We start from the raw sequence: 72089 nt of genomic DNA, 5'->3' as shown, positions 1-72089 counted from the left end.
AAATCTGGCAGAAAATTGTTGTACTGTCTCCCTTGGCAATCTTTTCAGCTGGTTATACTCTTCTACAATCAAGAGAAGGTTATGTCCGATCATCCACCTGTCGAGAAAAACTTTGACAAACTGCTGGAAATCTGAAATGCTTGCATCAGGCAGGGCTTTGAACCAACTCTTCACTTTGGCTTGCAAAGAAAGAGCAAAAAGCCTAATACTAACATCTTCATCATCAACTTCAAAAACATCTATAAAAGTCTCAACATTCTGCACATGTTGCTCGGCATTGAAATTCTTACATTCACCGTCAAACCTCGGCAAGTATATATCATAATTTTTGGGGAAAGGATGGAGAACAGAAGGTAAAACAAGAGGTTTATACCGATCTGGAATTTTACAAGGTGTAGGGGTATGTACATCAGGTATAGAATCTATCTTGGTCTTTTGAGGTTCATCAATTTGAAGATGGTCGTCACAAAATTTAGAAGAAAGGTCTTGATCAAGCTCAAAGGTATGCAAATCTTTGGTATTCACAATCTTCAAAGGGAAAGAATCAACTGCAGGCCGAGGATCTCTTCTCAAATACATTATACTTTGCAAAGCCTTCTTGACATTCTTGGGAAAAGAGAAGAAATAATTTATGAAAAAGAACAACATGTCTTCGATGAAATTCCAACTTGAGTACCTGATCTGTCCATATTGTCCATTCATGTTTTCGCTGGTCGGGATCATCCTCCAGTGGAGTCTTTGGATCTGATCTCGAAAATGATTTAGAGTCGCCAAGTGAATGATTTCAGCCTTTCAAGTGTCTGATCGTTGTCCACCATCAACCATCAGATCTAAACTTGATAAATGTACTGGGGTAATTAACAAGTTAGATGTCACGTTTATAATCTAGACCGAAGATCGACTGAAGCAGCGTTTATCTACTTCCGCTAATGCAAAGCAAAAGTGTTTCGAAGGCTACCTGGCATAACTTCAGGCTCCGTCTGTAGCTTATAAAACAAATGACATCAACAAGTAAACCATTTTTTCTTCCCCAGTATGGTCACCAATATGTTAGCGCTTGAAATTTCACCTCAGGCTGAAAAAGGTAAACTCCAAGGCAACATCAAACCACTTAGCCTCGTAGCTAGCCCTATGGGGCAGGAGAGGGCTCTCTCCGGTCTATCTCGGTAAAGATATTCAACGGGAGACATAACCAATAAGGAAACACTGATTTTAGGCTAGTAAACTGATAGAATATTTGATTTGGGATTTTTAGGGTTTTGGTGGAAAGTTGGGGAAAGGCAATTTTGGGTGCGGGGATTGGACACAGTTTTTGCAGGGGGTTCTTTGGGGCAAGGTAGGAGACTGTACTGATGCCTTTGAATTAAGTGAATGGATAGAAATGACCGGTGAGGAGCTAAAGAGAGAAAGAAACCTTCAAGGGTTCTCTTTAGACAGATGAAAACATAAATATTAAGCAAACTTAAAAGCAGAGCATGCCAATCATGAATTCTACTTTAACACTTCATTTTCCTAATTTGCAGAAGGAAAAGTAAGATGATGAATCACATGAAAAATTTACAAGTAAAAAGAGATACACACCATCAATACATGTAACCACAGGAATCCCAAAAAAGACTACAAAACCCTAGTCTTTCTTCCTTTGCCAAAACTGCAGAGATACAATGAATAATACAATAGTAGCTTCTCCCTCAAGAGTCCAACCTTCCAACCTCTGAAAATGACTAAGAAAATACATAATATAGGCAAGCTAACACCTTTCCTTTCCTCTAGGGGTCGAGCTCATCCTTCTAGGAGCTGTTTCAACCAATTATAAACTGAGCACTAAAATCTAGGCAGTCAAAACAACTTGCCTCTATAAGCTAGGAAACCAATTCATTCATTAAATGTTTGCTATTTCATGAATGAATCTTCTAGAATAGGTAAATAAGTGTCATGTCAATATGAAAATACATTAATTACATCAAGGAGGGTGAAAAATCCCATCACAAGTCAAAAGTGGTCAAAGTTGGGCGAATTCCTGAGATGTAGATGAAAAATTGGCAAACTTTCCCAACGGGTCGCGCCCTCTTTCGGAACGGGTCGCGCTACTTTGGAGCTGATTTTGAGGTACTTACCAGTGTCAAAATGAGGTAAAAGTGGGAGTTTTGGAAAGTTCTGGATGTCTACTTTCCAACCCAAGTGGAATTTCTGAATTTGGTGGTCATTTGCCCCTCCCAAATTGCAATCTCCCAAGACTGCTTCCTGTGTGTCAAAAAGGTGGCAGAAAGTCATTTTTTTCTTCTTTTTTTTTTGACTTTCTGGAGGCCCAAATCTTGGTGAAATTTCTTGGAAATGGCTGAGAAAGTGTATCTTTGCATGAAAAATCCAAAAATTCTGAGTTTTCCCAAAAAGGAGTTGCCCAATGAAAATGTCGTGTGCGGCGCGCGACCGGTGGGGAGGAAAACCTGTGTTTGGCACAAAAAAATCACAATTGACAAACTTTTCTCCAAATTTCTTGAAATTTGGGCTGGGAGTCCCCTATCAAGTACCATGATCAGTCAAAGAGGCTTTGGCCAAAATTTGGAGTGGATCAAGCCTTTTCCGTCGTTTTAGTGCCTTGGCCAACCTCCTTGGATCTGGCGATTGTAATTTTGACATTTCTCTAAAACCATGACACCTGTGTAAAACGTGAAGGAGGTTTTTCTTCTTTGGCATGTTATGGAGAAAAACCTCTCTCAGTTTTCCAAAATTCATCTTTTATTTCTCTGGAACATAATTTGAGTGCGACTTGTCCCGATGTGTGAAACAAGGAATTTTGTCGAAATGAAGCGAAATGAAGGGGATAAGGGGCTTCTAAATTCTTGGGGAAATTTTTGGAAATAGGGAGGGATGTTAGGAGGTAGGGGAAAGTGGAATCTCAGAGATTGAGCGAGGGGAAGGGGTCCAAAAGGGCAAAACACAGGCCAAACCTAGAAAATTGCCAAGTTGTAGCTAGAAACTAGGGTTTGTGCAAAAATGAGGAATTTGGGGGATCTCAGTGATGGAAAGTGTTTGATAAGGTACATGAAGGATAAGGGAAGGTGTATGAACATCTGGATGCAAGTTTTGCTAATGATTTGACCATTCAAGAGAAATTAGCTTTCAAAACCCTAGGAGAGGGAAATGACCTTGCCTAGGTGCAACTGAAGCATGAACAAGGTGTAAAATGACTCATTAGACACTGCAATGATAATGAAAACCATATGAATGATGATAAAATCAGCTGAATGGTGACATGGAGCGATATTTGGACAAATTTAGAAGGAGTTAAAGCAAACCCTAGACCTAATGCCTAGTGACCAAATTTTGCTTGAAAACTCACTGAAATGACAAAATTTGACCTTCACACTATGAGACCACTTTGTAAGAGCATATTTGATCACTGGAGGAAGGCTGGAAAGACTGACACTAACACAACCATCCTCATAGTTAAAAATATATTTCAAGGTGGTTCAACCATCATATGTGGTCCTTCTTATTGTCTACATTTATAAATTTGAAGTTTGTGCCACCATTGCTAGCAAAATATTTGAAAGGTTTACCCTTTCTCACAATCATCAATCAGATGAAGATAAACCTTTAGACTATGGGCATGAACAAGATTAAACATATGGATGCAATTGTGATTGTCAAGAATGATTTACGCACTAACATGAAAATATGTACAAATAATCAAGTCTAATAGTTTTCTCAACCATGGACATGATTTCTTGTTGAAAACAAGTTGAGGAACTTTTTGAAGTTGTGGTTTACAAATGACAACACCTTCACTTTGAGCTCCATTCATGCAGTGAATGCTCTATTTTCCACATGTTCTTGCAAATATAAGCACATTTATAGGTATAGGTCATGCCAATACATTTTAGTTAACGATTATTTTAATGTCATATGAACTTAAAATTGTCAAGTTAATGCTACACTCAAAATTTCTTCTTTCTTCCTTGTATCCATCCAGCTTTCTAAGAATTTATGAAATAACAATATCTCTATCAGAATTTGAATTCTGCCCATGGGAAATGTAACAAGCTAAAAATACCTCCTCCATTCAGATGTCATTGTAAATGAAATGAGAAATAGTCAATAATATAGCTCAAATGCCGTTGCACTTGAAACGAGTAATTTCTAATCAAGAACGAACTAAGATGTCCCTAACATCATTTATGCATTCTTGATGTTTTTGTATTCCTCTCCAAGCTATTACAATATTTCACTGCCCCAGTGTTTGTATCTTTTTATCATTTGTACACGCTACAATAAATCCAATCCAAAGAGGTTTCTCTATTTCACCTTGTAATATATCAATGTTTTCATACAAATACTCAATCACTTAATATGCATTAGGGAAGCACTATTAATCACCCACCATTTCACAACTTTAGAACAATTTATTAAGCGTATACTTACACCCACCATACTCATTCATGGAGAGGTCAATATAAAATGCATCAAAACACAACTTTGAAAAATCACCATATCTGATAATCTTAGCTTTCAAAAGTAGATTATGGGGTCTAATAGCCAATTCCACTAGCTTGATCCCTGAATATATATTTCCACATCTCTGCAAGAACTATATTTTTGTCTTGGACTTTTAGTTGCGTTTAATTCGACTCTTGTACATAAGCTCCTTTCCTTCCTTTACCAACCCATGAAACCAACCTAGCCCAAACCATAAACGAATGAAGAGAAAATAAATGGAAAAAGTAGGAAAGGATGAAGCAACACATGATAGACACCACAAGGTATCATGGTCATGCTCAAAGTAAAAAAAAACAAAAAAATAAAAAACATGTAGCCAATAACACATGACGAATTTCAAAACCTCTTGATTCACAACACATAAAACATTCCATATTTACTTCAAGAAGGATACTTAGCACATGCACAATATTTTAAGTAGAGTCTTCCTGAAGGTCTATGACAAGTTTAAGACCCAAAAAAATCCTTTTAAATAGTTAGATAGAAACTTTTCAATATTTTAGAGTTTAAGGGGATGCTTGATCGTCTATCTTCCTCTTTGAGTTACTTCCTTTAGTGTTGTTGATTTCTAGTTGATGTGTTTGTAGTTTACATGGGTTGTCCTTCTTTTTTTGTTTGTAAGGGAATTCATAGATAAGGTGTTCTCCTTCAGAGCCTAAACATGTCAATAGTATTTTCTTCTTCCTAACCTTATAAGGTTTCTCTTTAATGTTTTCATTATGATACACTTCCATATCTCTAAATGTTGATGCATGTTTCAACAATCCTTACATGTATGATAAATGTTGTAGCAACATTGTGTTTAGTTTTTCTTATCCTTCTTATTTTCTGATGAGTGTTTAAATTTCTTCTTTGCAGCTCTTCAACTCAGTTTTCAAGCTACCGAGAGAATCTACTACATTAGGGGAAATTTCATTGATCTAGGTGGATATTGGTGGCCACCCACCTATTCCACCTAGACCTCCAGTCGGTTTTCTCTATTTTCTTGTTTATTTCAACATTTACTATTTTTAGCAATTGTTCGGGTCCTAAACTTATGGAGCAGTTTTGAACACCTAAATAACATTTTTTGAGGTCTGCAACAAGAATTGGGCCAAATCCTATAGTAGTTAGAGAGACCTTTCCATCAAGGTATTGTGCATGCCAAACAGAGATAATATGACCAAGTTATGACCCCGCAAAGTTGGTTGCCCAACTAACCCCAATGGGACCCACCAACTCTTCGTGTTACATCTCCTAGGGTTAGTATTTTGGTGTTTTAGGATTTTCCCTTATTGTTCAGTAACAAATAGGCCCTTGAGCATCATTGTGACATAGTCCAAAGGCATGTAGCCGCCACATCTCTTCTCAGAGATAAGCTACCATCACTCGAGCTAGTTTATTTCCATTCTGTTTGTAAGCATATTTCAGTATTTTAAAATGAATGAAATGAAGTGTTATTTCTGCTGCATTTGTATATTTATGGTTATATCTATAAAATTTTTGCATTCTGTTTTAATTTTGGATTAGTGGTATCAGAGCAGTCTTCTCTTTCTCTGTTTTTCTTTGCATGTCCCCAACAAGGTCAGGATATAAAGAGTTAGGGCTCAAACTAGTTGAACCTTTTCAAGACCAGTCTTGCAAACCCTGATGACCTAACAATGAGGAAGAAAAGAAAGACAAGGGGGCATGAGATCCTTTCAAAATATTGCTCGAGGAAATTGTCGAGTGACAAAGGAATGAGATGATAGATAACTTTTCCCAGATCCTCTTACGTCTACCCACATGTGATCTATCTTCATCCACCAACCACTCTGGATGAGCAACTTCTTTAAGGTACATGTTAACTTTGATATTCCCATATTTGAGGGCTAGATAGATGTAGATGTTGTAGATAAATGGTTGAATCTGTTGGAAGCATATTTTTCAGTTCATGAATTTTCCAATAAGTCAAAGATTACTTTTACACTTCTGAAAGCCACCCCAGACATCAAGGATTGGTGGGAAAACTAATGTGAATAAAAGGATGAGAGGAAATCCTCACTATTTTCAGTAGTGCCCACTTTGGTTTCTTTTTGAGATGTCATCAAGGAAGAATATTTCCTTATCGGGAGCTATGAAGGTAAATACATAAAGTGGACCATGCTACGACAGGGAAGGGACCAAGGTGTGCCGGAGTTCACAAATGTTTTCCATACCATCTACACGAAGACGGGTATCAAGGATTCTGAGCAGAATTTGGTACTCAACTACTATGACTACATATATAAGTACATCTAGGATGAGATGGATTTCCCAAACATACCCTCACTCGACATTACATAGTAATACGCTGTCAAGATTGAGTAGAAATTTAAATAGAAGAAAAGAGACTTTGGATTTGCGAATATGAAGCAATGAAAAGCCACCCCAAAACGACAAAAAAAGGCCAAAGCTAAGGTAAGGTGACCTAAGACCACCTTCCAAAGCTGTTAGTGAAGAAAAACACCATCAATATAAAGAATGATACAAGGAAATGGTGTGAGTTCCATAAGAGCTCCACTTACAACACAAGTGAGTGTCGGGCCAAGAAGTCACTGGTGGTTGAGCTAAAGCCTTTTGATTCATATGCATGTTCTAAGTCTGAGTTAGAACCCAACAAGGGGAGTGAAAAATGGAATGAGACCATTAACACGGAGCCCAATTCTACTGTGGCCACCACCAAGATCCAGAATAATCAGCTTGAATTTCTAGAGAAGGGGAAACACGTCTTCCACTCATAGATATGGGTGAAGGGTTCATTGTCAACAATGCGAGCCAAAAGAACCTCATTTCAATAGAGGTCATGAAGTAGTTGGGCTTACCGATGATAGCACATCGATATCCGTATATCATCGAGGTGCTTCACTAAGGAGGAGATCTATGCGACAACCAGTAGTGACACCTTCCCTAAAATATAAAGACCTTCATGGATGATTTAATGTGTCATGTTGCTCCTCTTGAAGTTTGTGATGTATTATTAGGAAAACGATACATTTGGAAGCGACATATTGTATATGAGTCTAGAACTACAGGGTTACCTCTGCACTATTAGTTCAAGCACTTCATCGATCTGATCTCGGGCGTGCCGCTACCCAATGGACCGATCTATTGACACTATGTTCTAGAGAATGATGAGATCAAGAGGAAGATTCAGGAGTTGTTGCAGAAAGGGCACATCAAGCCAAGGTCATCACCATGTGGGAGCCTAAATGTATTGGTACAAAAGAAGGACGAGACTTGGAGACTTTGTATTAACTATTAGGTGTTGAACAAGATCATTGGTTGGAATAGGTACACAATTACACAGATTGTTGACCTTCTGGACTATCTCAAGGGGGCCAAATATTTCAGCAAGATTGACTTGAAGTCAAGTTATCACCAGGTGCCTATTGAACCCTCTCATGTCTGGAATACTACCTTCAAATCCAAGGAGGGATTTTTTGAATGGTTGGTCATACCTTTCGAGTTAATGAATGCCCCTGGAACCTTCATGATATTGATGGATGACATTTTGTGACCCTTCACCAATATAAGCATGGTGGTGTATTTCGATGACATCTTGGTCTTTAGCTAGAGCTTGGAAGAGCACCATCACCATATTTGATAGGTCCTTCAAACTCTACAACAACACAAGTTATGTGCGAATTTTCATAAATGAACTTTTGGCATGACCGTGGTTCAATATCTAGGGTACATCACTGATGAGAAGGTGTGCATGCAGACCAAACCAAGATACAAGTCATTCGGGATTGGCTAGCCCCAACCACTCTAATAGAGCATCGCAACTTTCATGGTCTTACCAATTTCTACCACAAGTTTGTATTGGGGTTCTCTCATATCATTTGGCCTTTAAGTCAAGTCACCAAGGGTGCATCAAAAGAAATTTTTTGGTTTGAAACCCAACAAGAGGTATTTTCCGACTTGAAGCATCACCTCTACTTTACAAAAGTGTTGACATTTCCAGACCCACAATAAGCATTTCAGATTGAGACAAATGCCTCTGACTATTTTATTGGTGCAGTTCTTACTCAGTAGGGGCATCTAGTGGCTTACCATAGTGAGACACTTTAAGGACCAACCCGAAAGTATCCCATGTACAAAAAGTAAATTTATTACATTCTGCAAGCCTGTTGTCGAAGGAATCATTACATTCTAGGGAAAGAAACAACCATCCACACAGACCACTAACCCCTGTAGTTCATACAAACACAAGGGAAGTTGCATAATGACCACCACCATAAATGGTCCTCCTACTTACAACAATTCCATTCGAATATTAAGTACAAGAATGGTAGTACCAATAATGTTGAAGACTACCTCGGCCGACAACTAGTCATGGCATTGAACATTGTGCTTGGCTCTTGTGGGCATGAGACTTCAAGATGGCTGCATCTTTACTAGAATGATTTAGAATTTGGCAACACATAATAGAGACTCTTAGAAGGGAAGAATGTTCCAAATTTTCACCTTCTGGATGCATTGTTATGCCACCTGTGAAACATTTGTGTTCCTTCAAGAAAGTGTTCCAAGATGATTTGGGAGACGCACTACATTCGGTTCAATAGACATTTTGATGTAGAGAAAATAGTGGCAGTATTGCAGAATATTTTTATTTGCCAAAACTTTGTCCTGATGTTGGGAAGTACATTAGGTCCTGCACCTCCTGTGCCATTGCCAAACTAACGATCAAGAATGGAGAACTATATACTCCTCTATGTACTCCTACTTGACCTTGGGAATATATCTCCATGGATTACATGTTGGGCCTTCCTTCTACTAAGCATGCCAATGATTTTGTTTTGATGGTTATTGATAGATTGTCTAATATGACCATCATGGAGGCCTACAAGAAGAGTATCAAAACATAGGCCACCGATAAGCTCTTCTTTGAGTGAGTGTGGGTACACTTTGGTATCCCATAGTCCATTATCTCAGATTGGGATAGAAAATTCCTAAGTGCATTTTGGTCAAGTCTTTGGTCGATGTTGGATACCAAAATTACTAATTCCATGGTGTTCCACCCCCAAACTGATTTCCAAACATAGGTCATCAACAGGATCATCCTACATATTATGCGCATGCACAACTCGAATAATCCACACACATGGGATGAAATCCTCCCCTATGTCCAGCATGGATACAATAGAGCTCTCCATAGCTCAATGGGAAGCCCCCTTCAAGGAGGGCTAGAATTTCAACCATTATGTCCCCTTGATGTTGCCATACCATTTGTAGTTACTCGAGCACATTCGGCTCATGTCTAGTCTAAAGCTGATAGGGCTAATAAGTTCATTGACCATATTCAACACATCTGCAAGAAGTTCGATGATATATTGGATAGAGCTAATGCTAAGTATAATTTCTACCATGATCAACATCAATTTTCGTACAAGTTTGAGGTGGGTGACAAAGTTTGGTTACATTTGCGAAATGAATGCCTCGCTGGACCCCACCACAAGATTCGTCCACTCCAATATGTGCCATATACCATCACTAAGGCTATAGGGGGCAATGCATCCAAGCTCAACATCTTGTTGTTCCTTAGTCTACACATAGTGTTTAATGTAGACTACCTTTAGCCATACTTTCCATCGTTGTTGGACACATATGACATTGCAGGACAACTCACACCAATAGAGCTTGATTTGGACTACATGGAACATGCCACAACTAATCAGCTAATGGAAACATAGATTAAGAACACTCACCAATAGAGGATCCAACTATATCAAGTTTTCAAAGTAGGCCAACTCCTTCACCATGGCAAGTGGTTCACCAAGGACTAGGTTCAACAAAAATTTCCTCACCTCATGGATGCTCTACATGCAATGGAGACCATGGCTTCCTAATGCGGCAGGAATGATCTAGGTGGATATTTGTGACCACTCACCTATTCCACCAAGACCTCCTATCAATTTCCTTTGTTTCCTTGTTTATTTGAGTATTTACTATTTTTAGCAGTTTCTCGAGTCTTGAACTTCTGGAGGAGTTTTGACCCCCCTAAATGGAAATTTTTAGGTCCATAGTAGGCCCATAGCCATACACACTATGGGCCTACCATAAATCCTGTACTACATGGAGAGATATTTCCAGCAAGGTATTGTATGCACCAAATGGATATAATATGGCAAAGTTATGACCCCGAGAAGTTGCCTGCCCAGCTAACCCCAATGGGGCCCACAAATGCTTGGTGTTACACCTCTTGGGGTTAGGGTTTTGGTTGTTTAGGGTTTTCCCTTGTTGTTAAATAACAATTAGGACCTTGAGCCTCATTGTAACACAGTTCAGAGGCATGTAGCCTCCACATCTCTTCTGAGAGATAAGCTACCATCGCCCAAGCTAGTTCATTTCCATTCTGTTTGTAAGAATATTTAAGTATTTTTATATTAATGAAATGAAGTGTGATTTTTGCTGCATTTCTATATTTATGCTTATATCTGTAATTTTCTTCATTCATATTTAATTTTCTTCATTATTCTTCTTTCTCATGATTATTTCGTCCATATTGTGCTATATCATACTATTTCCCATTCATCTATTCCTTGCTCCAAATTGTATCTTTATATGGGTTGTTACACACACATAGTAGTTAGTTATATAAAGCATGAACATATTAACTGGTTACCTTACCATGAAAACACTAAGTATTCTAATATGAAGCATGTTGATCTAAATATACTCACACATATAAAACCCATGTCATTCACATATTCCAAGAAATAAAAAAAGATATATAAGCATGTTCATAACCATATTAGCAGTAGGTTTGTAACCAAATTTTTACCAAGGTTTGCAACCATGACATCTGTAAGTTTAGCATTATCATATACGTAAAAAATAAATTATCATAGTAAATAGTCTCTTTAAGTCCCATCCAATTTTATTGTTGAACATGAGCTTTGATGCCACCTTGTAACATTGGCTCCACCCCCTTGTTCTGTCTTAGGTTGTATGGGGTATTTCTTATTGAAATGACTTGACCTACATGGTCTGTTATGAAGATGTGGTTGCAAAATTCCTCCTTATACAACATCATCAAAACTCAAAACAAATGTCTCCACTACATTTAGCTTGTCAAGAGCTTTCTAGAATTATAAATTTAATCTCAATCTCACTCCGAGAATGAGAGTTATGGCCATTTAAAATTTAGTCAATCAATTAAGGCCACATCAACATTACACTACCATGTGGCTCCTATTTGGCGCATGTGGAAATTCCATGTCATCTTCATGTAGGTCTACGCCATTATAATACTGCAATGTGGCATCCATGTGTGCTCTACGTGGCAGTGCCATGCCAACATAATACAAGTGCATGCCATCGTGGGACATTATGTGGCATACACGTGGACACTATTAGGACCTTGTGGCACCTTACATGTGAAATTGGGCACTAGCCCTACTAGGACTCGTTATTTTTGTGAGGTTTTCTCTTTTATAATATTTTTGTCCCATATCCCAAATTTTAGTGGGTCCACGACCACGTCCATTGGTCATGGCCTAGACACTTGTTGTTTCATTTCTTAATCAATACAATTTGTTTGGAAAGAAGCGGTGGGCAGTGGTTAGGGTTCTGCATTAGAACTATGTTCAGGTTAGCCCCTCCCTATCAACACTTCTTAATGTTCATACAACTCCAAGAACTTGGTGGTTTCTACTGAGAAGTCCTCGAAATTCTAATATTCAAGGTTCTATGACAGTCTACTGCATAGGTGCACTACTTCCCCAACATTTAAGAGTAAAAACGGTGAGGAAGGTGAGTGGTGGGTGGTGTCAGGGCTTCCTTTGGCCTTGACACATCAAAATGCGGCATTTGCATCCCACCAGGCATGTCCCCTTCATATTTAGCAACAATTTCTCATTATATCTTCTTCATGGTTAACTCAATGTTTCAATGAATTATAAAAGTTACCACCCCTAAACCCTTGTATATGTGGTTCCAAAACTTAGTGGTGGGTAACCTGGATGTATGTCCATTCAACCATCACAAAGATATACATTCCCATTTCCTTGTCAAATCCCTAGATCCAACTCCAACTCTTATTTTTCTTATTCATGGTGGGATTCAACCTATGTAGATGGGAGTGCTCCCTTGAAACACCCATATCTTGAAAGCTCGAATATCATTTTCTCTTAGTATAATCCAACCTCAAACTTATCAAATATTCTCCACGTGTGTGAAAAATTGTACATCTACAAATACCCTAGATCTTGGATACACATCCCACTTCTCAAGAAAACAAATTCATCCTTTTGCATAAGAACCATCATTGTTGGGTGCCATCTCAGATCTCTAGTTATGAATTGAGAATGTCCCAAAATCTGGATTGAATTATATTTGGATCATTTCAAATATGAACATGCCTTATCCATCCAGATGCATGGATCACCATATGCACCTCCAAGCAATATTGGGAATCATCCCCCTCTTATTTGCGGATATTAATGATGTCTGGAAAATAAAATAGTATCCAATCTAGATATAAAGCCCATTCATAGGACTATCCGAACTAGATAACTTTGAATTTCTACTAATAATTGGAAATAGGAAAACTTGTGGGTAGTATGCTCGAATTTCCGAAGGAAATAATGCTTCTCCCAAAATACTAAGTTTTGGAGATAATGGCCAAATCATGAAGGAAGACCATTAGACACAAGATTTAGACCATTATACATAATAGTTAAAGGGAACTAATACAACTTATTTTACCACGTTTTTTACAAAAAAGAGGGAAATGACTCCAAGTTTAGAGTTTAAAAGGATACTACAAATCAAGATCTATTAAGAGAATATCATGATCTAAAAATAATATAGAAGTGTATTTAAGCCCAAGAATTGGCACATCATTCTTAAACCAAGTGACTATCAACACAAGTTGAATATACATTTAATGCACAACACATGTGTTACGTTATTAACATGTGATATTTTCTACAATCTTAAGCTTATGAATGAACCATTCAATTCACAATAATGTCAAATAATAGAGAACACCTTTAATAATTGGTTAACTAATATGTCTCACACAATCATTCATATTTATATAAGTACCCCTACATTTCATGAAAATAATAAAAATCACATGGTGTCAAAACTGTAAGGACATATAAGGAAACTTATTAGCTTAAACTAGGTATTCATGTAACACTCAACATATAAACTAGCCTACAATCCCTGATTTTTGTAGAAGAGTTAATGATGCTCAACATTCATGTAACCACTATATGTAAAGCAACTATCAACCACAAAAATACAATAATTTCAGGCATTCATTCATGATTGGTACATATTCATACATTAATCAGTAACGTGTGTCATAATAGATGTAACACGCTCCTCCCACATCTAACTAAGCAACTGGCCAACTGAGGTCAACATGGAATGAGAGGCCACTATGATATGATTTTACCTCCTAAGTCACATTATGGAAGTGAAACTGATAGAAATGAACCATACAAACATTCAACATCAGCTTCATGACCCTCAAGAATCAATCCAAAAATTTAGACAGCTTGCCCTTGGGTCCCAATGAGCTTTTGGACAACTTAACCCTTAGTTTCTGTCATGCTATAGGAATGACAACATCTAGATTCCCAACGTCTCTCTCACAGGCTTCCTTGCCAATGTCCGGAGACTCATTAGGTAGTGATATGCTAGCTTCCCTAGGATTTGAACCACTTTTTCAAGCCCAGAGCTAAGGTCACTGCCCAGAATTGAACCATCTCTTCAGAACAATAAAATTACATGGAAATGACAGTAATAAATAGAATAATTCTTTAATACCTTGGCTCGACCCCTACTAGCCATGATAGACATTTCGTCAAACGTATTATGAATATGTAATCTACCGGTGTAAATAACATATCTAAGCATAGGGGTCACATACTTATCTGTGATTCTCCATGAAGCATTGATGCCTCAACACACTAACTTCCATTCCATCCATTAGGTCATAGATACATTGTTCATTGATATAAAATTAGAAACATGATGAAAGCCATACATAGTCGCTATTGTAAAACATATACATAACCAACATAATAGTGACAAAAATACCAATGAACTCACGGCCATATAAACCTCGTATAATCTAGTATAATTCCCATAGAAATACAAGGAGAAATAACCTCTTATTTATGATGCAAAATCTAACCTAGGGCAGGGCTTCCACATTCCACCCAACCATAGAATGGTTGAGCCAAATATCTCTTCATCCATTCACCCTCATGCCATATTCCAAGCATGAATTTGGGATCTCATAGAACACAATAATAAAAAATCATCTAGGGCTTCCAAAGGCTATCCACCTTAATCCATCAAACAATGATTCCACATCACAGTTAGACATCACCAAAAAAATCATCAGATTAGTCTCTATCCCAACCTTCTAAGGCTCTAGAGTGTTTATTACTACCCATCTTTTAGGACTAGTAACTCAACCCATGCTGGGCTCCAGACCAGTTGTCCAGCCAAAGCTCTAGGAATAGTAACTCAACCCACAACATTTTCTGAGCTTCTAGAGTGTTTCTCCAACCAAGGCTCGCAACCTAGTAACTCAACCTATCAAGGGATCCAGGACTAGTAACTCTACTCGAAACATTTTTCTGGATTTTAGAGCATTTGTTGAACGAAGGATCTAGGAGTAGTAACTCAACCCACCAAGGGTTCCATAATTTTTTTTGAACCAAGGCTATGAGACTAGTAACTCAACCAAAGTTGTTATAGGGCCCTAGAGCATTTGTCCAACCAAGGCTATAGGACTAGTAACTCAACCCAAGTTGTTACAGGGCTCTAGATAATTTGTCCAACCAAGGCTCTAGGTACTAATAATTCAACCCAAGATAAGGAAACATGAGAACTAACCAAGAATAAAATAATGAAAATAAACCCACAATCACCATGGCTATTTAGGAAATGGAAAAGTTAGACAATCCACTATCAATCCCGGCCATCCTCCGTGCTAGTGATATATCACAACCAACAAACCACATGCATATGCAATGAATTCCAAAACTAGCGAAGGAAACATGCATTCAACTCAGTACCTGCAAGAAAATATAAGGTACTTACTTATCTTGATGCCCCCTTGTGCTTTCCTGGTCTTCTTTTTCCTTCTTTCTCCAAGAATCCAAGTATGCCACATCCACCAAGAGTGCTCCAAGAAAACTCTAAGCTCCATGTGTATCAAAGAGATATAGAATAATGAGAGAGCTCCACAAAAACCTATCAAAATCTTACCCACAGATCCTTAGAAGCCCTTTTATCCATGAGGCCTCTATTTTCTTCATTTTCCATTATTTTCGTTCAATTTCATCCTCACATGCACCCTACGGCCATTCACCTTCTTTCTCTCCTAATTTCTATTATTTTCATAAACGAAATGCCAATTAATGCCTCATGCCTTCCCAAAGCCTTGGCCATTTCCTCTGCCAATTTCCTTAGCCATAACAAACTGAATGAATACCCACTAGGTTGTTTTTCCCACCATTGTAGCTCAAAATACATATCCCATCACCATGGTATTTATATATTTTACATGATTTTATAACAAGGGCTATTACAGAACCCTCCCCTTGGGGAACATCATCCCCGGTGTTCAATGATACCTATAACCAACAAGACTATTACAAAAAACATGCTTCACATTGAGCTTTTTAACACAACTTGTTGTATTATTTACAATGTCCATATTCTAAAACATGAAAAACATACTATTTAGGGGAGCTTTATATCACAACTCATTATGATATTTACAATAACCACATATACGCACATGCACATCTACTAAACCATCAAATAAGTGAGTACGATGCTTGTATCAATCAACAAGGGAATCCAAAGGATCACACCTCCACCCTCCAAAGTAATACCAAGATCCACCTTCTTCCCAAGAAGTCCAAAATGTTGGCATTATGGCTAAAGTGTTGTCCTTGATGGCAACCCATTCAGGTGATAGATCACAGTCCTTCAAGTCAGCAGCAAAGATTGATGATCAGCTATCAAATATTGAAGAAAATAAGGGGTACGCAGGTACACCTTACATAAGGTGCGTACACGCAGGTCAGTGTTACATAAAGTGCGTACATACCCGCAGTTATCCCGTTCAAGAGGTGCGTACCCCCAGTGCACACATTTCAAGGCAAAGAAATTCACATGTGGGGTTTTCTTATGTTTTACTCTTGGTATTTAGCCGACAGCATTGGGTTATTATGGTGTCGGCTCGTGGTATTGATCCATGTTTTAAGGAAGAGCTTTCCTATATAAAGCAAAGGAGATCATTTGGCTTGAGCATGGTTTTGGGTTGAGTATCTTACGAGGGCTACATCTGGTCTAGATCTAAATAAGATGAATCTATTGATGGACTGAGATCTCTTCGGCACATATTCAGATCTGTAGATCTGACTGTCTGGGTTATTTCTGAAGTCTTGAAATCATCTTTGCCCGAAGGTACGTAGGTACAGTGAAAGAAACGTGCGTACGTACGCAGGAACGAAGCGTTTCAGGTGCGCCGGTACGCAGGCACAGAAGGGTTGCAGGTGTGGAGTTACGCAGGCACAGAAGGGTTGAAGGTGCGGAGGTACGCAGGCACAGAAGGGTTGCAGGTGCGTACATATGCAGGCACATAAGGGTTGCAGGTGCGGGGGTCCGCAGGCAGTTCAATGGACTCAGAGCGAGGTACGCAGGCTAGCAGTTGAGCAGGGTGCGTACATAAGCAGGCTAGCAGTTGAGCAGGGTGCGTACTGTAAGAGGGCAAGCAGTTGAGCAGGGTGAGTACAGTAAGCAGGCGAGCAGTTGAGCAGGGTGCTTACGTAAGCAGGCGAGCATTTGAGCAGGGTGCTTACTTCACTTAAGATCTTTGTTAATCATTGTTGTGTTCTTGGTTTGGTCCTATTATTGTTGATCTGGTTACTACAGTTGATTGGGTGATTCTCTTATACTTGATGATCATTTGATGCTTATGGATCCAGTTTGAAAATTTATGAAAAGTGGTCCTTGTAAGAAAAGAAGTAGGGGGTTGTAGCTCCCTTCCAGGAGAGACTGGAAAACGAGAGAGAGAGTTGTAGCTCTTTGCAGGTTGCAGCCTACGTACTGGTAAAGGACTGCACCAGTACAAAACCATTGTAAAAGGAGTTTCTAATTTGAAAGAAGATAAAGACATATTGCAGCAGGTGGTTTTCACCCACATTGGGTTTCCACCTTACATCTTGTGTTCTTTGGTGTGACTATCTGTTTTCTTTTGTTCATGCTCATTATTTTATGGTACTGACATGCAAAAATAATTCAAAGAAAAAATAAAGAAGATTTATTGAAAGAATTAGATAATACTGATTCACCCCCCCTCTCAGTATTATTTCCAACAATTGGTATCAGAGCAGGTCCTTCAGAGAAGCTTGATCGCTTGAAGGTAGATCGTTCATCATGAGAAACTACGAGAGAGAAGCATCAATCAGGCCACCGGTTTTTGATGGGACAAACTTCAATTATTGGAAGGTAAGAGTTACTGCCTATCTTCAATCTCTTGGTACAGAAGTTTGGGACATTGTAGAGACAGGTTACGCTTTTCCTTCAGCTACTCCTACAGATGCAGCCGAGAAAAAGAAGTATGAAACAAATGCGAAAGCAGTCAGTACTCTATTAGGATGTATATCTCAATTAGAATGCATGAAGGTAATGCACTATAAATCTGCAAAAGAAATATGGGACAAAATTGTCATGAGCTATGAAGGAGATTTACACGTAAAGCGTGCTAAACTTCAAACTCTCAGAATTCAGTATGAGACTCTCAAAATGTATAATGATGAAAGTGTGGCTAACTATTTTCTTTGGGTAGATGAGGTTGTTAACTGTATGAAAAATTTGGGTGAAGAAATAAAAGAGGCTATTGTAGTTGAAAAGGTTCTAAGATCATTGTCCCCCAAGTTTGAATCTAAAGTATCTGCAATAGAAGAAAAGGAAAATCTACGAATTCTTACTATGTCTCAGCTACATGGAATTCTAACTGCTTATGAAATGAGAAAGGGAGGTCCATCAGACAGAAGAGAAGCTGCTTTCAAGGCATCAGGCAAAGGAGATTATTATGAAGCGAGCCACGTCCCAGAAGAAGAGGAAGAAGAATCAAATTTTGTCAGAAATCTTCAAAGGGGTTCTGGAAGGTTCAGAGATAAGTTACCTTTTAAATGCTTTGCTTGTGGAAGAGTAGGTCATTATGCTGCAAAATGTCCTTATAAGGATAAAGGAAAGGAACCTGCTAGATGGAACAAGAAACAGAATGCAAATAAGAAAAGCTACTACACTCATGAAGATAGTGATGGTCTATCAAACAGTGATGAAGATGAACAAGGTAATGAATATAAGTTGTTAATGGCATTTGAAGATGATGATTATATGGATGCTATAGATGTGGATAACCTTTATGATGAAATTACTAGACTCAAGAGATGTATAGAAGAAAAGAACATGATCATTGATACTCTACAATTTCAAATTGATGAAAAGGAAAAACATCTTGAAAAATTAGAAGGTGAAATTGTTGGTCTTAGAAAAGAGATTGAGAAAACAAAAGCTATTAATCTCAAGTTTGTCAAAGGATCTGAAACTTTGGATGAGATTATCAATGTGCAGTAGTCTCCACTAAACAAGACAAGTCTGGGCTATAATGGAGAAACTTCTCAAGCATCCACCTCAAAAAGTTATCTTGATGTAGCAAGAAGAAATGAGCAAAAGCACAATGAAGATCATCAGGTAAAGCAGGGACGAATTACAAACAGAAACTATCAGGGGCAATCCATCTTAAGGGTGAACAAAAGCTACAACCAGCCACAGGTAAAATCTTCTCAATTTGGTTCAAGAATAGATGACAATAGAAATTACAATCTATTGGCTGGTAGATTCGATAACCGCAGAAGTTTCTTCAATGGACAATGCTTTTCTTGCCATAACTTTGGTCACAAAGCAGCTCAATGTGTTGCATATAAAATGATCATGACTAGGGAAGCTCAAAAACAAAGAAGTATGACGGGGATTACAAAAAGGACCTATAACAACTTTTTGGTTCTTGAAAATGAAGTTGAATGTTCTATTTGCAATAAATTTGGTCATGAAGACTCTGAATGCAGGAGCAGGTTTCAGCAGAAAAAGGAACAAGCCTCAAGCACCAAAACATGGAGAATAAAGGAACCTCAAACAGAAAGATGTGGGATAGCATTTTATGCAGAAGGACAGGAAAATCTATGGTACATTGACAGTGGATGTTCGAAGCATATGACAGGTGATAAAGAAAAACTTGAGTCTTATTCTACTCTAGAAAAGGGAAAGAAAGTCTCTTTTGGAAATGATACTCCTGCAACTATAAAAGGAAAAGGCATTGCTCAGTTAAAAGAAAAGGTCAAGGCTGGAAATGTTTTGTATGTTGATGGATTGAAGCATAATCTTCTAAGTGTCAGCCAGATGTGTGATCAAAGAACCGAGGTTATATTTAGATCAAATGGATGTCTTGTTCGTGATCTTGATACAGGTAAAACAGTGATCAAAGGCAAAAGAACTCCAAATAATCTGTACATATTTGAAGAAGGACAACAACAATGCTATCTGAGCAAGGATGATGAGCACTGGTTATGGCATCGGAGGTTGGGACATCTAAGCTTTTCACAAATAAGGAAAGCATGCAAATATCAGGCAGTTCGCGATCTTCCAGATATCAAAATTCCTGACAACACCATATGCAAATCATGTCAGTTTGGAAAACAAACCAGAACTAACTTTCCAGAGAAAGAAGGATCAGCTAGCATGCCTCTTGAGCTAGTACATACAGATACATGCGGTCCTTTCAGGAAAAGAACACCTCGAGGAGAAGAATACTTGATATTATTCATTGACGATTTCTCCAAGTTTGTCTGGTTAGGACTTATGAAGCACAAAGATGAAGCATTCGAAAAATTCAAATCCTTCAAAGCCTTGGTTGAAAATGAATCAGGTCACAAAATTAAGTGCCTCAGATCCGACAGAGGTGGGGAATTTACTTCAAATGAATTTTTCGATTTCTGTGAAGAACATGGGATAAGAAGAGAATTCTCTACAGCAAGAACTCCTCAGCAAAATGGAGTTGTGGAAAGAATGAACAGAACAGTCCAACAAATGGCTCGTGCTATGCTTGATGAGTCAGGAACTCCCGCAACTTTCTGGGGTGAAGCTGCACATGCTGCAGTTGTTATTCTCAACAAAACAAATGTCCGGGTGAACAGCACTCAAACTCCTCATGAGCTCTGGAGGTAGGACTCCTTCAGTAAAGCACTTCAAAATCTTTGGGAGCAAATGCTATATCAAGAATACTGATGAGCAGCTTGGCAAACTTGAACCTAGAGCAGATGAAGGCATTCTTCTTGGTTACTCTCCACATAGCAAAGCATACAAATGCTACAATAAAAGACTTGGCAGAATTGTTGACAACATTGATGTAGTGGTTGATGAGAAGGGATACATTCCTAGGAAAGTACATCATGAAGACATCGAAGAAGATGAAGGCTACCCCCAACGACAGAATGATGAAGAAGAAGAACCTCAAGAAGAACCTCAAGAAGAACCAGAGGAGAAAACAAGAATAGAAGAAAAGACTCCATCCAGATATGTTCAGAAGAATCATCCAGAATCTCAGATTATGGGGCAGAAAGAAGCAGGTGTACAAACAAGAAGAACAGTTGCAGAAGCTTCAAGCTATTTGGCATTACTCTCCTCTACTGAACCACAAAATGTGAAAGAGGCATGCAAAGATGAATGTTGGGTGAAAGCAATGGATGAAGAACTTGAGCAGATCGAAAAGAACAACACTTGGGAGTTGGTTCCTAGACCAAAAGATAAGAATGTTATCGGAACAAAATGGGTCTTCAAAAATAAATTGAATGAAAATGGAGAAGTAATTAGAAACAAAGCCAGACTTGTTTGTAAAGGGTATGCGCAGCAAGAAGGAATAGACTTTGAAGAAACCTTTGCTCCTGTTGCAAGACTTGAGGCCATCCGAATGTTCCTTGCTCTCTCAAGTTTTCAAAACTTCAAAGTATTTCAAATGGACGTAAAATCAGCCTTTCTGAATGGAGACTTGGAAGAAGAAGTGTACATTGAACAGCCAGATGGGTTCATTCTTGGAAATGATCCAAATCTTGTATGCAGATTGAAGAAGGCTCTCTATGGTCTCAAACAAGCTCCAAGGGCTTGGTACTACCGTTTGGACAAATATCTTCATCAACAAGGCTTTTCAAAAGGATCAACAGATAGCAATCTTTATATAAAAGTTGAAAATGACAAATTTCTAATACTTGTTGTGTATGTAGATGACATTATTTTTGGGAGCAATGAAGAAGCTATGAGTCAAAGTTTTTCCTTGGTCATGCAGAAAGAATTTGAAATGTCCTTGCTAGGAGAACTGACATATTTCCTTGGTTTGCAAATCCAACAAAAAGAAGGAGGAATATTTTTATCTCAAACCAAGTATCTCAAACAGATTTTGAAGAAATATGGTATGGAAGATGCAAAACCAGTATGTACACCCATGGTCACAGGATGTAGCCTCAGTGCAAATGATGAATCTGCAGCAGTACATCAACCAACCTACAGATCTATGATTGGAAGTTTACTTTATTTGACAGGCACCCGACCGGACATCATGCATGCAGTTGGAATAGTTGGAAGATTTCAGGCAAATCCGAAGGAGACTCATCTTCAGGAAGTGAAGAGAATTTTCAAATATCTTCAAGGGACTCAAAATTATGGCTTATGGTATCCTAGAGATACAGATCTTACACTTCATGCTTATACAGATGCAGATTGGGCCGGAAGCGTGGATGACAGGAAAACCACAAGTGGTGGTGCATTCTTTATGGGTTCCAGACTGGTATCTTGGTTCAGCAAGAAACAGAGTTCGATTGCCTTGTCTACAGCTGAAGCGGAATATGTTGCTGCTGCATCTTGTTGCACCCAACTCCTTTGGATGATGCAAACTTTGCAGGATTTTCAAATCACTTGTACACCACCAATCCCCATCTTATGTGATAACACAAGTGCAATCAGCATCTCAAAGAATCCTGTTATGCATTCAAAAACCAAGCACATACCAATCAAGTATCATTTTATCCGGGAACAAGTGCTTGAATAGAAGGTCAAGTTGGAGTATGTTCCTTCTAAGGAACAAGTTGCTGATATTCTCACCAAACCATTGCCCAGGGACACTTTTGAATACCTCAGGCAAAAGCTGGGGGTTGTTGATGCATCATCTTGTTGCTGAACCTCTTCTGATTGATGGTACAGGTTCAGGGGGAGCATCTAATGCATTGTTGGCATTATGGAGGATGTGCAAAAGGAGATCTTGGAAGTAGCTGCAATATGTCTCTATCTCTTTCATGGTGGATTATGGTTCTTCGTTGTAGATCTGGTTCATATTCCGAGGGAGCATGTTCTTAGGGGGAGCATAACGCTTTGCCCTTGATGTCAAAGGGGGAGAATGAAGCTGAAGTCTTGAGGTTGCCATCAAGTCCAAAGGGGGAGATTGTTGGCATTATGGCTAAAGTGTTGTCCTTGATGGCAACCCATTTAGGTGATAGATCACAATACTTCAAGTCAATAGCAGAGATTGATGATCAGCTATCAAATATTAAAGAAAATAAGGGGTACGCAGGTACACCTTACATAAGGTGCGTACACGCAGGTCAGTGTTACATAAAGTGCGTACATACCCGCAGTTATCCCATTCAGGAGGTGTGTACCCCAGTGCACACATTTCAAGGCAAAGAAATTCACATGTGGGGTTTTCTTATGTTTTACTCTTGGTATTTAGCCGACGGTATTGGGTTATTATTGTGTCGGCTCGTGGTATTGATCCATGTTTTAAGGAAGAGCTTTCTTATATAAAGTAAAGGAGATCATTTGGCTTGAGCATGGTTTTGGGTTAAATATCTTACGAGGGCTAGATCTGGTCTAGATCTAAATAAGACGAATCTATTGATGGACTGAGATCTCTTCGGCGCATATTCAGATCTGTAGATCTGACTGTCTGGGTTATTTCTGAAGTCTTGAAATCATCTTTGCCCGAAGGTATGCAGGTACAGTGAAAGAAAAGTGCGTACGTACGCAGGAACGAAGCGTTTCAGGTGCGCTGGTACGCAGACATAGAAGGGTTGCAGGTGCGGAAGTACGCAGGCACATAAGGGTTGAAGGTGCGGAGGTACGGAGGCACAGAAGGGCTGCAGGTGCGTACATACGCAGGCATAGAAGGGTTGCAGGTGCGGGGGTTCGCAGGCAGTTCAATGGACTCAGAACGAGGTACGCAGGCTAGCAGTTGAGCAGGGTGCGTACATAAGCAGGCTAGCAGTTGAGCAGCGTGCGTACTGTAAGCAGGCAAGCAGTTGAGCAGGGTGAGTACAGTAAGCAGGCGAGCAGTTGAGCAGGGTGCTTACGTAAGCAGGCAAGCAGTTGAGCAAGGTGCTTACTTCTCTTAAGATCTTTGTTTATCATTGTTGTGTTCTGGGTTTGGTCCTATTATTGTTGATCTGGTTACTACAGTTGATTGGGTGATTCTCTTATACTTGATGATCATTTGATGCTTATGGATCCAGTTTGAAAATTTATGAAAAGTGGTCCTTGTATGAAAAGAAGTAGGGGGTTGTAGCTCCCTTCCAGGAGAGACTGGAAAACGAGAGAGAGAGTTGTAGCTCTTTGCAGGTTGCAGCCTGCGTACTTGCAAAGGACTGCACCAGTACAAAACCATTGTAAAAGGAGTTTCTAATTTGAAAGAAGATAGAGACATATTGCAGCAGGTGGTTTTCACCCACATTGGGTTTCCACCTTACATCTTGTGTTCTTTGGTGTGACTATCTGTTTTCTTTTGTTCATGCTCATTATTTTATGGTACTGACATGCAAAAATAATTCAAAGAACAAATAAAGAAGATTTATTGAAAGAATTAGATAATACTTATTCACCCCCCCCCCTCTCAGTATTATTTCCAACACAAAATCCACTGTCATAGTAAAATTGCATCGTATGTCTAGCGCTACAATCCTGCGCCACTTTTCCTTTTAGCGAAAATTTACCGTCTCATTGTTAGAGGGCATACTCACAATGTGAATTTGATTCCATATGGAAATTATAATGAGAAAAATAAATATATCCACGACCTTCCCTTCTTTGCTACATAGTCCCTCAGGAAATCTGGTCACCCCCTTCCATGTAGTCACTCACCCTCCAAGTTCCCTGACATCCCCTATCCCGAGTTATCCATCCCTAGGCGAGGATTCCTCGCATCGGAAGATACAAAACCAAGGAATACACTTGCATCCAAACCATCATACCATTCATAGCAGGCTCATAGAAATAAATGGACACTATTGGGTACCTATATCCCACAATGGCCCTGCTCCTGAGTACTTTATCATCATACTGCTACATGTCCCAATTTTTTTTACTGCCACTTCTAATTATTGTAGTCAATTTCAAACACCCAACCAGACATTTCCATGCTTCCTGTACCAAGCACATAACTTCCATTAGATTTAAAATAAATTGAAATAACTTAAAATCATACCTCATTTGTAGCTCGTCAATAAGGTACATTTGTAATCCTATTTACTTCCTGTCACAACAAGTAAAACTAACTATTTGATCAAAACATCATGTATAAACATATCACATTTGGTTAGCCCAAAACACAACCATCATAGATCAACGTCATAAATTAGATGTAACCATCATAAACCAAAATCATATATCACATGTAATCATCATAGACTGAATCATAAGTCAAATGCATAGTAAAACTAAATAAAGTAATGATACTTATCCTTTAATCAATAGTTGGCTTCTACCTTTGTCTTTATTCTGTATGCACTCTGGATCGGTTGCTACACCCGACAAACACCCAATGCCTTCTCCTCAACCATGTGCATATACACATAGTTTGCATCAAAACCATACCATCATACACGACATACAACACCATCCAATACATGCATCTACACCCAGTGTACAACACAATAGAATATATATCCCTGCACCTAGTGCAAAACACAACACGACACATATATATACACAATTTACATCACAAGACATGCATCCAAACACAATGTCCAACACCACAAAATGCATGCACATACACTCAATATACAACATAACTCATACATCTATACTTGATGTACAATGCCACACAATACATGTTCCTATACCTAGCATACAACAAAACAAAATACATGTACTTCATAGAGTACAACACAATGAGTATGCATGTCACAATACCACAACTACACCATACACATACGTAGCACTGCATGCCCGCAACACATCATGTAAAACATGCACACAATCCAATATGTACACGAATACCATATGTACAACACGTACAGAGTACAACATGTACACCACAACACCTGCACAATGTGTACACAACATCACATGTACACACCACCTACGCAACATGTATACAACACCATATGTACACTGCACCACCTGTACAATGTGTACACAATACCACATGTACATAGTACCACCTACATGACATGTACATGACACCACCTGTACACAGTTCCACATGCACGACATGTACACATCACCACCTGCACACAACACCACCTATACAACATGTACACAACACGACATGCACACAACACCAGATGTACATAGCACCACATGTACAACATGCATGCAACACCACATGTACATAGCGTGATTTGTACACAACACTATCCAACATGCAAAGAGCACCTTATGCACGTAACACCACATATACATCATGCGCATAGTACAATATGTACACACCACCACATATACAACCTTTACATAGCACCGTCTATACCCAGCACTGCATGTGCAACATTCACACAACACTATCTATATGATCTTGTACATAAAACTTCATAAACCACATGTACACACACTATATATGCACAACAATGCATGAACACAACAAAACATATGCAACATGTACAACATATCCAACATATTCACAACAATAGTACCACACATCCAAAACTACACTGTCTCTACCAAGCAACCCTATTTCTAGTGACTTATCCATGCTTGTCCTAGCATGCTACATACCACACTACTTTCATTTCGTTAATGTATCCCTCGGTATAACTTGTCCATAACATAGACCTAGGCATAATACAAGCATACAATATCAATTCATATCCACATGATACTGACCTCATATATTTTTCACAACTACTCTTCCCACTTGATTCCTCGTAAGACCTTAAACCTCTTCTTGTCATTCACCTGCATAGGAAATCATTCCTCCACAAGAATGATCCCTACCAACCCTATTAGACAGTGACATACATACATACATACATATATATACATATAAATATTAGTATTGAACAATCATGATCCATGATGATGTTTTCGGATATGACATGTGTACATACATACATGTATACATATATACACACCAACACAATCATGATCACAACACAATTACCAAATATCATAAGGTCGTTTTAGAGAACACCCTTTATACGTGAAGCATATGTGCAACATTGAGAACAATAATTCCCAACATAGTCGAGGAATCTGACACCTCATACCCATTTAATTTACCTTTTCTGGTTACCTTTCTCATGTCTATACTGCCACCATCCATTTATCACAATGGACCCAGCTTATCCAAATGACTATCATAATCTTACCTTCCACTATGCTTACTTATGCGCAGAGCTTCATCTGAATCTTACACTACCTATTAGGTACCACAAAACTCTCCCTGAGCTCCATTAACTGCCCTCTTTCCAAACCAATTCCCAAGACTCAAAACATAAAAGGAAAGATAAGAAACAAATAAGAAGAAAACCATGAAAACCAGTAGCAATATGCCACCACAAACAAAGTGGCATGATCATGCACTAGACATAACAAAACCACAAATCAAGTGTAAGTTAATAACAAAATACCAAAATCACAAGACTTTCAGTGGACACCATGACTCAATCCCCATGGTTTCCAATGCTTCCAAAGGAAAGCTCGACCTGAGCCATCTTCAAGATCTCATGGCACTTTCTTTTCCATGCAATTCCCTGCATCATATTGCCATGAATGCATAAGTTCTAGTGCAAAAATAAACATAACAACCTACTTGTTACCTTACCTTGTTTTTCCAAGAACATTTCCTTGTAAGTGAACACATCCATGCTATCTCTCAAGGGGCTCCAATTCCCTTAACGAATCCATCCTTAACCGGAAACTAGTTGATATACCTATCAAATACATGTTCATGACTATAACACATATTCACATAATGTTAGACAAAATTAAGCTTAAGAAGGCTTCCTGTATGCAAGCACTCACCCATTTTGAATTAAGGTTTTCAAACATAGCCAAAGGAATTCTTGTCCAATTCCTTTCTTTTACTTCTTTTCCTTGTAGCAATCGAGGCTTACTGTGTACTATCACATCACCCAACTACTAGTTATAAAAAAAAATAGACCATTACCTTGTCCTACTAATACCAAGCATGTTACCCTGCATCTGCTCACACATGTCAACCAGAGGTTCCAAATATCAATAAAATCATATCTATAATTTTGAAATCAACATTTAGAAAGACTAACAATCATGTCATAATCCATAGTCAACTCATAGTCATTAGACGTAATGCTATAACTATCACCTAGTTACACGCAAATACATATCAACTGTTTGGACACATATGTGTTAGTACAATCATCTTAAAGCAAGATCATTGGAACACATACTCATATTATGAAATTCATCAAACATTCAACCAACTTGCAAACATACCATGTTAGATAAATCAACTAGACATGAAACACTCAAATGCCAAATAGATGTCATAATAAAACAGTCAAGCACAAGGTTGATGACATAAACAAGTTCATAGCTTAATGTATCTTAGTGGAGGCTATCTTGCCCGCACGATCAATCTGGTTAGAAGAATATAAATTCTCAACACATCAACTTAAAGATAAATAAGATCATGTTATCCATAACAATCACTAACTAACATGTTCACATCCTAACTCATAAACAATTATCATTTATGCATAGAAATCACATATGTATGATAGGTCTATATTAGTACCACACAATGCAACAGAAAAGGTCGACTCATACCTGAATGTCATAACCCTAACCATATGCACGGGCCAATCCAATTTAGCATGATACATATAAAGTCAATATCTTAATGTAATAACCCTAATCACCAAGTTACTAGCATATAACAACAATAATCTATATGTTATGCTCATCAACAACATATAACCTAGTCATCAAGTTATCGAACATAAACTAATAATATCAATGCATATGACCACAAGTTACTATCATTAATGACTATTTGACACATGTGCATATGACTGCACTAATCAACTATCATATGTCATGTATGTAAGCATAACATCAAAAGACATGTACGTAAACCTAATGTATATAAACCTAATGTGTATAACAATCCTTAACTTACTTACCTGCATTCCAAACACACAATACCTATATGGCGATCTTCTCTTGCCCTGAAGTCTAATGATGCAACCTCATTATGATGATCTACATCTCCTACTCTATCTCAGGCAACACATCAGCATCATAACAACCAATAGCATCATGATGACCTAAATTGCATACCATGACTTCACACGGCATGTTTGACCTACTATACATGCATAACTATAACCAAGATCATGCATGCATAAGAGCTACATATAGACATATAAAAAATGAGTACAAAACGATATGCACGTCATTTTAGCTAGATTCTAGTCATTGATGCATGACCATATCAACTACCTCATGCATGACAACAACCACGACCTCATGCATGACACCAAGCACATCACGTGCACTTGAAAACATGTGAACATTGATGTGCATAGCAATGCATAATCAACGATACAGACATGAAGACATACTCCATGACAACACCTTCAACCTTCACATGGCGACATCACTACAACCATGCTCAACACCATGCAAATGCAACAAGCACATGGACTACAAGAGTAAGAAACACATATGCAACCAACATGAATGCATGACCAACACACCACCCATCCAGTCCGAGGGGTGAAACATGCTCTGATGCCACTCTGTAACACCCTCCTTCCAGATCTACCCAAGAAGCTAGCCAGTTGGGGTAAACATGTGACGAGCAGCCACTATGACATGATTCAAACTCCTAAGTCATGTTAAGGAAGTGGAACCAATAGAAACACACCATACAGACATTCAACATCAGCTTCAGGACCCTCAGGAACTAATCCAACATTTAGAAAGATTTCCCTTGCATCCCACTAATATTTTGGACACCTTAAACCTCATTGTCTCTCATGCTATAGGAATGACGACATCCAGAAACCCAGAGTCGCTCTCATAGGATTTCCAATCAGTGTCCCGAGTTTTGAGCCACTTTTTTAGGCCCAGAGCCCGAGTCACTACCTAGAACTGATCCATCTCTTTAGAACAGTAAGATAGCATGGAAATGATAGTATTAAAGCGAATACTTGTTTAAGACCTTGACTGGAACCCTACTAGCCATGACAGGGATTTCTTCAAACATATCACAAATATGTAATCTATAGGTGTAAATAATAGATATGAGCATAACAGTCTCATACTTATTTGATATTCACTATGAAGCATTGATGCTTCAACACATTAAATTCCATTCCATCAATTAGGTAATAGATACATTGTTCATTCATATACAAGGAGAAACATGATGAGAGCCATACATAGTTGTTGTCATAAAACATATACATAACCAACATAATAGGGACAAAAATACCAATGAAATCACCACCATATAAACCTCATATAATCCGGTATAATGCTAATAGAAATACAAGGAGAAATAACCTCTTATGGATGATGCAAAATCCAACCCAGGATGGGACTTCCACATTCCACCCGTCCATAGAATGGCTGAGCCAAAGCTCTCTTCAGCCATTCACTCTCGTGCCATATTCCAAGCATGAATGTGGGATCTAATAGAACACATCAATCAAAACATAGACATGGCTTCAAGAGGCCATCGATCTCAATCAGTCAAATAGTGATTCCACCTCACTGTCGGACATCATCAGATCAATCTCTATCCAATCCTTCTAGGGCTCTAGAGCATTTGTTCCAACCTGACTTCCAAGAATAGTAACTCAACCCATGGCTAGCGCTGGGCTCTAGCATGTTTCTCTGACCAAGGCTCTGAAACTAGTAACTCAACACACAACATTTTTCAGGCTTCTAGATAATGTTTCCAATGAAGGCTCCAGGACTAGTAACTCAAGAGAATTTTTCCAACCAAGGCTACGAGATTAGTAACTCAACCCAAGTTGTTACGAGGCTCCAAAGTATTTCTTCAATGAAGCTTATGGGACTAATAACTCTACCCAAGCCATTACATGGCTCCAGATCATTTTTCCAACTAAGGATCCAAGAACTAATAACTCAACTCGAGCTAAGGAGACATGAGAACCAACCAAAAACATACCAATGAAAATAAACCCATAATCACCATGGCCATCTAGGAAATGGAAAGGCTAGGCAATCCATTGTCAATTTCGGCCATCCTACATGCCAATGATAGATCACAACCAACAAACCACATGCATATGCCATGCATGTCCAAACTAGTGAGGGAAACATACAAGCAACTCGATACCTGCAAGAAAATTTGATGTAGTTGCAGATCTCGATGCCCTCTTATGCTTTCCTACTATTGCTCTACCTTCTTGCATCAAGAATCCAAGTATGCCACACCCACCAAGAATTCTCCAAGAAAACTCTAAGTCTCCAAGAGTATGATAGAGAGAGAGGATAAAGAGAGAGATCCCCCAAAACCTATCAAAATATTACCCACTGATCCTCAAAAGCCTTTTTATACATGGGGACTATATTTTCTTCATTTTCCATTATTTTCCTTCAATTTACTCCTCACCTGCAACTCATGATATTTCACCTTCCTTTTCTCCTAATTTCCATAATTTTCATAAATAAAATGTCAATTAATGCCTCATGCCTTTCCAAAGGCTTATTCATTGCCTTTTCCAATATACTTAGCCATAATGAATTGTATGAACACTCGCTAGGATGTTTTACCCACCATTAAACTTGGAATATGTGTCCCATCATTGTAGTATTTATATATTTTACATGAGTTTTTAACGAGGATTGTTACAATAGATAACCATATATGAACCAACCATATACTTATCTGAGCATGTAAGATTAGCTGGAAACTAAAGGAGGGACCTCAACACTCCACCAAACCATATGATATCTACATTATAATCTTTATTGTGGTTGATCACCTTAAATCCAGATTCATAGACCGAGGGGATCCTTGCATAGGGGTAATTTCACACCAATGGATTGGATATGTTCTTAGGTGATGGATTCCATTGTTCTAATGATTGATGACCTCAATAAAAAAACTTAGTGGTGCATTCATTTGTTTATTTTCACAAAACACATCTAGGCTTACACAAGGAATTGAGTGGTTATAAACACAACCGCGTGAACTATAACTGAAGGTCACAGAGTGCATGCCATCTATTCAATGGAAACATTTAGAAAATAAATGAATAGGAGATGGTAAAAGTAACCACCCATAATCTCAAAGCGTAGAGAGCACCACCCCCTCCTTCTCCCCCATCCATTTTTGGCCCTTTCGTGATATCTATTGAAAGTTATCCCCTCTATATTTGAGAGAGAGAAAGAGAAATTGGAACTACCTATCATTTTACCACTCTAGTCCAATCACTTTCTTTCATCTTTGAGGTGGTGGTTCAATCTCTTAGGTTGCCCCGTCCCTCTTTAGGTGAAGGAATCATCTTTATTTCTCCACTCACCCTCTTTAGTAATTGTTAGTTTTGATTGGTCACTGATCAGGGTGAGCTTAAGGAAATTAAATGAATTGAGGTATGTGTGTACTCACGATACAAAACATGCATGCAACATGCATACAACGGATGTAACCATAAGCAACACACATACATGCCACAAGAAACCACCTCAGAACATTAGATCTGTGTGTCCCTCCATTTAGTCCAACCAATTACAATTCACATTTTATTTATTATTATGCTTCTAACATATTCACATTTTGTTTATTATTATGTTTTTAACATATTTTCTTCACCCGCCATTGTCTACATGTTAGCATTAATAAAAAATTTAACATTAAAAAAATAGGGTAAAGTGAGTGATATTACGGAAACATTCCTGCCAATAATCGAATTTGCATACAAAAATGGGTAGCAAGATTCATTGAATATGATGCCATTTGAGCCATTGTATGGTAGGAAAGGAAACACTTTCATTAGTTGGGATGACCTAGTAAATAAAATAGATCTTGGACTTGTCACGTTGAAAGAAATGGGGAAAAAATGGAATTGAAAGTAGCCTAGGATATGAAAAAGAGGTAGCGAAGAATTCCAAAAGAATTCTAGGTGTAAGATCATGTTTATGTCTTCATCAGACCAAGAAATGTATCACTAAGATTTAGATCATTTACTAAGTTAGCACCCTAATTTTGTGGACCATTTCAGATTTTGGAAAGAGTGGGAGTAGTAGGCTGGGGACAAGCCCTACCAACAATAATGAAAGCATATCGTGTACTTAACATTTATTTTCTTAAAAAATATGTAAATGACACTAATCATGCGCTTGATTGGTGTGTGATATAGATGGAACTCGTGGGAGATTTGATCCTAAACTGTTAGAGACAAACCACATTCTAGAATAAAGTAATAGAGTAGGATAAGGTGAAATAAAAACAATTTGGAACCGATACAAAAATTTTTGAATACATAGAACAAATGAAAGTACTTTACCCATTTTACATTAAGAAAATATAAAATCTACTATTATAAATTTTAGTTTTATTTCTTTTATTTGTGAATTCCCCACCTCTCCATGTATTTGTAATTATGATGGTGTATGCAAGTGTAAGTCACAAATGGATGAATTAAACTCCTATGAATTATAAAAATTATAAAACAAATCAATAGAAAATAACTATTTTATATATATGCCTCATTTAAAAAAAATAATATACAACTTTTGGATTTACTAAGTTTTTTAAAAGGGAATCAAATCTGTAGAACTAACATATATATATATAGATATGTACTTTTGGATTTTAAATTTTAGGAAAAAAATTACATTTATCTCCAAACTTGATAAATACCAATCTAGATCCATCTTAACCTTGGATCTATCAAGTGCTGAGATGCATCAAATGTCTCAATGTGCAAACCTCCTTTTTGTGGGAAAAATTGAAGAAAAATTTGCACCTCTAGAAATTTGATGCCTCTCTGAGCTTGATAGATGGCAACTTAAGATGGATCTAGGTTGGTTTAATTTTTATTTTTAGTTTGATGCCTCTCGGAGCTTGATAGATCGGAAGTTAAGATGGATATAGGTTGGTTTAATTTTTTTAGTTAAATTTTTATTTTATATACTTTCATCCATTCAAAATGTTTTAATTATTATTATTATTATTATGTAATTTGACTGGGTTAAAATGTTTAGATAACATAATATAAGTGGAAATTACAACAACTCTTCCATACTGGAAAAATTAAATAAAAAAAATTATTTATAAAATATTTTGATTGTGAAATGAGAGATGGATTTTGGCCATGTGGTATCGATGAGCCATGGTATTGGCTCATGGTATGGTATAGTTAATAATATCCATGGTGAAGTGGTGAGTATCCATGGTTAACAATCTTGTTAATTGTAAGTATTATTTTGATTGTGAAATGAGGGATAATTTTTGGGCAGGTGGTATTTATGACCCATCTTTTGGCCCATGGTATGGTATGGTTAATAATATCCATGGTTAAAAATCTTGTTATATTGTAAATATTATTTCTTTTTGTTTATTACTGAAATTTAAATATGGTTACAAAATTATTATGTTAATTTATATTGTGAAATGGACTTTAATTTATAGCTACTATTTATATTTTATATATTTTCATGTGATGGAGGTGTAGATATATCTCAAGAGTAATTATATTACTTTTTCTTTTAAATTTAATAAAAAATGTTATAAAATTAAATTCAAATAAAATATTTTGAGTGTGAAATGAGAGATGGTTTTTGGACATGTGGTATTGATGAGACCTGGTATTGGCCCATGGTATTGTAATAAACCCTATTTACAAGTTAATAATATCTACAACTTGAATATCTATGGTTAAACATATTGTTAATTGTAAATTTATGTGCTTATTAATTAATTTCAAGTATGGTTACATACTCAATATTCTATTTTATTTATGCCCACTGCTTTTTTGCGTAGAAATTCGGGTAAGATTTGGCAGCCATGATTCAAACACTGTTATTGCAAAAAAATTTGAACTTTTTTTATCCTCACTTTTGGTTGTCATGGCAATTCCTCAACCTCCCTAAACACTTTCTTAACTTATTGGTGCTACTATATTTTAATGCAATATATGATTTTTTTAATTTGTAAAGCTATTAATATAACAAAAACAATGAAGTTTCTTATTTTTATTGCTTTTAGTTTTTTAAGAATGCTACAATATCTTTATTAAACTATATATTATATATTAATTTTAGCTAACATGTAAATGTTACCCATTTATATATTATAAATAATACATTTTAATTTAAATTCAGCATATCGAGCCCTAAAAATATTTACAACCTTTTTTAAAAGTTCAATGAATTTATAATAATCTAAAAACAATCAAAACTTTTACAAAGTTTTACTAAAAATCCAAATTCAGCAACTATAAAAACTAAATCAGAATTCAAATTGAATGTTAATATATCAATTGTATTTATATTGTGATATATCAAAATATTACACTCAAGATGAAATAACCCATATTTATTTTATTTCTTTCATTGTTATACCAGCTATGAAACTTGTGATACAGGCTATTCATGATAGAGAAGCGTTTGATTCTCTTTGAGTCACTAAATATAATTATCTAATGATTTGATCTTCTCACAATGAGAACGCTGATAAAATAAAAGAGGACAGTGCACAAAACAATCATTATTCAGCCATCCTTGTAGTTTACAGGATTCAAGGTGCTTCAGCCATCATCTGTAGTTCTTCTCGCTGTCTACGTTTATCAATTTGATGTTTGTGGCGGCGTTGCTACCAGAATATTTGAAAGGTTTACCCTTTCCGACATAACCCTCAATGAGATGAAGATAAACCTTTAGACTGTGAGCGTAAGCAGGATCAAGGTTGCGGATGTCGTGGTTGTCCAGAATCATTTTCACACCGACGTGAAAATATGTCCAAGGGAACCAAGCGAACAGTTTGCTTAACCATGTCCAGCAGTTCTCGTTGAAAACAAGCCCAGGAACTTTTGGAACAATATCGTCCTTGTTTACCAACCGCAACACCTTCACTCCGAGTTCCTCCATTCGCAGGGCGAATGTTCTATTTCCTACTCGCGGGCAGGCAAATGTAAACGCAGTTACAGGTATAGGCCGTGCCGATGTATTTTCGTTAAGGATTCTTTTGACGTCATATGAACTTAAGGTCGCCAGAGCAGCTCCCAAGCTGTGTCCAGTTATTGTTACGCTCAGACTTCCTTCCTTGTATTCATCCACCAGTCTAAGAATTTCTGAAATAACAGTATCTCTAGCAGATTTTGAATTCTCTTCATGAGAGATGTAACAGCTTAAGAATCCCTCCTCGACCCGGACGCCGTTGTCGTTGAAATGAGCAGTACTCGATAATCCGGCTCGGACACCCTTGCGCTTGAAACGAGTAATTGCTAATCGAGCGGGAACTAAGATGTCCCTAGCATCCTCCATCCATTCCTGAACCGTTTGGGTTCCTCTCCACGCTATTACAATATCCCGCCGCCCAAGTCTTTGCATCTCTTTATCATCTGTGCACACTGCAATAAAGCCAATCCAAACGGGTCGCTCTATTTCCCTCCCCAAAATATCAGTGTCCGCATACAAATACTTAGTAACTTCATAGCCATTAGGGCAGTACTGCGAATTACCCGTTATTTCACAACTTTGGAACAATTTATCAGGGCTATACTTACACCCACCATAATCATTCATGGAAAGGTCTGAATCAAATGCATCATAACATAACTCCGCAAAATTACCATACCTGAGAATCTCAGATTTCAAAACTGGATTAATGGGGTCTAATAGACCATACCACCAGTTCGATCCGTGAATATCTTTCCACATATCTGCCAGAGCTATATTTTGGTATCCATTGGGGATTATCAAGTCTTCACGCAAATAAGGGAAGCTTTGATTTGTCAAGGACAAAGGGTTCTTCCTTCCTAGAAATGAAAACAGGTGATGTAGGATTCGATCCATAATTTCTGACTTTGAAAATGTCGAACTGACGAGATGCGCGGTAAGCTGACGATGGGTTAGACTCTGCAAGCTGCACTCTTATATGCTATGCAAATCTCAATATGTATATTACGATACGCTGAATACCATTATATAGGAGAGTTCATAGATGAATAAGTCATTTGCAGTTGCAAGCATGATTGGTTTCGTGAATTTGAACATGCAAAATTTGACACGGTCGGATAAGGATAAGAATTCCACCCTGCTGCTTGACATTGACTGAGAATTCATTGTTTGAACATAAGTAAAATAGGTGGGCATATGCACATTCGAATATTTCAGAGACAATTTCATGTCGTAACATTTGATGTCGTGTCAAAGTGTCTACCCATAATTTCAGTCCATTGCATGAACTATTGGGAAGTTTTCTTTGCGGCTGAGTATCTACCACCTGTAATACAAACACGTTTAACAGTTTTCACTCACGCGCCTGTTTTCCTCGTGTTAGTGAAATGCACGTGTTTGACTGAGGTCTCTTTCTATGGTTAGCACTGCCAACATCGGACCTAGAAGGACGATGAAGAGAGTACTGATTTGAAACATTGTCCTACTAAGACAAGGGACAACATGCCAGAGAAGTTGTGATCATACACGAACTAAAGGAAGAGAAACCGCTTTGTTTTTGCTTTGGGTTTTTGTTCTCTTCGGGAAAAAAGGGATAAGAATCAGGATTTATGTTTTTACCCTCTACGCATGTTGGTGTATCTTGTGGTCTTATTGTCCGTTGTGAACTTATTATCGAAGCATGTCCTTCTATATCTTTTTTTAATATAGATTGGATCTGTAGTAGATTAGAAAGCGTCTCACAAATATTAGCAACTCTCTAGGAGGTGAATCACTGCAGCAAATTTCTATTAGACAAATGATGCTATTAGATTAATGATGATGGCTTAGAGGGTAATTTATTAGACAAATGATGACTAATGATGACGGCTTAGAGGGTAATTTTTTTGAACGGTAGAAGAAGCAGGAGGAATCTAAAACTTAGAGAAAATATACAAGAAGTACTCCAAGTGTAGGCTCCCTAATGAGGATTTCAAAGAAGAAGCGGAGGTTCAAAGGGTTTATGTTGGACTCACAAATCCCATGGAGAGGCTTATTGAAGTTAGATCCAAACAAGAAAGGAGGGCTAAGGTTGAAGTCTTTTAAAAGAGAATCAAATGTAGAATTGTTTATGGATTCGGTTTAGGAGTTAGAGAAATACTACAACATGGAGGGAATTAAAGAAATTGATCCATTAAGGGTCAAATTTCTAGCCCAGAAAATGAAGTCAAGAAAATGAACATAAGAATCAAAGGAAAGAGAAGATTAGAATTTCACCAAAGATGCTAAAACATTTGAATGTTAAAATTCTTCCCTTATATTATCAACAAATGATTTTTTTTTAGAGAGTATCAAAATCTAAATTAAAAGCATTTACCCATGCCTACTCTTGGTTGTAATATATCTTATTTAATGTTTCAACATCATCATGTCAATTTCTGTAGACTTCAAGACACAACACAATATATACCCGAGAAGGACTTTCGAGACATGAAGAAACAAACCCTATTGTACTCTACAAATTGTCCATTAACTTTGCAATCTAATAGCAATTAGAAGTAAACCCTAACTACTAGTCACAAGAATTTCTGAAGTGTCGCTCCTCTTTTAGGCTAAGCTATTTCTATGTGAAGCCTACCTTAGTTGTCTAGAGGACAAAGGAGACATAAACCCTAATGATCTCCACACTTTCAAAGAAAGAGAAGAACATAGATCCTACTCTCGGATCTTCTTCTAAGGTGAGAAAATTCTATGTGAAACCTATCTCGTTAAGCCAAGAGACAAAGGAACATAGGTCTCCTTGGAAACTATGGAAACAAAAGATAATCAATGTTTAAATGACTAAATGAAAATAACGATGCTAGGCTACCTAACCTACACTAACTGTAGAAATATCCAACACATAATTGAAATGGCTAGATAAAGAATTCAAGCCTAGTCCCTCAAGGGTGCAAAGACTAAGTCATATTTGCTCATTTTGTTAATATTAGATTATGTTAAGGAAAAACTATATTTATTCCAAATTATTGAATATACATATGAACCAAACATTCCTTGACCAGAGGTTAGAAAGAATGTAAATACTGCAATTATTCTTTACAAGATAGTGAATGAAATTCTTCAACATAGGCTCAAATATTATCTAAAGTCACACAATTATCAGAGAGTTGAAGATATCGTGATGCCGAGAATTTAAATAGATACCACATAAGACATATAAATTCATTCATATCATGTCTAGCCTCGTATATAACCTATGTTATGTACAAACATTCATTAAGAAATATAAATGAAATCTAGCATTAGAAAAAAGTATCAACAAAAGGAATATATATATATATATATATATATATATATATATATATATATATAGAGAGAGAGAGAGAGAGAGAGAGAGAGATAATATAAACTCAGCAAACGATAAAAAAATTGCAATCGAAAGGGGTAGTGAGCTAAATGGCACGCCGAGACCAATGAGCAAGCTCCCTTATAAAAGGTATTGTTAACTCAAATCAAGAACCAACACAAAAATGAAAGAAACTCCAACATGTAGTCTTTGCATTGAGAGAGAATTCCATAATTATATTGTTACAACCTAGTGGTCACCTCTTGGGATCATCCCACATGAGAAAAATATGGGAAAACCTTTCCTAAACTCCTTTTAAAGGTTTTTTTGAAACCCTTGTCTACTTTTGTCTCATGATTTTATAGAGGAAGGATCAGGGGTGAATTGAAACCAATTCCACCAAAAATGATATGTCAAATATTTGAGAATCTACAAAAGATTGTCTTTAATGCATTGTTAACTAAAGATATTATCACATAGGATTTCTTTGGTATATCATATTATGAGAATAGCTCAATATGGTGTGTTTGGCTGACTAGTCACTCAATTTCGGGCGGAGCTAGTCAATGGTGCAACTAAAAATTACCCCTGAAAAAAAAAAAACACTAATAATTTTCTCAATTGACACACATTTTGGAGGAAATTCGCAAGAATAACCAAACTTGGTATGTCTTGGAACAAACCCATGTTTTAGATTTACCAAATTATTCTTCATTTGCCAAAAAATCACGCCCAAAGTTGATGACCCGAATTTTCCTGGAACAAACTATAATTATCATTGGTCTCTGCCTAGAGACCTCTAGAATCAACCTAAGTGTGAAACAAGCAACATGAAACCATGCCATCGATGATAGGAAAAAAACCATGTCTAATAACCTTTCATAGGGTCACGTGGACATGCCGAAATCAATTTATTCAAGACTTTCTACCTAAAATCAATTTATTCATGATAACTTCAACCAAATGAACTAGAGTCTATTAACCAGTTCCGTGAATTATTTAAACAAACAATGAAGTATTCATGAACAAGCCACTGCACTGGACATTGTTGCAATCTTTCTTATAGAACCAACAACCATTGAATCTATATTATATGTGACAACATTTGGTTCACTGCTCAAGTTTTCATTTTTCTCATCCCCATGTTTCATTGTGGAGTGTCTTGTTTGATAGGAATTGCAAACAAATATGCACTTGGAAGCATTAACACTAACATTCTTCACTAGGTTCCATGGATCTGATCTTCTTTACTTGCACCATCAATTAGTGAAACTACATAATCAATCATAATGCTCTGATTTCTTGGTGGACATAAAAAGTAGCCTTAGTTACATACTACAATTGTTCTTTCTGGTTTACTTATTTATTTTTAGAATCCTTGTTGTGCTTTGTACGATTCTCTCTGAATTCAATGACATCCTTTCTTGGTAAAGATGCATGCTGTCTCCTAAGGGGTGCATTGTTTTCACCTCTACTATAGTGTTCCTCTAGATGAGAAAATTGTCTCTTAAACATATCTAAACAGTTGTATATATAAAGTTGGCAGTTGGCAACACATAGAGCCTCTCGTAGCATATGAGGATGATAATCTAAAATCTCTCAATAGATAATCTCTCTCACATCATCCTTTGTTAATATTCTCCTTCCAAACTCAAAATCCAACTTTGAAATAGGTTGTATTGAAGGTTGACGCTCAAAATTTTCCAAACCATTGAAATATGGATCAACTAATGCCTACTCTACTATAGGTCAACCTTTTGGATCAAATGCAAACATAAGATCAAGCAGAAAAATGACAAGTGGATCTACATTTGGGAACTCTTGTGGGAAGGAATTGGATTCTTTTTCGGCATGTTACCTAAGTGTCTTCTAGCCTTCTGACTGTGGATCCTAGAAAGTGATTATGGTGACGAAGTGCCAAGAAAATCAGTTAGGATATCTAGTTGATGTACAACACTCTTCCCAAGAAACAATTGTTTTCCTGTAAGAATTTCAATAAATATGGATTCTATGCTCCAAATATCAATGTCATGAGTTTACTTAGTAAATAAATAACCATAAAAATCAAGTACATAGTACCACCTAGTTGTCACATAATCCATTTATAAACAGGTAGATGGAGCATCATTGAAGGAGACATGAGAAAACCCAAAGTCACATATTTTCAATTTACAATCAACATTTGTAAAAATATTTTCTTAGCTTCAATTCACACTGAAATACATTTGTTGTATGAATATGGTTTAGATATCTAAAAAACTATTGTAGAAAGAACTGATAGTGTTCAACTGTGAGATCATCATTTTCTTTAATAACTTGGTGAATATCACACTCCATTAACTCAAATACAACATATATATCTTTGAATTTTAGTTGAGATGGAGAAGCATAATGTGCTTAATCTGAATAATGTTTGGATGGTGAAGTAGTATAAGAAGTTTGATTTATCTTAGAATGTTTGTTATATTAGATACATGTTAAAATACTTCATTATTATTCTTAATTTCCACTTTATTACCAGTATGAGTATCAATATCAAAAGTTACTACACCATATCTTCGCCTCATCTCATTATTCATGAGGTTAAGAATATGCTTGGGAGAACCTTTACTTGTTCGATACATTTTCTTCATTATCAATATAAGTGATAAATGTCCTCTTGTTAGTTGGATTAAAGGAAAGAGAATGAACCTCTTGAATTTCTTCCCATGCCTCCTTAGGATTAACATGTGTACCAACAATCGATGCATCAATGGAATCTTGGAAACAACATTCTTTTCATATCCTTTGGTGAAAAAGTATCCTTGTAAATTGAACATTTACCTCACCTCAAGAGAATCGTGAGAATTGAACCCGTGACCTCTCAATAAAAAAGTAAGGGGACTTGATAAGGAGTACTCAACCAATTGAGCTTACCTTTGAGGATAAATACTTACCATGATAATGATAGTAAAAAATAATAAATAATTTCATATCCTTGACATTTATGTTATAATTTTTTCGTTTGATTGTCAAATTATTTGGGTGAGTCATATTTGAGTCTTGAAACCCTCCCATACCATCATCACATGAATATACTATAACCATATCAAATTTTGAGTTCATACAAGAACAAAATAAAATTACTTTAATGTTGGATCCACTCACAGCACACCCCCAACCCCCCCACCCCGATGCATTGCCAATTAATTGAAGCATGATTTCCATTGATTGCTAAATGTTAAGTGATGTGAAAATTTACCTGATCTTGAGATCGTTGAGAGAATTGAAATTGCGACCTATAAATAACAAACTAAGGTGCTTTGATGATGGGTACTCAACCAAATAAGATAACCCTTACGAATAAATACATACCATGGTAAGGACAGTAAAAAATAATAATTAGTTTCATATTGTTGACATTAATATTATATTTTTTTATTATTGAATTCTTTGTGTGAGTCGTATTTGAGTCTTGAAACCCTCCCATATTCTCAACACATGCATCTACTATAACCATGTAAAATTTTAGTGCACATAACCTAAAAATGGAAAAAGGTCAACATTGGCCCCATTGGCAACCCCATCTGTTGGGGGTCAATTAATTAAGGAATAATTTCCACTGATTTATAAAAATTAAGTGAGTTAAACATTTACTTGACCCCAAGAAAAGTTAGCTAGTTGAACTTGTGACCTATCAATAGAAAGTTAAGGTGCTTTAATATATGTAGTATAACACCCTCCTTCCACATCTACCCAAGCAACCGACCAGCCTAGGTAAACATGTGATGAGCGACAACTATGATATGATTCAACCTCCTAAGTCATATTAAGGAAGTGGAATCGATGGAATCACAACATATAGAAATTCAGCATTGGCATTATGATCCTCAAGAACCAATCCAACCTTTCTGGCAACCAACAACTGGGTCCAACTACGATTTTGGACCACTTGACCTCCAGATTCTCTCATGTTATGGGAATGCCAGTGTCCAGGGACCTCTCTAAATTCTCATGGGCCCGCAAGATAACATCCAAGGAAATTTTTTATTAGTTTTGTCTCAGTGTCCTCAGGATTTAAGCCACATTTTCAAGCCCAGGTCACTGCCCATAATTAAATCATATCTTCAAAACAATAAAATAACAAGGAAATGACAATATAAGTACAATCACTTGAATGAGACCTTGACTGGACCCCTACTAGCCATGATAGGCATTTCGTCAAACATATCACGAATATGTAATCTACATGTGTAAATAACAGATCTGAGAATAGGGGTCATATACTTAGCTAAGACTCGTTAAGAGACATTAATGCCTCAACATATTAATTGCAATTTTATCCATTAGGTGATAGATTCATTGGTCATTCATTTACAGGTAAAAACATAATGAAAGCCATACATAGATGTTGTCATAAAACACATATATAACCATCATAATAGTAGCAAAAATACCAATGAATCAAAACCATATAAGCCACATATAATCTAGTATAATACTCATAGAAATACAAGGAGAAATAACCTCATATTGATGATGGAAAATCAAAACTTGGGATGGCACTTCCATGTTCCACCCAACAATAGAATGACTGAGCCAAATACCTATTCAGATGTTAACCCCTTATGGCATATTCCAGGCATGAATCTGGGATCTCATAGAACATATCAATCCAAAACCATCTAGGGCTTCCAGAGGCCATCCACCTCAACCAATTAAACAATGACTCCACCTCACGGTTAGACATCACAAATCCATCATCAAACTGGTATCTATCCAAGCCTTCCAGGGCTTCGAGAGGATTTTTCTAACCAAGGATTTTAGGACTAGTAACTCAACCCACATCATTTACCGAGATTTTAGAGAATTTGTCCAACAAGGGCTTCTAGGAATAGTAACTCAATCCACCAAGGGATTATAGAGCATTTTTCCAATTAAGGATTCAAAGACCAGTAACTCGACTAAAGCTGTTACAGGGCTTCTAGAGTTCTTTTCCAACCAGGGCTAAGGAAACATGAGAAACATCGAAAACAGAACAAGGAAACCAAATCCACAACTACCATGGCTATTTAGGAAATGGTAAGGCTTGGAAATCCACTATCAATCCCGACCATCCTCCATGTGCATGATAGATCACAATCAACAAACCACATGCATATTCCATACATGTGAAAACGAGTGAGGAAAACATACGTGCAACTTGGTACCTGCAAGAAAAATATGATGTAGTTGATGATCCCGATGTCCTCTTGCACTTTCACACTCTTCCTTTTATTTCTTTCTCCAAGAATCCAAGTAAGGCACACCCTCCAAGAGTGCTCCAATAAAACTCTAAGTATCCAAGAGTATGAGAGAGAGAGATAGAATGATGAGTGAGAGCTTCAACACTGAACAAACAAAAAGTTACCAATTGATCCTCAAAATCCTTTTTATGAATGAAGCTTCTATTTTCTTCATTTTCTGTCATTTTCCTTCAATTTCCTCCTCACATGCAACCTATGACCTTCCACCTCCATTTTCTCCTAATTTCCATTATTTTCATAAATAAATTTTCCAAAAATGTCATTTTGCATTTCCAAAACCTTAGCCATCGCCTTTTCCAATTTCCTTAGCCATTAATAACCAAATGAACACCCACACTATGATGTTGTTCCCAACATTAATATTGGAATAAGTGTCCCATCAACTGTGGTTATTATTTTTCCTTTATTACATTGAATTTTCACCAAGGCTATTATAGAACCCTCCCACTTGGGAGAACACCGTCATTGGTGCTCAAAAACACCTATAACCATAGAACTATTGTAAGAAAAACATATTTCCAATGGAGCTTTATAACTTAGCTCGTTGCATTATTTACAATGATCAACATGCCAAGAAGAAAACCAACATGAAAACATAACAACATAACATCATATTGAAATGACACCCATAGCTCTTATTGGAGCTTTATAACATAGCTCATGGAGGTATTTACATTCATATACGTATGTACATATAATAGAACATCATCAAAACATGTACTAAAAATTATACCAAAACACCATACTAAAACCGCTTTGCCTCAACCGACAAACAAGGAAGGATACATAGCCCGCATTTGATCCACCATCTTCCATGTAGCTTCATCGGGCCCAAAGTGCTTCCATTGCATATTAACTTGTTCGATTGCTCGATTATGAAGCATGAGCACCCTTTTCTGCAATATCCATTGAGGCTCCAGCTAGAATTCTCCATTTGGTTCCACCTACAATACAAACCAATCAATCACATGATCAACATCTCTAACATGCTTCTTAAGCAATGACACATGGAAAACATCATGAAATCTCACTATCAAAGGCAGTGAAAGTCGATAGGCTACTGGCCCGGTCCTCTCAATAATGTTGAAGGGTTCACAAAACCATGGTGCCAACTTGGTACATGATCAAATATGTAAGGAGATCTTCTTCAGTTTGATACACAAGTACACCTGTTCCCCATCCCAAAACTCCTTGAACAACCTATTTCAATCTTGATAGCTCTTCTTCATATCTTGTGCTGCCCTTAGATTCTTCTTGATCACCTACATTTCTTATTCCATGTCTGCCATCATATTTGGTCCAATTAACACTCTATTAACTAGATCACTCCAATTGACAGGAGTATTACAACTTTTCCCATCCAATTCCTCAAATGGACTCATCCTCAAGGATTCATCATACTCATTTGTGTAAGAGAAGTCTAGCACTGGAAGTTACTCTTCCCACTTTTTTTACCAATGCATCACATACGTCCTCAAATGTCCTCCAATATCTTGTTCACCCTCTATGTCTCTCCATCTGTATGTAGATGATAAGCTGTACTAAAGGCCAAATCTATGCCCAAACTTGCAAATAACTCCTTTCAAAACTTGGAAGTGAACTTCACATCCCTATTTGACACAATATTATTTGGAACACCATGCAATCTAACCACATCTCTGATGAATATCTATGCTACAACGCTAGCTGAGAATGTAGACTTCAATGGAATGAAGTGCGCAACCATTGTCAACCTATCCACAATAACCGTGATGGAATCATGTTGTCCCATTGTTCTCGGTAAACCTATGATGAAGTCCATGGAGATGACTTCCAACTTCCACTATGGAATCACAATTGGTTGTAGCATTTGACTTAGATGTTTACATTCCTCCTTAACACATTGACAATCAAAATACCTAGCCACAAAATCTTCTACATCCCTCTTCTATTTTGACCAATAATAAAATCTCTTCACTTTTGTCAGTATCTTCTAATATTCTAGGTGCCCTGAATATATTTCCCCATGAAAGTCCCTCAAGATCACCTTCTTGATTTCATTAATTTCTCACACATATATCATGTCTCTAAATCTAACCAATCCATCTGTTGTAAGCCAATAGTCCACATCCTATGCACTTGCACATGTATTTGCACTTGTATCTACACCTGTACCGTTACATATGCCTATATTTATACTACCACCTGTAAATGTGCGATTACTCTGCTACAACCCATGGATAATCTCTATATATCTGACATCCTATTGACCTGCCTGCAAGATCCTAGCTTGTAAGTTTGTCCCTTAGGAGGTCATAGCTACTAAGTGATTTACCTGTATCCACCTACTAAGAGTATATGGCACTCTATTCTCTTTTCCTTTTATGTACCTAATCTCAAAATAAAACTCACTGATCATAGATAACCACTGAGCCTGCTTACCGTTTAGATTCTGTTGGTTAAATAGGTATCGTAAACCATTATGAACACTCATGAATGAAAACCTACTGCCCAGAAGATAGTGTCTCCACATCTTCAGTGCATGTATAATCGCAGCCAATTCAAGATCATGCATGGGATAGTTCTGCCTGTTCTCATTCATTTTCTGAGACTCATAGCATACCACCTACCCATCCTACATAAGGACCCCACCAGGTCCTTTCTTGAAAGAATCTATGCATACTACAAACTATTTGTCCAGATCTCCAATCTTTAACACTAGTGCATGTGTCAACAACTGATTGAGTTGCTCCAAACTAGCCTCATAGTCCTCTGTCCATTTAAACTTCTTACCTTTCCTCTGAAATGATGTGATAGGATAAGCGATCTATGAGAAGTTCCTGATGAACCTCCTATAATAGCCTGCCAACCCCATGTAAGATCTCACCTCATCTACAATCTTAGGAGCTACCCACCCCATGATGGCCCTTATCTTTTTTAGATCCACTGCAATTCCCTCCTTGGAGAAAACATATCCCAAGTAATGTACCTCAGTCCGAAAGAAATTGCAGTTGCTAAGATTAGCATACAACTGATGCTCTCTCAATAACCTCATCACTACTGTTAGATGCTCGACATGCTCTTCCTCATTTTTAGAATATACCAATATGTCATCAATTAACAAAATAACAAACATACCCAAATACAGATGCAACACTTTATTCATCAAGGACATAAATGTAGCTGGAGCATTAGTCAAGCCGAATGGAACTACAACAAACTAATAATGCCCATAAATGGTTTGGAAAGTCATCTTGTAAATGTTCTCCTTTTTGACGTGTACATGATGATACCCAAATCTCAGATCAATCTTCGAGAACACTGTTGCTCCCTTCAAAACTCAAACAATTCATCAATCCTTGGTAACATATACCTATTCTCAATGATCACTTCATTCAACTTCCTGTTGTTAATGAATAATTTAAGAGTACCATCTTTCTTCTTCAGAAAAAATACCAATGTGCCCCATGGTGATACACTTGGCCTAATGTATCCCTTGTCCAACATTTCCTTCAACTGTAGGTTCAAATCCAGTAACTGAGGTGTGCTTATCCTGTAAGGTGTTTTCAATGTCGAAGCTACCCTTGGCACAAACTTAATAGAGAATTATACAACCCTATGTGCTGGAAACTCTAAAATATATTGAGGAAATATCCTTGAACTATTGTATAACTAGGTACTTTCTCAAAACATGTGCATCCTCAACTTCCTTAACTTTACCACTATAAATGTTTATGGTAAATAACACACACCCTTTTCTATGACTGTGCTTTTCTTGCATGGCTGTCACCATCCTAACTGATGCAACTTTATTATTTACCTGTAAGACTCTTGGTTCCCCATTGTCATCCACACAATCAATTGTTTTGTCATAATAATATGCCTTGGTTCTACATAGATAAAACCAATCCATTCCCAACAACACGATCCCAATGGTAATACACTAAAATATTCTACAGTAGGCATACCATTCAAATCAAATGCAAAAGATCTTACCCATTGATGAAGTCGCTTCTTCGTACCAATATCCAACTATACTATCCAAGATTTTGCATGAAATTCCTTACTCAAACCACACTTATCTACCATGTCAGTACTAACATAACTATAATTATATGAAGGGTCAATCAAAATAGAAATAAATTGATCACAAAGCTTATCGTTGATCTGAGTGATAGATGCCTGATGGCCTACCTATTTGTTATCTAACATTGCATAAATATGAGGAACACTCTAACCAACATCCCCAGGAGTCTGTGTGTCCTATGGATTATATATCTAAGACCTAGCACCCTAATTTTGGGGACAATCTCTCATGCAATAAGCTTTTCTACAAGTCCAACACTATATAGGCTTCCAGCCTGCATCCCTATTCTGCTCCTCAGGTCAATGTCCCTATCCTCTATATAATGCATTGAGCCTCTTAGTTGGTGCAAAATTATCCTTATTACCTGAATCTTGTGTTCTTACTCACTTCTTGTCCCATTTTCCTTTATTCTTTTCATTTCCCTTCCAGTCTGGCTTAGTCTTAGATCTGCGCTTTGACTTTTCATAGTGACACTTTCACTTCCAAATTTCCTCTTGCAATGATCTAGGCTCATCAAACTCAATCCAATGTGTGAATTCCATTGGTAACCCACTAGTGAATCTTTGAATCTTGGCCTTCTCCTCCTTGAGGTAAGGTGCATACCTCAGTAGCTCCAAAAAATTTCTAGTGTACTCATCATATGTCATAGACTACATCTTTACCTCATAAAATATTTTTTCCCTCTCATCAAAGTATATCTAGGAAAAATACGTCTTCTCGAATAGTCACTCAGACTCAATCCAAGTCAATATTCCTCATATATACCTCTAAATTTCTTCACATCTTCACACCAAATGCCTACTTTACCTTTGAGACTAAATGTATCTGCTCTAGCTTTCGTGTTCTCTGAATAATCATTCAACCTAAAGAACTTCTTCATACCAAGAAACCATGCCTCTGCATCCTACAATTTCTTCATCTCTCCATAAAAATTTGGTGTCTTTGTTTTATTAAAATCATCTAGCATGTATCCCCTCTCAATCCTCCTATAAGCATGATAACAATATCGATCATCATGCCTGTGTGAACCAGAACTAGAATGGTACCTGTGTCTATCCCTCCTCCTATCCAGAGTGTCCAACAATCAGCCATCTCTGACCGTGTCACCAATATGATACCTACTACCATATTCCCCATTAGTTTTGTCCTCCTACTCATGGTTGATATGAAGTGGTCCCTATTGTTGTAAATCTACCAAAATCTAAAGTATCACTACATTTATCTTTGCTAGATTCTCCTATGCCTGTATGATTATGTCATTATATTATTTACATCTCCTTGTTTCTCCCTTTAAGCTTCTTAATTTATATGCCAAATCAGAAGAGTTCCCAACACAAGACTACTCTTCTAATTCATAAGGAGATTCCTTGTAATCTGCCATCTTGCTGATGATTTGACATTTCTTCTTCCAAGGTATATCATGTCATCTAAACAAAATCACAATAAACCAACATACCATAATATAGCTTGGGGAGGATACCTTGTCTGCAAGATCAACAAATCAACATGATACATTTATAACATAATCATGACATCATATGGAAACATAACACATAAGCATATAACCATGCAACCATCATTCCAGGTAGGGTCCAGTCATCAATGCATGACCTTCTCAAAAACTCATACCAAAACCTCATGCATGACAACAACCACTACAACATTATACACTTGACCACATGAAAACATTAACATGCATAAGTAATGCCTAACCAACCATACACATGCATAAACATATGTAATCAAGCATAAATGAACAATACTTGAAACCAAACCTACAAGAATGATACATGTAACCAAACATACAAGAATGAAACCAAACATGCAAGAATGTAACCAAGTGACATATAACAACATGTAAGCAACATATAACAACACGTAACCAGTCATACACTCATGACGATGAACTCTAGAATAACAACATCAACTTCCACATGACGACATCACTACAAGCATGACCAACATTATGCAAATGAAAAACGCACATGGAATGAAATTGTAAGAGACACATGCAACTGACATGCATGTATGACCAACACACATCCCATCCACTTTGATGGGTGAACCATGCTCTGATACCACTATGTAACATCCTCCTCCCACATCTACACAAGAAATGGCCAACCACCATAAACATGCGACAAGAAGCCACTATAATATGATTTGACCTCCTAAGTCACGTTAAGGAAGTGGAACCAACATAAACACACCATACATACATTCAACATCAACATTAGGACCCTTAGGAGCAAATCCAACCTTTCTACTAACTAGCCCCTGGGTTCCATTGATCTTTTGGACCACTTGACCTATGGATTCTCTCATAATATGGGCATGCTAGTGTCTAGGGACCTCTGAACGCTCTGATAGGCCTTCAAGCCAACATCTAGGGACTTTTTTGCTTAATTCTATGCCAACGTCCCTAGGATTCAAGCCACATTTTTAGGCCCAAAGCCCAAGTCACTTCCCAGAATTAAATCACATCTTCATAACTGTAAAATAATCACGAAATGACAGTATGAATGTAATCACTTAAACGAGATCTTTATTAGACCCTTACTAGCCATGATCGGAATTTCATTAAACATATCACAAATATGTAATCTACAAGTGTAAATAACATCTTTGAGCATAGGGGTCTTATGCTTAGCTGAATCGGTAAGAGACATTGCTGCCCTAATACATTAACTACCATCTCATCCATTAGGTCATAGATTCATTGCTTATTCCTTTACAAGTAAAAACATGATGAGAGCCATCCATAGTTTCTGTCATAAAACACATATATAACCAACATAATAGGAGAAGAAATACCAATGAAATCATAGGCATATAAACCACATATAATTCAGTATAATACTCATAGAAATACAAGGAGAAATAACCTCATATTGATGATTCAAAATCCAAACCCGGGATGGGACTTCCATGTTCCACCCAACCATAGAATGGTTGAGCAAAATCTCTCTTCATCAATTCACCCCCATCCCATATTCTAAGCAAGAATGTGGGATATCATAGAACACATCAATCCAAAACCATCCAGGCATTCTAGAGGCCATCCATCTCAAGCCATGAAAAAGTGATTCCACCTGATGATTGGACATCACAAAACCACCATTAGATTGGTCTCTATCAATGCCTTCCCGGGCTTCTAGAGTGATTTTCCAAACAAGGCTTCCAGGACTAGTAACTCAACCCACAAATTTTACTAGGCTTCTAAAGTGTTTGTCCAACCAGGGCTTCCAGGACTAGTAACTCAACCCACCAAGGGATTCTAGAGTGTTTGTCCAACCAAAGCTTGTCGAACTAGTAACTCAACCCAAGCTGTTATAGGGCTTCTAGGGTGCTTGTACAACCATGGCTTCTGGGACTAATAACTCAACCCAAGCTAAGGAAACATGAGAACCAACCAAAACGAAACAAGGAAAACAAATCCACAAGCACCATGGCTATCCAGGAAATGGAAAGGCTAGGAAATCCACTATCAATATCGACCATCCTCCATTCCCATGACATATCACAATCAACAAACCACATGCATATGCTATGGATGCCAGAACCAGTTAGGAAAACATACGTGCAACTTGGTACCAACAAGAAAAATACAATGTAGCTTTTGATCCCAATGTCCCCTTGCACTTTCCTTCTCTTCTTCTGCCTTCTTGCTCCAAGAATCCAAGTATGCCATACCCTCTAGGAGTGCTCCAAGAAAACTCTAAGTATCTAAGTGTATGAGACAAAGAGAATAATGAGAGAGAGCTCCAACACTGAACTGACAAAAAGTTACCAAATCATCCTGAGAAGCCTTTTTATGAATGAGGCCCCTATTTTCTTAATTTTACTTTATTTTCCTTCAATTTCCTCCTCACGTGCAACTTGTGACCGTTCACTTCATTTTTCTCCTAATTTCCATTATTTTCATAAATAAATCTACCCAAAATTCCATTTGTCCTTTCCAAAGCCTTATCTATTGGCTTTGTCAATTTCCTTAGCCACTAATAACCAAATGAACACCCACACTAGGATGCCTTGCTCAACATTCAGCTTGGAATAAGTGTCCCATCAACTATGGTTATTATCTTTCCTTTATTAAATTTTATTACATGGAATTTTCACCAGGGCTCTTACAGGTACTCGACCAATTGAGCTAACCTTAAGGGCTAAATACATGTCATGGCAAGGAAAGTAAAAATAATAAATAATCTCATTTCCTTGACATTTATGTTAGAAAATTTTCATTTAATTTTTAGATGCTTCATGTGAGTCATATTTGAGTCTCAAAACCCTCCCATACCATCAATGCATGTATCTACTATAACCACATCAAATTTAAATACATATAAGAAAAAAATGAAAAAAATTCAACATTGGCCTCACTCGCAACTCCCTTTGTGCATGTTAAACTAATGAATGAATAATCTTGATTGATTGGCAAATGTTAATTTAATTCAACATTTACCTAACCTTGAGATCATGGATAGAATTTGAACCGTGACGTCTTAATAGAAAATTAAGGTGCACTTTAACACTATGTAATTGAACGATCAGAGTTGATGGTATACGCACGAATGAACTTATCTTGGTTTCAAGAATAATGTATTCTCTACTCAACCAAGCCAACCATGTGAAGGTGGAAGCTAAATGGCCCCTCCTCCTCCCTTCACATCACTTTTATTTCCCCAATACCCAATTTTATCTACTATAAAATATTTGAGAACAACATTGTATGAATCATAGCTATAGACCAAGATAACAAAAGTTTAAGGTAAATATAAGAGGACAAATGAATTGAAAACTTGTAAAAACATACCTCATATATTTCAACATTTCAATACCATCAATATTATTCTTCAACCAAGTCAACATTTGTATCATTCTATTCCGAATTGATGTTAAAAAGATTGACCATATCAGCGTCATCATCAATGTCATCATTTCTAATCATATCATCATCTATATAATCATGAGGAGAATTGTGTCCTATATTTGGTTTGAATTTTTCAAGTTATTCATTTGATAGTAAATTGTTGATATCATGTTCATCTAGATATTTTCTTCATTAACATCTTCTTGAACTTCTTTGATGTCTTCATACGAAACATGAACTAATTGCTCCTATAAATCATTTTCCTCCTCAATATCATCTTCTTCTGCTACATTGTAATTTATCGGCCTTAACCTTGCATCATATCTAACAACATATGACAAACCCTCTCTACATGGAACCTCTAAGTAAAATACTTATTCATATTATCTTGGAAGAACATAAGGCTCTGATATTGGCTCAATATTCCTTGTCATAACCATGGTAAATCTATTAGCATTCTCAATAATAGTTCTATCAATATCACATTTATTCATTTGAAACCTATACCATTTGATGTCCAATAGAAATATTTGAAAATATTTAAATTCAAACTCAATTATATATTTGAAATACCCACAATATCAATTTTTAGAGACTGTTGGATGTGTGTGACTTCTAGAGGAAGCATTAGTAACCTGAAATACTAAAATAATCCTATTATCAGAAGTTTTTGTCTTGTCATCTAACTTTTCGATGTGAGATTTGCGTTCCTTGCACCACATAACCTTGTAATGTTTCAACTACAATATGTTAGGCACATAAAATATTGCATTGTTAATTGATAAACATATTTATATCTAAAAATAATACAAATCATGAAGAAAAATGCCATATACATCAATATAATATTAAAAAAAAGTAAATATTGTGGGTGTATATGCTTTCCTGTTTATATTTTAAACCATTTTCTAAATCAATTTCCCTTTCTATAATATTTGTATCTCTCTGATGTTAAATTTTTTTGAACAATCTAGCCACGCCATGTCATGAAAATTTACCATCATTAGGTTATTTACATAATTCGATACATACCTTCATCCAATTAATATTGTTTGAAATTTATAAATGTATTGCACCTCACTCTCATCCAGATGTATTAAAAAATAAAATTACATATGATTAGTTACCATCATATACCTTCATAATGATGGATTATGTAGGAAGAATAAAAATTAAAATTACTACAATGTACACAAAATCAAAAAGTTAAATGTGTTATAAATCTCGACCATTTATTTACATGTAACTTTACTCATGCTACCTTTCCCCAGTAGGTGTTCCCCTTAAAACATTTTGATGTTATTGGCATCCCAAATGTGATCCACATAAATACTTGCAACGGATTTAGGAACATATTGAGTAATATAAACCATGTTCTGATATACCATATATCCCTTTACCATGGAACTTAAAGTTCATATCTCATTTATTTTCCAAGTTCATATATAACTTGTTTAAAATTGTTGTCAAAGTTGTTTGGGATAGATCAAGGTAGAACATATTGTAACAAAAAATATGAATAATTACTTATTCTTAAATTAGTAGAAATAACACTAACAACATGTTTCACCAATATAAAAATATATACCACAAAATAATTACCTTAATCAAGGCATGGCAATCATGAGTTTTACCCTGCCTAGTTCACCTTTCTTTGTTATGACATATTTTATGTTTGAAGAAAATCTAGTTGGAAATTTAATTTTTTCAATGATCTATTTCACATCCTTTCTTCTATACTCTATCAATAACCATGGAAAGACACTTATATTTTGGTCTATATCACTATTTGAATGAGTCACATTCTACATTACGTTATTGTGCTCTTAATTTCATTTACAAGTAATGATTTTTTTTTTGTCATTCCTTCCATATAAATGTTTCCATAATATTTTTGTTACATTTGTCCCAATGTGCATTGTACCAAGGAAATGAACAACTTATAATTTCTCATAGTAGGGAAGCCTACTAAATTGTAGGGGATACCTTTTCATTCCTTGTGAAAGAAACCAATTATTATTGCCTTCATGATAGTGACCTTCAAGTTGAATCATAATTAAATATATTAAAGAAATGATTGTCAGTTAGTACAATGAAAAGAATGCATAAAAATATAAAATATTCCAAGCATTTCATGTGTGATACGTAGACGATTTGTCCATACCTTGAAGATTAATTCTAGTATATCACAATTACCATAAACAAGGTGTCATTCTTCACGGTTTTAATCTTGTCTCTTCGTTCCCATTGAAAATATATTGTTTGGTACTTTGATAACTATGGTTCTTAGAGAGGAAGTGTCTATACTCATCAAACACCTCCTTTCTTAAAATTATAGAATGGCAACACTTCATGTTAGGACCACAAAATGGACATGGAAATTTACCTTTTGTTTGAAGACCTGCAAGAGATGGATTAAATTATATACCAATTATTTGAAGTATATTATTTAAGAATGATGCATGATATGAACTTGATAAAATAAAACACTATTAAAGTAGAGTGTAACATTATAACATACCATAGAGATTTGTTATCCATGGGGAATCATAAATTGTTCATACAACGATTCCATGGAATTGAAATTCCATTTTCACACCTACTCATATAGAGATGACATACATAGTGATGCCCTTCAATAACTCTAGTAACTCATCAATAAGAGGCTCGATATGTACATTCATATCTTTGACTTCGTACTTACCTAATCGATTAAACATACAATACATATTTACTACATATATTGGTAAATAAGAAAATATCAAACATATAAGACATATTTATGTGGAAAACAATACAAATGTGATGTTACCATGTTGAAAAGATTTATTCTAAACAAATACTTCGAACAATCATTGCCAACATTATGTGCTCCCTCTTTATTGACTTCCATGGCGAATTGTTCATTAGAGAACTTTTGAGGTCTAAAATAGGCCTCCTAAGAAAAATGTACAAACAAAATAAACTTTATAAGAACCAATAGGATTCAAGATGATGATGTTAACCATGGCAGATGATTCACCATTTTTTTATGTAAAAGGGTTAAAAGATTAAAATAATAATAATAATAAAACTACTTTTTGAACTTGTATTTTCAATTTATCTCCCTAAGGTTTTGCTCAAATTTCAAGTAGGAGTACTCATTGGATGAAAAATTTAATTCCTCATTGAAGGAATACCCACGTTCCATACTTTTGATGGACTCTGCTATGCAAAAAATGAGAAATACATGAAAAAACGTGATTGCAATCACATTTTTCATGTATTTCTCATTTCATGTGTAGCATGGTCCATCAAAAGTATGCAATATGGGTAGTCCTTGGATGAGGAATTGAATTTTGCATCCAACAAGTGTTCATGTTTAAAATTTGAGTAAACACTTAGGGAAATAAGTTGAAAATACGAGTTAAAAAAATAGTTTTTTCTTTCTTTTCTCTAAAATTTGACGATTGAATCTAATATAATTTTATTATTTACATTATTATTTTATAATTTCCTTAGGAGGCCGATTTTAGACCTCAAAATTCCCCTAGAATGATTGTGAATAATAAAAACAAGCCACGCTAAATAATTAGATCTAATCTCTCTAAATGGATTGACATTATTAGTTTCCAATGAAAGCCTAAGACTATGAGGATCATCTTCAAAATGTGGTCATATCTCCTATATCTTCTTAAATTCATATCCATTGATAGGAATTCAAATAATGCCATCTTTACTTATGTTCCTTACATGGTAATCCATAAATTGTGTTATGATTTTGCACCTGAACAATCACCACAAACATGGAATTATGGGAATAGAATGAAGAACCTTGCGAGGAACATTTTTTATTGCTTCATTACTTCCATATATACTAATTTGACATTCCAGGAATTATTTTTTCAACACATGTTCTCCATAATACAAAATATGATCATCAAGACATGAATGAATAGCTTAATACTCCATTCCAATATATTTCATAATGACATGTAAATATCTGTATATGTGAGGTAAAACATTTGATGACGGTAACATAAATTTAACTAACAATTTTGAAAATAATTGAAAAGTCATTATTTCTTAATGTAAATAATATTAATCATAAATATTTCACCGAAATTTCATATATGAGCAACTAAGAATAAAAATAGAGGAAAAAATAAAATATTTATCATCGTATAATAAATTTCACAAAATATTACATAACTTAGGAGAGGTATAACACAAGTGTCTGACAAACCATTCATAACCTTTAACTTTACCACTAGAAATATATCATAGAGAAGTCCTCTTTTGGAGCCTTCATAAAGAGGTTTTATTTCCTTCTCAATTACATGTCTATCAAAAGTATCATCCAACTGGTCATCATCATCTTCCATTCCAGCATTATTAAATGTCTCCTAAATAAATACATTCATCCCCTCTTCTTCAATTGTGTTATTAGCATCATCATCTTCTTCCATAAGATCATTAACTTTATCTTCAATATTTTCTCCATTCTCCTAAATAGGTTCTTGTATAAAGGTAATCACATCCCAAATCATGGCCAGTGCCGTAGGGCATTATCGCATTGCAATTACAAACAATCCAGTAATATTAGTGTATATAACAAATATTTAAATGATACAAACATTTAGAAATAGAGTAAGGGAAACAAAGACAACTTAAGTGAGAGTGATAGACAAGGATAACAAATCAATGGTCAAGCTTATGTAATTTATCAATATGTTTATGAATATGTTGAAAAAATATATGAAAATTGCTAGTTTTCTTGACTTGTAGAAAGAGAGAAATTTAATGAGATATGTACTCAAAACCAACAAGAACAACTTATTCCTATTTCACCTTCATCCCCATGTCATATTTTTCTTGATTTCATTTGGAAACCACAAGTTTGGTGTGGATAAAAAATTTCCCTGGATAACTAATTGGAGACAATAGTTGAATTTATAAGGGCTTCAAAGATAAGGGATTAGGGGTTAACTCATTATGGGTTAATAGGTTATTGACATCTAGGCATTAGGGGTACTTAGGAGATGGTAGTGTAGATGGAGAAATCAACTTAGGTGAGAGTGATAAACAAAAAAACAAAATAATGATGAAGCTTATTTAATTTACCAAGATGTTTATGGAATATGTTCAAAAAAATTGGGAAATTTTTTAATTTTATTAATATGTAGAAAGAGAGACACTTTGTGAGATATATAGTTAGAACCATAAAAAATAACCTATTCTTATTTTTCCTTCATAATTATTCATATTCTTACTTGATTTCAGTTGCTGGTGATTTAGGATTTTAATTCGATGAAATATTTCCCTCTAATCCCTAGTCGTAAACCCACCCCTAACTTCTAAATCATTAACTAGCCCTAACCCTTTAATCTAGCCTAACCCCTAACACATTAGAACCTATAATATCCCTAATCATTAACACCTTAACCCCATTCCCCCTAATTAATTCCTTAAACTACTAACCCCTAACCCGTCATAATTAACAACTAAACCATTCAACCCTAAACCCTTAAGCAATTGAACCCTTACATCCCCTAAGCCCCTAAACTATTAACACGTTAGATATTTCCTAACAACTTAATCCCTAATGCTAAATCCCATTAACATCTAAATACCCTAGGATCTAAACCCCCTAAACCTAAAATAAACCTTAACTTATTAACCCCTAACCCATTAATCTATTAATCACTAACACTACCTTATAAATAGAAGTTAAATTTTTTATAGGGAAAATTTTAGGGCCAAAATTTGGCAAATGTGCTATTTTGTGGACATTTTCGAAAAAACAATTAAAAATTATTCGCCAATTTTGTTAAAAATTCACCTATTTTTTACATATATATGGTTAACTGGATGATGTTTGCCAATAACTTACAGATTTTAATGGTTAATTACATATTTTTTATTGAATATTCGCCTACATTCTTTATGTATAAATTTTCAAACCAGAATAGTTTCCCACAATACTATATATAGGAAAATATTTAAATGCTTAAAAAATGCCCTAATTTTTTATAATTTTAATATTTTAATATTTTTAAAGACGTAATTCAATGATACATTATAGGTATTTTTTTTGTTGATATTGTTTCAAATTTAATATTTATTAATAAAAAGTTATAGAATCTAATTATTCAAACAAATTGAAAAAGCTTAAATAACTAACACATGCACGCATGCACACACACGCACACATATACTTTGAAAAGGAAAAAAATATTATTTTTGATTGAAAATAATATTTTATTATAATTTAAGAAAATGTGTACTATAATTTAACTTTTATTAAATAAATTTATTAAAATGTAAAAATTATAAATTAAATTTTACATATCCACTTAAAATTATCTAAAGTTTATAGAGATATTTGCCATTAGCCCACCCCTAGGTAACCTCTAAACCACTAATCATTAACCCTTTTATCCCTAACTACTTAGATCCTATCCCTGTAATGCTTAACACCTTAACCCTTAACCAATAACCCCTTACCCCTAAGCTCTAAACTATTAACCCCTATATTGGCCTAACCCATTAAACACAAACCCTAAATGTCTTTAAACCATAAACCATTAATTTACAAAAAAAATTATGAAATATAAAGACATATAATGAATAACTTACCAATGGATGATATTGATGCCCAACTTCAAGGTTTCAAAATTATCTACAATGTTCATTAGGTGTTTTTATTGAAAGTATCCTACTCTTGTAGCCCCTGTATTTGGTACAAGGGAAATAACATTTTCCATCACCAAATTTTCCTTATAAAACATTCAATATTGATTATCCTCACAAATCAAACATAGTTCAACTATTTGTAATACAATTAATAAATGATTTCCGAACAAAAGATAGCCCTTATATATAATTTTGTTTCTTGTATCTCCAATGTCCACAAATTATGGAGAGAAATTGTATAATAGTAAAAGAAAAATTATTGTTTCCAATGTTAATATTTAGATAGTATTATGGTTGACTTGATTAGGCGTCATAAATTTGATGGACATCATATACACATCAGGTATCCTACGTAATTAGAAGGCATCATATATATGGTGAATCTATCAGATACCTTATGAAATCATAAATTCATTGAATATCCAATGTTGTTCAGGGATTTTTTAAAAATAATGCAAGAAAATAAAATCAAATATGATACTATGACCAATTTCATTAGTACTATCAGAGTAAACCGTCGATTTTTGTACTCATTTGTTGTAGTGGTACTTATACATCTACAGAAGGTGATTCCTTTTGAAACCTAGTTAGATTTGGGGTTATCCCTCCTAATCTACATTAATAGTAGAGATCCTACTTCTCTCATATCCAAATGCTATGATTCCACAACCTCATTGGTCTGAAGTCTTGAATGTGAAGCTTGGGAAAAGGTTACACATATTTACAACCTTGGATTATCGATGTTATATTCTTAACGAAACTCAACACACAGAGATAACAATCTTTAAGCATTATGATAACAATTTTCCACATCTTTGCCATTTACAACCACATATATATAAAGGCAAAATGCCCTTCAAATACTTCTACAACATAGGGTAAAGTGATACAGGTCATTTTAATACAAGAAAATAACTAGTGTAACAAAGATTCCACATATTTTTTCGACTCGCTGAGTGCTGCTGCCCTCGCTGCGACCTGCGTAGCCTGACTGGGCGCTGCCCTCTCGGCCTCTCTGCCCCGATCCTGGTCCTCCTGACTGTGGGGCTGCTTGGATCTACCAGGCCTCCACTGCCAAGACCGCGCTGTGCCTCTTCACCTTCCAGAGCTGCCTGGATCGCCCTCGTTCTGTAGGGTCTGATCGGATCTCCTTCTTTTCGAGTTTGAGATGCCTTGCTTCCTGTTCATGCTTGGAGCAGATCGGGTTTGCTGATCTGTGCTCTGCCTTGGAGGCCCAAGGCTCGCCTAGTGGTCCCTCGCATGCTTCACCCCCAGAAGCTGAAGCAACCTTCTCCTCTCTCCTAGCTTTGCTGCCCAAAAGGAAGAAGCCCAAAATCTCTAAATTCGTCAAAAGGCTCGACGATGTTTCGGAGGTAAACCTTCCTCCTGAGGGCCCGATCCAGGTTTCCTTTTCCCTGGTAGATCGACCCCTGGTGGGTCAATTCACGGGCCTTTGGCCCTCGCCAAAATCGATGGAAAATTGGGTTATCAAGAACTGGGTTCCCCTGATCGAGAACAATGTCACCTCTTACTTTTTGGGTAGAGGTTTCTTCCTGTCTGAGTTCAACACAAAGGAGGACAATGATATGATCTTCAAGAATGGGCCATATTTCATGGGACCTTAGGGTCTCTATCTCAACAAATGGACCCCTGACTTTGACCCGACCATGGATGTACCAACGGTGGTCCCTGTCTGGGTTCGGCTCCCTAATCTCTCGGTGCATTGCTGGAACTAGGAGTCCCTCAAGCACATAGGGAACACTCTGGGAAAATTCATTGATAGAGCAAACAACAATGACTAGTATGATTGCGCCCGAATCTGCGTCGAGGTAGACTTAGAGGTGGGGCTTCCGGAGGCCATCGAATTAAAGGTAGGCAGTTGGACGTACGTACAAGTGCTGGACTACGAGCAACTTCCTTTCAAGTGTCGTGAATGTCATATCTATGGCCACTTTGCAAGAGGGTGCCCGAACAAAGGGGAAGTAGAGAAAGGTAAGGAAGAGGGCTGGAACCAGGTCAAGAGGTCAAAGGAATCCCAGAAGAAATCTGGGGTTCATGTCCCCCATCCTACCTCCACCCAGATTGCTCCCCCATCAAAAAGTCAAGAAAACATGTATGTGGTCTCAAGATCCGCTAAAGAGACCCCTCAGGAGGAAGATAAGTAAGATATTCCACCAGAAAAAATGACTTCAACAGATGCAAGACCCGACGAAAGTGCCACGGCAAGAAACAAGGAAAAGCAAACAGAAGCATCCGAGGAGGACCATGACTCAGAGGAGTTTGAGGAGGATGGAGAAATAGGAGACATGCAGACATCAGTTAGAAGATTTGCAAGAGGCCGTAAATCTGCTAGAGAAAGGAGAGATCAGGAAACTTACAAGGACAAGCTTCAGGGTAGCCAGCCCACTCTGGAGAAACTCCTTGGAAAAAATCCGAAGACGAACAAAAATCAAGTGCAGGGTTCCAAGGGAGCCCATCATCATACAAATAAATGATGAAGATCGTCTCCTAGAATTGCAGAGGAATGGGGAGCAAAGTGAAAGAAGAAGCAACAAGAAGTCTTAGAAGAAGATAAGCCCCAGACATTCTTCTAATCCAGGAGACCAAAATGGAAGAGCCTCTTGGGGTCTGGGCTCCCTCTGGAACCCTCTCAAGTATAAGCTAGTCACCAAGTTGCACAACACCCACTGGTTGTTTTTGAAGCTCCAGCCTTTGGACTCAGGGAAGCAGTCAGCCTTTTCAATGTAAACGTTCCAAAAAATATAGGGGAGAAAAGAGAGTGTTGGGACTCCATCATACAACTCTCGGAGTCAGAAAATTTGGAAAACATCATTCTGGCAGGGGATTTAAACCTTACCATGTGCATGGAGGAAAAGCGAGGAGGAACAATCATGAGGGACCCTGCAAGGGAATGGGTGGAAGAACTCATGCAGGACTAGGATCTTCTTGACATCCCTCCAAAAAATGGTAAGTACACCTGGTCTAACAAAAGAATAGGTCATGGTCGTATTGCTGCCAGACTTGATAGATGCTTGGTGCAGAGTTCCTTTCTTCTGTTTGGCTTAGAATCCAGATTGCATATCCTCCCATGCAGCGCTTCTGATCATAAGCCAATTTTGCTGGAGATGTCGGGGCACAAAGATTTGGGTCCCATCCCCTTCAGATTCAATCCTCTTTTGGTTAAGGAACCAGAGTTCCTGAAGCTGGTTCAAGACTACTGGATTGTGCCAGTAAAAGGTTCCCCTTTTTTCATATGGGAAGAAAAGCTTAGGAGATTGAAAGCGGCCCTCAAAACTTGGGCCAAATCCCTTCCCTCCCCTGCAAAAGAGAGAAATCAGGCCCAGGATAACCTCGCCCATCACCATGCTCAAAGTGAGGATGCAAAAATCACAAAAGAATTTCTAGACAAGGAAGCTGAGCTCTAACAAATCTTCCATAAAGCCTGCCTTTCGGAGGAAGAGCATTCGATACAGAATTCAAGGAGTTTATGGCTTAAAGCAGGAAACAAAAATTCTACCTTCTTCCACAAACAAGATCAAGCTAGAAAGAGCTTCAATTCTATTGCAGAAATTATAGATGGCAGATCACTCACAAAGATTTTGATAGCATAAAGAGAGCAGCTTTCAATCATTTTCAAAACTTGTATAGAGAAGAGGGAGTGACGGACCCTAACTCTAAATTCTTGGAGGCGATTCCTCCTAGGATCTCTCCCTCAATGAACCAATAGCTCAAGGTGAAGATCTCTATACAAGAACTAAAAGATGCTCTCTCCGACATGGAGCCAGACAAAGCCCCGGGCCCAGATGGCTTCACTGCAAGATTTCTTCAAACCTGCTGGAAGATTGTGGAGAAATACCTCTATAAAATGGTTTTGAAATCGCAAACTTGCTAGAAAATTGGGGAAGCACCAATTCAGCCTTCCTTGCCCTCATCCCCAAGGAAAAGGGTGCTAAGGAATTCAATCGGTTCCACCCCATCTCCCTTTGTAATATTGGATACAAACTGATCACAAAGGTCATTACCAACAGACTAAAAGGAATTCTTCTAGCCATCATCCCGGAGAACCAAGGCGGATTTGCTCAAGGGAGACATCTTGCTGACAATTTCATTTTGGTTCATAGGTGATCCACTCGAGCTAGCTACGCAAAGAGAAAGGTATGGTAATTAAATTAGATTTAGCTAATGCTTTTGATCGGGTCAGACTTAGCTTTCTTTGGGAGGTCCTAAAAAAATTCGGCTTCGGAATGGGTTTTTTAAAATGGATTCATGCTTGTATTGCTGACCCTTGGATCACCCCTCTTGTGAATGGGAGAGCAGCTGGTTTCTTTAAAGCCTCAAGGGGGCTTAGGCAGGGTTGCCCCCTCTCTCCACTCTTGTTAATTCTTCATGTTTCTGTCTTGAGTTTCTACCTGGATCAAAAACTTGTTGACCAAGAGATCCTGGGACTCAATATAGCAAGAGGTGTTAAAAATGTCAATCACACCCTGTTCGCGGATGATACCCTCTTATTAGGGGCTGCCTCCGCCAGATCTGATTCAAGTTTCAAGGAGGTCCTAGATGACTACAGTGAAGCTACAGGCAGCAGCTTAAACAGGGGTAAGTGTAAAATATTTTGTTGGAATATTTCGACTTCCACCCTTACAGTCATTTCAAGAATTCTGGGCTTCACTGCTTCCCTTAACTAGTCCTCCTTCACATATTTGGGCCTCCCCATTTTTCGTAAATTGGCTTACAACAAAGATAGGGTCCCTCTGTTGGATAAATTTAAGGCCAAAATCCAAGCTTGGGGGTTTTCATGGCTAAACCTAGCTGGAAAAATTGTCCTCACCAAATTAGTTCTCTACAACCTACCCATTTTTCAATTCTCTGTAATTCTAGCCCCTTCAGGCATCATAAAAAAAATGGAAGCCTTCATTCGCAAGTTCTTCTGCAAAGGGGGCAATCATAATGACAGGAAAATCCCATTGGTCAGTTGGGAGAAAATTTGGAAGCCTCAGAGCGAAGGATGCCTTAACTTCAAGGATCTCAGCCTCCAAAACATAGCCATGGGTGCTAAGGTCTTCTGGAGAGTCGCTGGATCACATCCAGGCTGGGCGCAAAGAGCTATTTGGAGGAAATACTTCAGGGGAAAGAGAAAGAGATGCTTCGACACCCCTCTACCCACCATAGGCTCTCAACTAATCAAACTTTGCCAAAAAGCAGTCCCTTTAATCATAGATATTGCATACTGAATTCCAGGAAACAGTAAGGATTGCAAGATATGGGAAGATAGAATCATGATGCATCCACTCTTATTGTCTCATAGTTCCCTACAACCATTGTGCTTGTGGTTGGAAAATTCAGGCTGCAACATGCTTTGGGACATCTCTCAGTGGGAAGGAAGAACATGGCTGCGCTGGAGACTCCCTCCTGTCCCTCCTGAGTTGTCCCAAGCTCGTGATCTGCTCCTTGCATCGCTAAACGGGATGGCGCCTCTGAGCGTGGGTAAGAAGGATGCCCGAGGATGGGGAGCCACCCTAGGACAGTACATGGTGGTGCAAGGTTATAAGAGCCTATAGGATCGACCTCATGTCCCCCCGAACCCAACTGTATGGAATGGGATCTGGAACATTAAGTCCATGCCCAAGGTCGACGCCTTTTGCTGGCTGTTATGCCACAGAGCGATATTAACAGCCGACAGATTGCAGAATAAAGGCTTTCAAGGCCCCTCCCACTGCCATTTATGATGTGAAAACGAGGAGAATGCTCAGCATATCATGCTGGACTGCAATTATTCAAAATAAATCTGGCAAGGACTTCTGAGTTTTTGGAAATCTGAATTCACTTTTCCCATGACTATACCTAATCTCTTTGAAAATTAGTGGAATCACTATCCTGAAACTCCCAAAAAATGAAAGATTCAGAGCAGCATGGCTCTCCCTGCCGAAGTTCGCTTGCTGGCAGATCTGGCTCGAGCGCAACAGAAGAGTCTTCAGGGATGAAAGTCTCAACTCACAGGTTATTATCATTAAAATAAAATGCCTTTAGAAAGAAAGTCTTGGGGATTATCTGCCGAAGTTGAATCTGAGCCAGCATGACTTAGATTGGGGCGCCTCGATGGGCCTCCATTTCTCAGGCGAAATTAGGCACCAAAATATCACAAAAGAATGGAAATTCAGGGGGAAGGAGAATGAACTGTCGGATTTGATTCTCAGGCAATCCAGATCTTCTTTTTCCTTTGATGGAGCAGCGAAAGGAAATCCTCGATTGGCTGGGGTAGGAGGCATTATAAAAAATAAAGAGGGCATAACAGTGGCAAATTTCACTTGGGGATTAGGGCAGTCAACCAGCATGCAAGCTGAAGCCTTGGCACCTCTGCAAGGCCTTAAGCAAGAAAAGGCTAGGGGTCTCTAAGAAGTCAGTATCATAGGAGATTCTCAAGCCATCATCAAAGTCTTAGTAGAGGATTCCTCTCTTGTAGACATCAGGCTAGCAAGAATCATTTCAAGAATCAGAACCTTGATGAAATCCTTCTGGACTACAACTCTCCTCCATGTCTTGAGAGAAAATAATAAAGATGTTGATATAGAAGCCAACAGGGCAGTTCCTCTTTCCGCTGGCTGTCTCTTGGCAGACAAAATTGAGAGCTGGGACTCCATTCCATAACAATTTTCATGTTTTTCTGCATTTTTCTGAATCAGTTTGTTTGTCTATTTAAGATAGGGAAAATTACAGAGATAGAATCGATAGTCTGGAATAAATCTCCCGGGTACCTAGGATTTGGGACCTCTGATCAACTAGTGGAAGGAAAGTTAAAGGCTATGCCCGACAAAATGTAACCGGTGAAAGGTAGTTTGTCAAAGATCAGTATAATTCCATACCCATTCTTGTAAAAAAAAAAAAAGATTCCACATATCTCTCACATCATGATAATGAATAGGCATAAATATTATCATAATACATAAGAACATACATTTATGATTGAGTAGACTATTTTTCTCAATCAATGGCTACACAATAATGTCATCCCTCCCATAGGGATTTAGGTAGTAACTTAAATCCAAGTTTTTGGTTTTCGAAAAACTTCTACTCCTTCATACATCTGAATCAATGTCCCCTCTCAAACAGTCATCATTTATAATTAACTATTATTTACATGAATTTATAACCCATAATAATATTTAGAAGAGGGCCGACAAAAAGAGTTATCACATATGTTTTTTGGAAATTTAGGGCGACAAGGGTTACCTTTGCACACCTAGGACCTAGTCAAAAGTTTTATTCTTATGGTTCTTTCCATCAAGCTATTGTGCACCTAGAATAGATATTGTATGAAAATGTTTCATCCTCGAGAAGTTGATGTACCAACTAAACACCTTTTGGCCTGCAAAACCTTTGAATTTCATTTTCTAAGGCTAGGGCTTTGGACTTCTAGGGTTATTTATTTATATTAAAAGGACATTCTCTTAGCCTCTTATAATAAATTTTATGAATTTGTATAGGCATGACCTCTCACTTCTTAGAGATAACTACCACCATTCTAGATAGTTTATGTTATACGATATTTTCCTATTTCATTTATTAATATAAGTTTGGTTTCCACCATATTATTGTAATATTTATTCTATTTGTTTTTGTTTTTTCATTTAATTTATGACATTTATTTTAATTTCTTGTACAACATGGATGAGTGTTATTAAAGCATTATTCTCCTTATTGTTCCTTAGTTCATGTCCTTGACAAGGTCATGGTACAAATATTTGGGTTTCAAGCTAGTTTCACTTGGGGATGGTCATTATCACAAACCCAAGTAGCCTTACATGGTAGATGATAAGAGGGATGTTGGATTAGGATATCCTCTCTAGTTGTTTCTTGAGGAAGAACTCATGCAACATAGAAATTAGAAGATAAACAATTTCACCCACATTTGTCGATGACTTCCAACAATAACATAGGATCCTTCAACCACCAATGGTTTTGGAGGTACAACTCCCTTAAACGTACAAGTTAAATTTGATATCCCATTATTCAAAATATAAGGAGATGTGTCTTCTTTGGAGATATGGTTAAATGTATTATAGGTATATTACTCTGTCCATTTTTTCCTTATTATGAGAAGATCATGTTCAGACGATTGAAAGTCGTTCCCCATGTCAATAATTTGTGGGAAGATTACTGGGATAGACAAAGTGAATATCAATATACCTGTTTCAATGAAGATCAATTTGTGTTGGTTTTGTTGATGCCGTTAAAGAGAAATTTTACCATGTAAGTAAATATGATCATCAATACATGACATACAACTCTACAAAAAGAGAGACACTAGAAGGTGTCACAATATATTAATAATTTCTATTAATTGCACTCAAATATGGTTATGAGAGACTTCGAGTGGAACTTTTTCTTGAATTAATATATTGGCCTGCATTGGCAGATATAGATAAAGATGGATTTCCTAAACATATTCTTAGTAGGAGATGCTTATGAATGTGTTATAAAAAATTAGCAGAAATTGAAGAAGTGAAATAAGGAGTTTTAATATACAAATCCACTGCAAAGGAATCCTAGAAGAAGTGGTCCAATCTCATAAGATAAGGCACAAATTAAGGGAAGACAACCTCAAGACAACTAGCCCAAGTCATAGGTGAAATGTTAAAAGGTTACACTAGAAAGTGGTGTGTGTTCTGCATCAGCACTTGGTGTGACTTTGATTAAGGTCAATCAAATCAATTACTATTGGTGAAGATGAAGGAAAAGGAAATGTACTCTACACATGATTTTGGTTCATAATAAATATAAATGAAAGCATATCATTTATGCAGAACAAATTGCTGCCATCATCACCATAAAGAGCTAAATATAATATCTAGAGGATCTTGAAGGTGGGGAGTAATTTTTACATTCGTAGATGAGGGTGAGTGAGATTCCACTCCATTTAATCATTGATAGTGGTAGCCAAAAGGTCTTGATATCAGTTTAGGTCATTAAGCTATTGGGGTCGTTGACAGCACCACAGCCCTAACAATATAGGATTGTCAATTGGGTCATGGATGAGACATCCATGTGAACCAAGAGTTCCTCCTATCTTATGGAATCAAGCTCTTAAAATATGAACTATTATGTGATGTCTCCCTACTTTAAGTTTGTGATGTTATTTTAAGACAACATTCTATGTGGAAACATCATGTTTTTTAGAAGTCTCATCACTATAGTGTCATTATCGCTCTCAAAGGTAAGGTGTACAAGATCCCACAGGTAGTCATAATTATTTAAATTTCATTGATATCAACAAAAAACTACTATAACATAATATCTTTGATTGATTTTTTTTCCTTCCATTGTTCGGTCATAAGGTGAAACAAATTTTTAACCACCAAAACCTTTTCACATGTCCTCTCTACACAATAGACATAAGACAATTTTTTTTAGGCATACATAGATATATTCTCTCCACATGTGGGGGTGCCTCTACGCTACTAAGTGAGAGACAAAATTGAATTGATAACTAATGCTCCTCTACCTAATGGCCCAAAATATAGATGTTTCTTCCTAGGGAATGAGGAAACAAACATCAAAGTCATGAGCTCATCCAAAAGGGCTACGTTTGACTAAACTCTTCACATTGCGAGAGTCCAATTGTGTTCATGTAGAGAAATGCAAACATGGAGACTCTATATTTATTATAGATCTGTAAAGAAAGTCATTGTTAAGAAAAAATACCCAATCCCTAGGATTGACAATATTCTTGACTAGAAAAAGGTTGCCAATTTCTTTAGCATGATTGATTTGAAGTTAGGCTACCATGAGGTTCAATTGAGCAAACTAATTTACGTAAGAAAAAATTCAAATATAAAGAAGGAAATTTAGATTGGTTCATTATTCTCTTTTTCTTGACGAATTCTCTAACAATGTTCATGAGGATGATGGATGATATCATGTAGTGACTCATAAAATCTTTCTTCATTGTATATTTGAATGACATCCTCTTCTTCAAAAATAATTGGGAGAAAGATATGTTTAATATTCACTAGGTCCTCAGCACCCTGTAACAATACAAATTCTATTCTACTCTAGAGAAATCCTCGTTTGGCATGGAGATAATTCAATATTAGTGTAGATTTTGAATGAACATGTGGTGCATGTGGACCCAAGGATGGTTTAGGTAAATTGATATTCGCTAGCACAATGAATCTAAGAGAGATCCATATCTTCGTGGGCCTTTGTGACATCTATCAAAATTTCATTTATGGGTTCTCTTATATCATTTGGAACTTAAGTCAAATCACGAAGAATGGAGATTTTTTTTTTTTCTATTCTACTTCATAGAATAAGAAATTTAAGGATTTGAAACATCATGCTTTCTCTACAATAATCCTCACCTCACCTTTCTATATCTACAAAAATCATTTGAGATTGGGATATGTTCCTTTGACTATTATATTGATGCAATCCTCAATAAACAAGGACCATTAATGACCTATCATAGTGAAACAGTCCTTGATACTATTTAGAGATACACTACCTATGATAAGGAGATGTACCCATCATTTAGGCCCACTAATAATGGAAACCTTATATTCTGTGGAAGAGCATGATCAACTTCATTAATCACAGGCCTTTGTAATCTATGTAGACATAAGGAAAATTATGGAATGATCACCATAAAAAATGGTCCACATACCTACAAAATTCCATTTGAGAATCAAATATAGGAAGGGTATCACCAATCATGATTCAAAATGCCTTAGTTGTCACTAATATTTTCCACTAACCCTAGTTTTTAACTCTTGTAGGAACAACAGCTTCTTGTTACCATAATTATACAATAGTGAATCCAGTTTCATTATCACATGCCAAAAGTTGGTCAAATGCAAGAAAGTTCTAGACTTCCACCTCTATGATGTATTCTTGTGCTACTTAAGTCGCCTTATTATTCCTTAAAGTAATCATGCCAAGCTAATATTGAAGGAATTATAGATGGATTGTAAGGAACTTTCATGTGGAGAATATAGTAGCAGCATGCCACAAGTATTTCTGCTGGGAAAATCTATGATAAGATGTCCAACGATATATTATACTGTAAACTCACCATGAAATTGTTGAAATAACCATAAAAAATTATGGGTTGTACACTCCTGTACATACCCAAGAAAAGCCCTGGGATTTAGTCTCCACTGATTACATGTCATTTTTTATATCCATCTAGAATTTTCTTATATTTTGTGTTTTTTGTTGTCAACTTGTTCACTAAGATGGCCTTTCTGGCACCATGAAAGAAGCATATCATAGTTGAAGCCATTGTTAAACTCTTATTTGAGCATGTATGGATTCAATTTTTGATACCTTAGACCATTATTTTAGATAACAATAGTAGTTTTCTTGGTATTTTTTAATCCATCCTATGGTTTCTCATTGATACCAAGTTGACCTAATCAATTTCTTCTCATCTGCAAGTAGATGGACAATTTTTTTTTAATAGAATGATTGTGTATATATCGTTCATGTACAACTACAATAACATACATACATGGGAGAAAAGCCTTCCATACTTTTAGCATAGTTATAGTATATCCCTACACAACTATGTTGGTCACAATGCATTTTAGGTGTGCATCTGGTTCGAACCATTGGCCCCAATTGATGTTGTTATTACCATTACATATCCATTGATCGAGTCCTCCCATGCTCAAGTCAAGGAAGACATGGAAGCAAACTTTATTGAATGTATCCAAAACCAAAAGAACATCCATGATATCTTGTAGAAATCCAATGCCAAGTATAAGTGGCAACATGACGAAGATACGTTCCCATATAAGTTTTAGGTTGGTGATAAGATGTGGTTAGTATGTTACATTTATATGAAGAGTACCTCAAAATTCCTCATAGGAAGATGAAAATAAACCAATATGGGTCTTACACAATCATAAATTCTATAATGGAAAACTT

At 36.7% G+C, this 72089-nt stretch overlaps 2 pseudogenes; both read right to left on the bottom strand.

Annotated features, from left to right (window-relative positions):
* Nucleotides 1-35580: 35580 nt before the first annotated feature.
* LOC149143166 (phospholipase A1-Igamma2, chloroplastic pseudogene) lies at nt 35581-36705 on the bottom strand (annotated as a pseudogene).
* A 3922-nt stretch (nt 36706-40627) lies between these two features.
* Nucleotides 40628-41817, bottom strand: LOC149143165 (mitogen-activated protein kinase 9 pseudogene; annotated as a pseudogene).
* Nucleotides 41818-72089: the final 30272 nt, after the last annotated feature.

Source organism: Pinus tabuliformis, chromosome X (genome assembly GCF_031772625.1).
Source record: "Pinus tabuliformis cultivar Carrire ecotype Pingquan chromosome X, CPIR1, whole genome shotgun sequence".
Classification (NCBI taxonomy): domain Eukaryota; kingdom Viridiplantae; phylum Streptophyta; class Pinopsida; order Pinales; family Pinaceae; genus Pinus; species Pinus tabuliformis.
The sequence above is the reverse complement of the archived record's forward strand: the minus strand, read 5'-3'. Positions and strand labels throughout refer to the sequence as shown.